The following is a 72,089-nucleotide window of genomic DNA, read 5'->3' on the forward strand; positions in this document are numbered from 1 at the left end:
TTGGAGACTGAAAATAATACACAATGACTTCGCGATTAAAACCTGTACCGTAACCTATATCCGCAAAGTTCTGACATTTATTTCAATTCGTTGGGCCTTTATGGCATTTTAGACTTCCCGCGTAGGGCAACGTTGCCAAGTCACTATTTCTCACGGGTCAGGTTATGAGAGAAAGTTTGAAAATCATTAAAAGCAACAAGCTTTAAGAATTATTTACAAAAATATAAAAACGGCTTGTTTATGCTTTTTTTGAAAAAATTACTTGTTATATCCTCAATTAATAATTCGCAGTTTTTAAAAAAAATCCTAAGAAAAGTGTGGCTGTTATTGGATAAAATGCTCACTCTAACTACGGTCGGGATAGGGAATACACGTAAATTGTACGAATTTTGATCGCTAATATTGCAAAATTTAGTACCGCAAGGACTATTAAAGAAAATTCCTACGTATAAAGGACACTTCAAATTATGTGCATTCGAACATTGAAAGATATTGTAAGAAAAGTGATTTATCACGGTACTACCTTGAAAGAGAATTGAATATTTTCGCACAATTTTTTGTAAAACGGTCAATTTCAGGACGGAGAATTTGATATAATTCAATTTTCTGTAATATTAATATTTCTGTAATAATTGATGATTTATACTGAAAAACCATCGATGTAGACTTCAAAATGGCCACCCATCATTACCGTGCAGTACCCTAGGCGATCATAAAATGCATCAGTAATATTTAACACGTGTTGTAGTAACATGTTCGATAGGATTTCGGTGATTTTTTCTTCGAGTTCGAAACGGTTCGCGATGCGGCCGTCCGTGTGCAGACGGTTCTTTGAGGGGGGAACCCAGTTTAGACCGATCGAAAAATCGTCTGTTTTTTTATTGCATGAATCGTTAGTATAACTATTCAAGAATATGTGGTCAAAATTTCAAAGCAAAATTCCCATTAGTTCGAATGCAATGAGCACTTAAGTGACCGCCCGACGGTTCTGTGAAAAAGCGCACGGTAATTATAACGGAGCGGTCGCCCAGACCCTTCGTTTCCAGCTACCTGCCTCAATACCGCTGTACTATTGAATGATAGAATGACGCATACGAGCAAGAAGAGGGATTGCTATATGATGCTGGAATAGCTGATCAACCGGTGAGCATTTTTTATAATTAATTATTGCCTTGAATTTCTCGTTTTCGCTACATTTTATTTCAAACGCGTTTTTCTCGAAACGACGTTTTTTCGACTTGCGTATATTCTAGCTCAAAAAGTTATTGATCAATCGTTCTGAAATTTGGTGTAGATATTCTTTATTCAATTCCACGTCATATGAACCTAATTCGGGGATTATATTGTTATTAAAAATATATGTTTTTATGCAAGAAAGATGAAAAAATATAGTATAAAAACATGACATTGTGTTCAAACACCTCAAAAACATGCAATTTTCAATTTGTTTGATCAAAATTAGGTTCATATTCTTAGAAAATATGTTTTCAATGAAAAAAAAAAAAAAATCCTGACGATTACAGATAAAAATTGCGACGTCAGGGATGTACGCAAGCCAAATGCTCGGATGGCAATCGCCCATGGACTGCACGCGGTAACTCCACTATTTCCGGCGGAAATCATTTGAAAAAATTTCAAAGTGTACTTGAAAACATAAATAAAATATCCTCCAAGTTGAAACATTTTGCGATTATTCCTTTCTGGTTAAAAAAAAATCATTAAAAACAGCAAAATTTCGACCTCATAAACCGGTTTCCCCCCTTAAGGAGATTTACCGAGTATTATGATTCACACAATGATGCAGCAATGATTATAGTCAAATTCGATCCAGAATGTGCATTCTGGCAATGAAATTTATTCACCCTCTTGAAAACCAGCAAATCTTTACGGTATTACAGATTTGTCGCTGTAAAATGTCAGCACGAAACAATTAGTAGGTGAATATTCGATGATCAAGTAAGAGCCACTTGAGCTTATATTTAAGATAGATTTAAGATCTACACGTTTGGATGGGGTCAAAGCTGGATCACCTATACATGTGCGATGACCGAATTTCAACTAATCATTACAGCGAGACTTACAGAATAGTGCAATGTGGTTTCTTTCCAGTTTTTTTCTGGCTAGATATCAGAGAGCGAGGTCATTGATTCGTAGTCGTTGGTTGGATTGCGTTTTTTTATTGAGTCACTGACTGAGGTCCGGCGAGAGTGACTGTTTCAATTTTACCCTGACCACTGTATAAGAATGGAGCACAGAAAAATTTGGCGCCAGGCTAATGCGGTAAGTGGACTTGACCCTTATAATCAGACGATTTCTAACGGTTTGCAAACAGCGTTTAGTGTAATGGGAATTTTCCGTGCTCGCTTATTGTTTCACAAATAATTCTTTTCAGCGAATTTATCTCCATCCACGTGTTTGCAGTTGCTTACATATTCACGATCAATCGTTATCATAATTACTGGCAATCTCGTCTCCGTTCGATCAAGTCGCGACTTTTCACTGTAGTTGAAAAAAAACACGCGTTGAGCCCGAGAATTTTGTGGCGGATTTTCGAAAAAAGTGCTGACAGTAAACCGTGTTGCGAAATAATGGTTGACAAGGTCAAAGTCGATGCTGCGTCGGTGAGGCGTGTCGAGGCTATGTATACGTATATATATAATGAAAATGTTCCGTCCGAGAAACAGCCGACGACGATAAGTGACCGCCACGTGACACAGCACGTGCTGTTGCCGAGTGGAGGAAGTAACCCGCCCCCATCCGTAAGTGCAGCAGTAGTAAAGTTTCTCGACAAGAGGAGACTCGAGCTTAAGGTCACAAGGTTCGCGATTATATTCGTCGGAGGCAATTTTCCATAAAACACGTATCCCGCGCAGTATCTCGTCTGAAGTTCAGGTTATTAGTTGTTAAATAACGTAATTAAAGTTTACCTACGAAGATTGAAAACAAGGTGCGAGATGAGGGATTTGAATAAGCTTCCAAGTCAGCCTCTCAACTTGTTTGCTTCAAATGGAGTTAACAAGAGTTACTCGAGCACTAGCAACATTTCCGTCTCCTCGATTTCTACGGTAAGTTATCTAATTCCCTTATAATCTTCATCAAACTCTACTGTAGGGCGAGGGCGTTACACGGGACAATTTAGGATCGATTTTTATGTTCAAGTTCCGTACCTTGTGAAAAATTGAAGTAAATAATTTCATCCATCACGCACTCGTTTTGAACAATGCACTTTGATCGGTTGTCACATCTTCGAACGCGAATTAACATTAGCAATAATGGGTTTTCGATTTACCGGTTTCACGAAAGTTTAACACAGTTAAAAAGTATAACACTGAGATTCATATTTCACAAAGTATTGTAAACAAAAAAAAAAAATTAAATTATAACGACAGTCCTGTGACAGTTTCAATGACTAACGTTCAGGCATTCGATACTTTTTGTGATTCACATCCATATTCCAAGGTTGACAACATTAACCGATTCTGCGAATTTATCATAGCAACATGTATCACAGAGTTGATCTTGAAGACCAACAACGTGAATCGTAGACTTTAAGCAAAGAGAGACGGGTGTAAGTACCGATTAACGGTTTTTTGACTCAGCATGAACCTTTGACCCAAAATACGCGCGTTATCAGTAATGAGCGTTGAGTCATTGAGTCAATATGTGCGGTGACAAAAGACTATCGACGTTCCATATTCTATCATAATAGGGAGATATGGCACAGCAGGAGTATTTATGTAAAATCAAGGAACTGAAGAATTACTACCTGAATATTGCTTGGCCTTATCGCAGTAGCTCAATGGTTTTACGCCCGCATATACGTACAACGATTTGATTTTACAGGGAGATGAGTCAGTCTTTGACCCTTACTGCGTCGAAGAAAATCCGCAAAAAATCACCTGCGAAGACGTGACCTCAGCCGCGTTCAAAATCAAGTCGGGGATAATCAACACACCATGTGCGGTATGTAAATATCACTGTATATCGAGCAATCGGAAGTCTTCGATTCGCTTCCAATTGCACAAACGTCATTTTTCATGACACTCACCCGAAACCTCCCTCGAACAGAGATCCCGGCTGTCGGACTCCATGGGTATGGAGCTGTACCTGAAGATGGACTTCCTGCAAACCACGGGAAGCTTCAAGGAGCGAGGCGCTCGCTACGCTTTGCTGATGCTCTCCGACGAGCAGAAACGTAACGGAGTGATATCGGCCTCCCTGGGCAACCATGCCTTGGCACTTTGCTACCATGGGGCAAAACTTGGAATACCGGTCACAGTCGTGATGCCGGCTGTGGCGCCGATCATGAAAATCGCGGCGTGCAAACAGCACGGCGCAACGGTCGTCGTCCAGGGTTCGGACATGGGTGAGGCCAAGCAGAACGCCATGCAGATCGGCAAGGAAAAGGGCCTCGTCTACATCAACGGGTAGGAACAATATTCCCGACTCAGTTTGGCGTCTATGTCCACTGTCACAAGTGTGATATGCGGTCTTTTCCTCCTCCAGCTACGATCATCCGCACATCATGGCCGGTCAAGGAACATTGGGATTGGAGGTCGTGGAGCAGGTTCCAGATATCGATGCCGTTGTCGTTCCCGTCGGAGGAGGAGGTCTCATCGCCGGTGTTGCACTGGCGATAAAAACCCTGCATCCGCATGTGAAAGTTATAGTAAGAATCAGAAGAATCAGAAGCATCAATTCCAACGTATCCTAAAATACTGTATAACAGAGCAGTTCCTTATTTGACATTTTTTTTTTTTTTTATAATGAGCCACTCGAAATATATGTAATAAATACTAAAAGAAACCGGTGGAAGTAGGAAAATATTGTGACTTCTAAATATTTTCCTACTTTCTCTGGGTTTTACGGCAAATTTTTCGAGTGACACGTTAAAAAGAGAAAAAAAGTTAAAAAGTAATGAAACTGTATAATTCTTTCTCTCCAAAAGGCCTCTCAAAACCGTTTTTTCACTTTTCACCGATTTTTCCCAGGGCGTCGAGTCCCACAGGTGCGCAAGTTTCACGGCAGCCCGGGCAGCCGGTCGTCCAACTTACACACCAATAGAATCGACTCTAGCCGATGGTCTGGCCGTTCCTATGGTTGGCTACAACGCCTTCGTTACTGCCGATCCGCTGATTGACAAGCTAGTCGTCGTCGAGGAGGAGTGGATCGCCATAGCGATCTTGAAGTTGGTCGAAAATGAGAAGTGCATAGTCGAGGGTGCCGGAGCTACGGGATTGGCCGCCATTCTCGCAGGACAGCTCGACGAACTGAAAGGAAAAAGGTGAGGTGACACCATTTGAGTTCGCAACCAAAGATTCCAACATCTCTCAAGCAGCTCATTAGGAAAGTAACGGCTCAGTTCCTCCAACGAAGAGCTGAACGATGTTCCGATCGCCATCGTTTCAAATGCCACACCAACTTAGTAGTTTCGTAACTCATGAAACAATTTTGTACGATTTTACGAGCTCTTGGAATGTGATTTCTTGTAGTTCGAATGCATAATGTTCCTGACAGTACCTGTAAGACCTTTTTTCCTGGGTCTCCGGTTTTCCCGTTTTCTGATACGCGATCCCGCAGGAAGATGGTAGGTATACGGCAAGGAGTAGCGATCCTTGAGAAACAACGAAGCATGGGGGTGGTGGTTCTTCGTCAGTCGTTCCATCCGGAGTTCGCGCGTCATTCCGTCGTCGTTTCTGGGCGTCGTTACGTAACGACCCAAAACGAAGTATAATCGTAAAAGTTAATTAACCGTTAAACGGGCCATCCCTTAGCCCGCACCTCTTCGAGGGCGTTGCCGCCTTACCTACATCGGTTAAAATCTGTTTTAGAGTGGTCCTCCCCCTCTGCGGTGGCAACATAGATACGACGATCCTGGGCAGGTGCCTGGAGCGCGGACTTGCCGCCGAGGGTCGCCTCCTCAAGTTCACAGTGACGGTGTCCGACCGTCCAGGAGGGATCTCCGAGCTCTGCAAGATGCTCGCCGACATCGGGGTGTCCATAAAAGACATCATGCACGAGCGGGCCTGGATCATGTCGGACATATTCAGCGTCGAGGTCAAGGTCGTATGCGAGACCAGGGACGCCCATCACGCCCGACAGCTACAGGAAATGCTCTACAAGAACTACAGGAGGGTTGTTTTTGGCAACAGTTCCGAATTTTCAAACGGTGACGATCAATCCTTCACAGGGTGCTAGATTGTAAACCAGTTATGACGCTACCGCATTAGATTAAATGCGTTCAATCCGCGTTCAAACCGAAATCAAGATTAATCATCGATAGTTTTTGAATCGCCTTAGACTGAAACGACATTGAGGAAGTGTATTATCGAAAAATGACTTAGCGTTGCAACTGAATTATTTCTCTCGACGTTGACTCTAGATGATATTTTCAACGCTTACTTCAACTGATCGTGGATAAAAGAAGGCAACTCGTTCAGTTGTGTGAACATTGTAATGTGTAACTTTTATTTATTCCTATTTCTGATCTTGTGGTTATGGGCCAAACGTTTCTGTATATATTATACACCTACCTATAGTTCGCATAGCTGTAACGAAAGATAAAATTGTTAATCAATAATTCTGGGTATTATAAATGGGGTATCTGGGTAAAAGTTTTGTTAATAAAGAATGATTGATTAGTATTGCGGTTTCATACTTAAAAATTGATAGCCTATACTCCCTGAGAATGTGAAAAGGGGGTTTCTTTCTGTTGTTACGTCCTCCAGACTTCATATTCCTTTCCCACGGTCTTAGTTACCTTACGCTCTGTAGTCTACCCTTATCGTTCGCGAGTCAGCAGGTTCTCCTGTAACTCGCGGCTAGCTTGCCTGCTACATCCGGCAAAACCAGGCAGATCCATCCCAGCGCTCAAGCAAGACACCTATCCCTCTAAACCAAGACCATACCTTTTTTATCCTTCACCGACTCCGTTGCATTGACCACTAATAAACAACCATATACTTCAAATCGTTTACCTTCCCTTAATACCGATCCCTTTCTATTCCATTCACTTCCTGCATTGCGAGTAGTAGCACGCGAGTGCATAGTCGACGTGAACGGACCCTACAATAGCCAAATAACACCTTGGCTGGGCGTGGAGTAAGCTCCGATTACCGCTCATCGGAGCCTACGCAATCTACCCCGTAACACTGTGGTAAAAAACCTCGGCCGGGGGTCTAAGTTTAATCCTAGATCCAAGAAAATGGTGGCTAGAGAAAATCTCTCCGATAAAAATCCCCGCAGGATAGAATCACCTATGACAGAAAAAACAAAAAAAAAAAAAAATAAAACAACAGATTAAATTGAATTGACGAGGAAAATATAAAATTCTCACTGCAGAATTTTTTCAATGGGGGATTTTTTCAGGGGAGATTTTTAAAGAGGATATTGTGGATGGTGAGCAAGAAAATTAATGCTGGCTACCATCCAACCTTGGATCGTTTAATAAGTCGAAGACGATGATCGGGGTCCCCGAGTAACGCGGGGGAGAATTGGCTGAGTCGTAATAAATGTCATGGCGACTTTTGGTCGGGACATTGAATTAAACGAGTTTCAGCTACCGGTTACATTTCCTGAAGGGCAACCTGCGGAGCGGGGAAACCAGAACCTTGGTGATTTCGGCCACGTCGAGCCTTCTGGGTGCTGCGAAGCCAGCGCTCGTCGCTCCGACTTGGAACAACCCGCACATCCCCTGACACGCTGCATTTAACGTCGAACGAACTTCGTATCATAATTGGATGTATTAAATCCTGATGCCCGTGACAAACTGGGATTAGTGCTTGCTCGATTGTGCCCCGACACCACTGCCGACAAACTCATCGCGCATCTCGCCAGCTTAATTCGTCGTTATACCGAAACGCAGCTTGGCGGAACAACTGGCAGTCAAGCTCTGAATTTTTTACTTCCTACATTAACAAGGATCCCAGGTCACTCCCTCTGAATCGTTTTTTTTTTTTTGTTTCTTTTGTAACGTGTTATGGTAGACTAAAAAGTGAGCGACCAAGAATAAATCAGGACATCAAAAGTGTGAAGAAAAAAGCTGAGGGTGTGCAAATAATTTGAAATCACAAATCGAATAGTGATACTTTTTTTAGCAATATCTTATGAATATGTAATTTAATTCGGTTGTTCACAATAATGAACATCGATCGAATCACCGCGTTCATCAAACTCTCACTGTCGGCCCAAGGAGCAAAAGCAGCGACTATTTTCTAGGTTGAGCTAGGACTTAAGGGGGGAACCCAGTTTAGACCGATCGAAAAATCGTCTGTTTTTTTATTGCATGAATCGTTAGTATAACTATTCAAGAATATGTGGTCAAAATTACAAAGCAAAATTCCCATTAGTTCGAATGCAATGAGCACTTAAGTGACCGCCCAACGGTTCTGTGAAGAAGCGCACGGTAATTATAACGGAGCGGTCGCCCAGACCCTTCGTTTCCAGCTACCTGCCTCAATACCGCTGTACTATTGAATGATAGAATGACGCATACGAGCAAGAAGAGGGATTGCTATATGATGCTGGAATAGCTGATTAACCGGTGAGCATTTTTTATAATTAATTATTGCCTTGAATTTCTCGTTTTCGCTACATTTTATTTCAAACGCGTTTTTCTCGAAACGACGTTTTTTCGACTTGCGTACATTCTAGCTCAAAAAGTTATTGATCAATCGTTCTGAAATTTAGTGTAGATATTCTTTATTCAATTCCACGTCATATGAACCTAATTCGGGGATTATATTGTTATTAAAAATATATGTTTTTATGCAAGAAAGATGAAAAAATATAGTATAAAATCATGACATTGTGTTCAAACACCTCAAAAACATGCAATTTTCAATTTGTTTGATCAAAATTAGGTTCATATTCTTAGAAAATATGTTTTCAATGAAAAAAAAAAAAAAATCCTGACGATTACAGATAAAAATTGCGACGTCAGGGATGTACGCAAGCCAAATGCTCGGATGGCAATCGCCCATGGACTGCACGCGGTAACTCCACTATTTCCGGCGGAAATCATTTGAAAAAATTTCAAAGTGTACTTGAAAACATAAATAAAATATCCTCCAAGTTGAAACATTTTGCGATTATTCCTTTCTGGTTAAAAAAAAATCATGAAAAACAGCAAAATTTCGACCTCATAAACCGGTTTCCCCCCTTAAATAAGGCTGTAGGCCGTAATCCAGTTGTGTGAGGTCAGGGGACCGCGCGGGCCACTGTATGGTAGGACTTTCCCTGCCGATCCAGCGATCAGGGAATTCTTGGTCGAGGTATTCCCTTACTCGTTGCGTAAAATGTGGTGGCGCCCTATCCTATTGGAACCATACTCTGGGACCCTGAAAAATACAGTCAAAGAGTAATATTCATATTATTATGAACGATGTTCGTATCATTATTTCAACTTTTTATTTTTCAATTGTAATGAGTAATTGTTGAAATATTTCAATTGACGATGAATTAAATCATGATGATGATTTTACTGTTAATATTACTGTCAGAATCTTGGAAAACCGAAGCTTCGGGTAACTGCACTGAGATTTGAACCCAGGTCCTCTCGATTTCCTGTCAACTGCTCTGCAACCAGTGTTGGCCCTAATCGATAGGATTTGATTTACGAATTACAATTGTAATTTGTAATTGAAAGAATTAAGATCGCAGTCTACAATTGCCTTGCAAAATCATATTGAGCCCATTTTATAATTTTAATTAGTTCGACAAATATTGTCAATTACTTTGGCCATCGTGATTTTAATAAACTTCTTAGTTAACATGGGGGACCACGATCTCACATTATTATTATTAATTTTATTACTGTTATCAGCATCATCATTAATAGTATTATTTATAATCTACCTAGGTATAACTTGAATAAATTGTACTTACGTCCCCGTCAATCGCTCTGATTGCAGGTATAATCTGCTCCCTGAGTAACTGCAAATATCTTTCCCCATTTAGATTTCCTTCGATGAAAAACGGCCCGATAATGTGGCCGTCGACAACACCCACCCAAATGTTCACCTTGACAGGGTACTGTGTTCGATTTCCAAGGAAAACATAGGGATTATGTTGGGACCACGCTCTTGTATTCTGCTTATTCGGCATTCCCACTAAAAACACCGTGCTCTCGTCACTGAAGCACGCTCCAAGCCCCGTATTTTGATCATAAGTGTTCATTACCTGTTCGCAAAATATGAGGCGTCGTCCTGCATCGCCAGGCAGAAGCTCTTGGTGTTTCTGCAGCTTGTACGCTTTGTATCCCACCGCACGCAATACATTTATCATTTACTTTTTTAATAAAAAAATGTACAACCCTGTTCTTCATAAAGTAAAATTTTTATTGAGTACTGTCCGCGATTGATTTGCGGAAAGATGCAACGATTACATGTCAATAACTCGTCCAGATTGAACGCTACATTCATTTGTTCGTCGTTACCATACAGCAACCACAAATCAACAGGTGGTTTTGCATTATTACGGCGTCTTTTCGTGATTGAAGCGTTGTTTACTTCGGTATGCAATAATTGAATCTGCTTTCCAATTTAGTACTATCAAAATACTATCATCATTAGTACTATCGACTCATTTCACGGCATCGTACCCAAATCGCCCAATTCCATCGCATAATACGATACGTAAAATTGTAATACGGTTCGAACAAAAAGGAAGTGTCGATGGAAGAACAGTGAAGGTATTACAGCAGAACAGAAATACAAGTTATAAGACAAAATTAGCGATATGTTTGTGTGCCGGAGAAGATCCGATGAAACCTGCAAGCCGTATCGCTCAAGAGATAGGAATTTCAAAATTTTCGGTAAGGAATGTATTGCGTGCGGTGGGATACAGAGCGTACAAGCGTACAATCACGGCAAGTTTTAAATTATTGTTTTATTTAGTGCAATACGAAATTAAAAGTGATATTATAAACCACACTATCATCAAATGTAGATTTCAGAATATCCATGCAGAATTCTTTCGCGGAAAATTTGTCGAAAGGTAAGTAAATGCACGAAACATATGAGATATTCTTTCAAATTCATTTTAATTTTTACTACGTATTTATTTTTAGGATTATCGTGTTACTAACAATACGATGATCAATTAATTAAACAGTTAGAGGATATAAACTATTCCAAAGCCATCATGTTCAGGAGGTCGTTGAAATTCATGATGAAGCTAGTGGAGAACGAATCGTCCGTGGGAAAGTAATACCACGGACGAGAGTACATAATCCGCCGTACGAAGTGAAATAAGAGGTATGTATTAATTATGAGATAAATGAATAGTTCAATAATAATGCAAAAAAATATATTTTCAGGAACTTTGCGTCTATACGTGCAAAACAGAAATGGAAAATAGAGATGTATCTCCTTATCAAAAAAATATAAATAATAAAGGAATAATTATATTGGTCATTGAAATTAGATTTAGAGAACTACATTTTATATTTCGGTTTATAACAACATTAAGAAATGACAGATTTTCTTTCATTATTAAGAATGGGTGTAGAATGTGAAACTAATGATATATTATTGGTGGAGACTATTTCATCTTTAAGGATAGTCATGAAATTTTGAACTCATAATATTTATAGATGAAAAACAATGAAACGAAAGATAACTTGCACGTGATTCTCTAAAAATGTTGATGCGAGATTTTGAATTAAACATGATTAAAATTTAGCACGCTTGTTTCGATTTTTATTTATGCTGGTTTTACTGCGTATACATTACTTAAAAACATCTCACATCGTTGACGCAGTAATGAATATTGAGTACTGTATAATTTGATTCGTAGCTTCTGTTGGTGTATATATACATTATTTACATACATATTCAACAATATTACATACATATTCACAAATATTGCACGTATATATACATATGTTACGTGAGGGTGAGGGTGTACTAAGCGGTGATAGTTAATGATTAATCGAATAATCAAGCTCCCACGTAACGACAATGAATAATTATTGAAACTAAGAAAAGACCTACCTTTCGATAAGCCGGTAATTTGTAGGATCGTGTTGCTATAGTCCTGTACAGGTCTGTGAGGTTTGTTTAAATTGTTGAGGCAATTTTATAATAATAAAAATGGGAAAAAGGTCGTTCAAAATAAATGTTTAATATGATTTAACTGGTAAAAGATGAAGTATATTCCGTTTCGATTTGGTGATTGAAATGTCTGGTAACAATCAATGGTGATAATGATATATGAGCCGAAAGTAACAATTTATAAAGTGTTCAAGTTTATACAAATCGTGTGTTATACTATTCTAAAGGATATTATTATTTGGTACCAGGAACATCTACTCTGAACGGTGGTCAACTAGCTGGTCGTGATTATTCGATCTAGTATCTCTCTTTTTAGATTATCTTAAATCAATTATATATACTATTGTTAAGTCTTATTGGTTAATTCTTGGAAACAATAAGTACGATTTAATTGGGGGTAGTGAAGCTAGCCACCAATTCTAGACTTGCTATTACTGAAGTAAATTTTGATTAAAAAGGTGAAACAAAAATTCGTTCAATTTCGAAGATTAACACTCGGATTGACTTAGCTTTAGGTGAATCGGTCGACGAGATTGAGAGCCGTCGGATCGTGTCGGTCTGCGTCGGTAGAATGCTGGATCAGGGGCCTCACCTCAAGTTTCAAAGAGTTGATCAATCGAACGATGCTGAACGTCGGTCACTTAGTCTTTTTAGATTTGTAATGATATCTTAAGATTACCTGATTCGATTCAATCAGGGCCGAACTCAATTTAATTATGGAAAATGGAATATCATAAAAATGTCTATTCACAGAAGAGATGAAAACGTAGAAGAAAGTGAGTCTCTTGCAGCTAACAGAATAACTGGATGCTCGAATTTGACGAATTAGCGCGAGACTTTAGGTCGGTCACAACTAAGATTTTCCAAACGCTACTCTTGCTCGAGAGGGCTAATCCGGGTTTACGTCCACGCACTTCGCGACTTGACAGACGAAAGACGCGGCTTCTTGGGCCCGAGGGTCCAAGGAGCTGCAGTTGTAATTAGTTACAACGGTAATTAGCCAATGAGGTGCGAGGGCGACCTCGTGGTGCCCAAATCCACATGGTCAGCGTTACTTCTCGCTCTTCGACGGTGTTCCGACGATTCTCAATCTCGTCGGTGACACATTGAAGATATGAACAAAAGATATTTACATGCAATGTTCACCCATTCATTCATACATTCCAATAAGTAATCTATTTTAATTTGGTGGTTCTAAAGGTAGTGGTTTATCCTAGTTATTGATTATAGTTTTAACTTAAAAAGAGGGATATTTCCAGGCTGAGCGCTACTGATGCTAATTCAGCAGTCTCCTATCTCAGTTCTTGGTACCAGTTAAATAGAAGAAAGTTGAACCTTATACTAGGGATCATCGTTGGTCTCTACGTGACTTTTGCCAGGAGGGGTGGAACTCGCCGTTATTAGAATATGAGATTTTGATGAAATGATATCTGTGCATTGAAGAAATTAAAGAAATGAAATGAAATGGAATTTTGAGAAAGGTACGCCGAGGCGGTACGTCGGGGCGTAACACATATATACATTATTTACATACATATTTACCGAAAGAAGTTCGTGACCAGGAGGTACTGGTCGTCAAATTTTAAATTGTCCTGAGGATGGTCGGCAGGGCCCGGCCGAAACGTCGATTATTATGTTTACGTTTTTCAAAATAATTAAACTTTTTCTCCTGACCGGAATTTTCGACTAATTTCATCTTCTACATATTTACCAATATATACAAAATTAGTCCAGAAATCAAGCATAAAAACTACGTGGATCGTTTTGCCACAGATTTTGTTTTTTGAAATTTCATCCAAGCCCGGTTGAAAACGAAATTTTCGTTTTTCAAATGGTCCATTTTGCCCTCCAAGAGATCATTGACTGCAGCACACCAATCCGCCAGGAATCTCCGTACTATGACGTCAATAATCAAGTCATTTAATTGGGGCTGGTGTTCTGAACACGAAGACCATTGTTCGTTAATAACCTTACTCTTCATTAGTTCATCAACCCTCAATTTCAATCTCTTGCTTATTTCCGTCTTGTAGCACATAGATACCATGACATTATTGATGGCTGTCAACACTTGAAAGTACATCTGGTCAAATACTGAGTCTGACGTACGGTTAACTTCTTGATTTCGCACGAAAGAAGTTTTACAATTTATACATTCAACCACTTTCATCATTTGCTGGCTAATCTCGTTATTTCGAGATAAGTGCTGAATGATTTTTGGTCTGATTGTTGTCGATTCAGTTTCAGAATGAATACTGGATTCTATAGGTGATGAAACAATAGAATCATCTCTATTCTCAGAATCAATATCACGACCATCATCATCAACACAATCAAGGTCAACTAAAAAGTTTTTGAATGTAGAAATTATGTCAGAAATATCGACATTCTCGGAATCATTATGTAAAGAACGGTTTTCGGTATTTCCGTGACGTACTTTGAATCTTCCGATTTTGTCGATTAAGAAACTTCTTAAGTGCGAGGTGATCAACCTACAAGAAGGTTTCCTATTACAGCTCCGTTGCCTTAACCGTCCGAACATACTTTCAAGGTCGTCCTGGTTAAAATCTCTTGGAGAGAATTCTTCAAATCCATACGAAGACAAAATGGACCATAGCTTCTCAAACCCCTCCTCATTCAGTTTCCAGTTCTCCAGAGTTGGAACTGTAGCTTTACGCTGACTGTTTTTTGGGTCGAGGAATCGCAACTGACTCAGGAAGTATTTACTTCTCGCCCAAAGTTGATGGTGAGGACTGTTGCAGGTGACGTTCGTACGATATGGTGCAGTATCCTTGACGTGCAAAGGTGAACCATTCATTGAATCGAACAAGTTGTTGAAGAAGTTCAAAATTTCAGCTGTGAACAACGAGTTTTTGTCCAACTGCAACGGCCCTTCAGTAGCTGAAATGGGAACTGTAATTGTAATTACATTAATAAAGATTTAAACGAAACTATAAAAGTGCGATCATTCAGAACTATGTGCCAACGTGTTTCAGGTATTTAAGGGAGCTTTCCAGTGTGACAGCCCCAAAAATCGCTGTTTTTCGCGATTTTTTTTTTTAAAGAAAAAATAGTCTAATCGGTCTGGTTTTTTTTTTGTATATTAATTGGGTATTGAAGAATACAAAACAATTTTTTAAAGATCGATTTATTTATTAATTAATATCTATAAAAATGATGAAACAATTGTTGCAGAAAATGCACTCGGATGTGGTGTCCACGTTGGGGGTCACAATTTTGATCTGAAACAAAAAACACAAAAAGATTATTGATCGGTATATAATTGGCTTTCGTGCTATGGAGGCTTTTTTCTTTTTTTTTTTTTTTGCAAAAATGGCGCCGGTTTGAAAAAAAAGTATCGATTTTAGCATTTTTTTTGGCAGTTTTTTTTACAAAAAAATAGGAAGATGTCAAAAAAAAAAAAAAAGCTTCCATAGCACGATAAACAATGACGTTAAGAATATTGTGTAAAAAATTCAACTCGATAGCTTTAAAACTCTGCCCTCCAAGTTGGACACCGTTTTGAAAAATGCTGTTTCGAGAAAAACGCGTTCAAAGTTTCAAGTGAGGAAATTTTAGGTAAATCGTTTACTTACGGTTAATCAGCGATGCCAGGTCCGTACAATATCCCTTCTGCTTCTTCGAAAAGATCGTGCTCAATGGATTGTTCAGTCCGACGAGCTGTCCTCGCCTCTTTGCTATCCAGGGACGCCCGGCGGTTTGCTTGGATGATGCGCGCATTCTTGTACTTAGCGGCGAAATGTGCGGCGCTCGGCCCTATCGTGCATCCCATCGTCTTCACAATTTTTAAAATTGGGTCATAACCTTCATTGAAGGTGCACACAGCACACTGCGTAGCGATTTCTACTATCTGCTTGCGCAGAATACGTGCTTTGGGGCTAGTTGCCACACACAGTGATTGATTGATTTTCAAGAATTTAGCACGCCATCCGCTTTTTTTTTGAAAATTGAGTGCGACAAGAAAATAAGTCGCGCGACTAATTTACGGCTAATTAACGGCAAATTATGCAATAGTCTGAATTCACATTTTCGACAATTGGCGAGCCAAGTTCATGTACGTGCAGGTAGGAACGAGACAATAGAAATAACAGTCGCACGGGCAGACGGCCGACGCGGCAGCTGTAGCGCTCCGTTGCCTTCTTCCAAAAAAATGCTGTACAGTAACCGAAATAATCTGAATTTCGGCATGAAAATTTCAGGGAATATTCGGAAGAGTGTATACTATTCGATAAAGCAAAAAAAAAAAAATCGATTTTTTGAAAATTTCACACTGGAAAGCTCCCTTAAATAAAAGTATCATGCGCGAACATGCTTACCATGAGAGCGCATGCGCTAAAGAAATAAGAAGTCAAGTTGTAGGTATTAGATTGGAAGATTTGAAAGATTGTAGGGATGACTTTCGCGCGTTCGTTCTTTGAATAATTGAAACATTTAAATAGCACGAAGAGAATAAACTCTAGTACTTTACATTGGACCATAATCTTTTTAAAAGAAAGAAACGGAAACTACTTCCATTAATGGTGATCACAAATGATAATTTACCTGGAGATTCAACAAGACTTTTCATCAAGTTTGCTGTACTTCGACTGAAAACTTGGGCAGCAGGACGGACTCTCATTTTTTTTTATTTTTGAACAATAAATATGTTCATCGGTTAATTTTGTCAGCCTTGAACCAACTGTGCGGTTTTTGTCGATCCTGTAGGCTTTCTCGAGGTCATCCCATGTCGCATGATGAATAGTCGAAACGTTTGGATCTGTATATTCGAATAAATCGGAATAATCCCGTTTCGATTCAGCTTTGTGAATATATTCCAATTTTTTCGTCAATAAATTGTTCTGAGAACCCTTGGTGAGATGTGGGCTGTCGAACAATGGGACGATTTCACAATTACGCCAGAGAATCGTATTAGCTAGAAAATAATGCGAAATTTAGAAGAATGTAGATAAATTTTGAGAAAAATAGCAATAAATTTCTTACCTGAATTCAGTCCTAGCTTATACCGCGTCGTGTCTGACTGCAAAATTAAGTTTTTCACGACTTTTACATTATTTGTGCCTTGATCACAAACCGTGGTCACAGGAACTAATCCACTATCGATAACTTTATCAAATACTAATTTAACAATTCTTGATAAATCAGCTGGATCAGTTTGACCCTCGCAAAAGCCGTGAAAAACCGGCACAAACCAATCAGCACGATTCGCTGAATGTACAGCGACCACAATGACATGATCAGCAAACTTAATTGTACGCTTATATTTGAAATCCTCGAATCCCCAAATCTTATCTTTTGAGGAATCGTAATCCAAATGAGGCGTCGATGCTGCTTCATCCCAAATGACTGTGACATATTTATCCAACGATGATGATAAGCGTTGCCCTTCACTCTTCAAATGACGTGAAATGACCGGAGCTATTCCAGTCTCAAAATTCATCTTCTCCAAAACTTTTTTTAGAGTTCCAGGAGCAGGGACGACAAAAAGTTTTGACAGCAGTCCATATGCCGTTGGAGACCGTTCAAAAATGAAAAAGAGATAGCAGCTTTTGCGGTGTTGAAAAACGTCGTGCCTAAAGTAATGAAAAGAATGAAATTAATGATAAATTTATATATTACCAAAATTATGAAATTTTTTTCACCGAGAGATAAATACATCAATAGCTCACTACCAAAATTTCAGATCGATTCACCTCATTGTTTCTGAGTAATTAATTCTTGAAATTGCATTTTTTACATGTAGATATGTAGCGAAATGATAAAGTTAGTATGAAATCTACTTGCATCACTCGAGCGGTATAGAAGATTTCATACTATCTTTATCATCTCTCTGTACCTCTACGTGTGAAAAACACAATTTCAATAATTAATTAGTCAGAAACGACGAGGTAAATCGATCTGAAAATTTGGTAGTGAGCTATTGAGATATTTATCTCTCGATTCAAAAAATTTTATACAAAATATTTTATACAACAAAATTTTACCTGTGGATTTTTTCCCGTATGCTCAAATTTCATTTGAATGAAAATTTCTTGAACTTCTGTCAAGGACGGGTTTGAGAAACTTGCTTGTGCCTTTTCTAATTGCGCAACTTCTTGGCACTTTTTCTTATATCTACAATTCAGGTTTTGATTAGCCTTTTATGTTTAGAAAGAGCTTTCTTCAGTTTATTTATTTCAGCTTGATGATCATTTCTATTGTCTTGGTTTTTGCTGTTGATGTTCACTGCACTATTGTTATTAGTCACAGAAATGTTTTGAACACCAACAGCACCACAAATGTCATCAGCACGATCATTGTTGTTAATAGAATCTACTGACATGTCGTGTATGACATTTGCGCTCAGATCACAGATTGCCACATCCGAACACTCGTCATAGTTTGTAGATTCTATCGACATATTTTGCACAACACTTACATCACCAACATTAACGTCACCAACACTATGCGTCGGATTACCATTAATGTCACACAAAGCAGAATTGTTTATGACACTTCGAGGATTTGTGGTAACAGCCCGCCGAAGTTCAACATTGATGTCTGGATGTGCACCGTTTATCGAGCACCTTCGTGTTCCCGTCAATTTTACCATATCATCTGAAAAATGTCTATGGCAAATACGGTACTCACGAAGGTCATTTCAAGAAATATTGTAGACCCAGGATTCACAATAAATCATATCCTTCCATGTCAATGCGAGAATATCATCTCTGGGGAAACGATGACCTGGATCACTTTTTCCCGAGCGACACCCCAATACAGCGCATTTATACGACATTTTTGCTCATCCAATTATGTCGTATAATCAGCAAAAACAGTAATTGAAAAAAGCGCTAAAGTAATTAGCAAAAAACAATGAATCACGTAAACGAAGTTTCAACCAGCAAATCTATTGTTGTTTAGTAGTTGCGAACAAGTAACGATCGAGAGCAGCGCGGTCGATATCATACTCGTGTACATATGTAATATACCGGGACAATCTCTTGAAACTATACATATAATGCGCATGCGCGAGTTTTATCGGCTGCTCGGGCAGGTTGGCCACTCCGAGTTTCAGCTGTCAAACTCTGTTTCTGGCGGCGTTGTAGTTCATACGAATTTTTGAGGTTAGAATCTTAAACTGTCGAGGTAGTGACTCGGAAAGTTGATGCTAATGCTCTTTGAAAATTGGCTTTATTCGACTAAAATGAGAAATCTGTTTAAATGTTGGGTGCTTGGAAGAAACGCAGCAGGTAAGTGCGAACACTTTATTTAATCATTTTTATTATTTCGTACATTAGAAATAACAATGGAATTTTTATCTATCAACAGGTGATACGGCCAAAATAATTACATCTCTGATATTCACTGTTATCTGCCCATTCAATTTGGCAGACGTACGAAGATCATCGCCACTTTCAAGCAACTAAGCAACTTTCTCACTTTTTTGTGATTTCAGGCGGTAATATTGAATTTTATCACTTTCGCAAATGAGACATTGAACCGAGCGTTCAAGAAATTTAAATATTTCACTATCTGTAACGGAACTGTGAATCTTTTTTTTCTTGAAAATAGTTCAACAAAATTTACGAATAGTCGATAGTCAGTGTATTTTTTCCGATTAACAAATTATTGCTACTACTATTTAAAATTTCCGAATGATTATCAGAATTTATTTCGCAAATTTTCAATTATGTTCGATTAAATAAATGAAGGGAACCTAATACTCAAATTGAAAATTCAAGTAATATTGGATTTATTAAAATGATTTCTGTATTTCATGTTAGTGCGGTTCGAAACAAAGAAAATCTAATCGAAAGCGTGGAACTCCGGAATGTAAATCACATCCTGTGACACAAGTTGAAAATCAAGTTTCTCAAAATGCGCCTCAATGTCACAATTAGCTTCAAGGACAATCATGTTTTAGAGTAATGTCAATTTTAAAGTAATGTCTGTTTGTATCTGTCTGTAATGTAAACTAAAGATTGTGTCCCTTGTTCCATCAAAATAAATGAATATCTAATTTTTAACGAAGTTTACAAAGATTTTTTTCCAAATAATGTAATCCGATACAAAATCTTGTTCATAGTCCTCCGAACATCACCTTCTAACAAGGATATTTGGAAAGAGTCCCTTTGTTGCAGAAACCATTATAAAATTCTTGGTTTTCAATTCGTGCTATTGAATAACTCTGTGTTTCAGGTTCCATTTTCAATCTCAAAATGAGATTTTTTTTGTTCCAGATAATGCTAACATGAAATGCAGAAATAATTGCGGTACATGGAGATTTACAAGCTTTCAGTCTTAGCGTAGGACCCTATAAAGAATGTAAAATTGAATTTGGTTTCAAGTTATCGTGCAACTAGCTAGCCAGATGACACCGTCAACTAAGATTAAATTTAAAGACATTTTTAACTGAACTTATTTAACAGTTCTAGATTTAGAATGATTCAGTTTGCCTAGCAAAATTCAACCCTACAATCTAATTGAGGACTTGAAAAACTATTTATCTGAATTCAATGCCAAAGAGAGTAAAAGTAAGCTTCAAAATAAGATACCAAATCAAATGGTATAAAGTTTGAAAAACAATGCTGGTCAATAATAATGCTTAAATTACAATGGTGCACAGAATGATTCCTCGGTAGAATGAATTGACAGCAACGGTTAAGTAACAAACTTATCGCTATTGGCTCGATCAAAGTAAAATGATGGGATATTCAGCCATTATGATCTGTAGTATATCCCGCTCTTCAATTTTGCCTCAACTGATGTTAAGAAGGTGGTGATGGCCTGATCAAATTCACTCTGGCACCTGATGTCTGACGAAACAACCAGGTTCGATGGTTCTAATGATTGCACCGCTCAAGAAACCAGGATCCTTGCCACCTAAACGTTTTGACCATCAGGTAAGGCATAATTTTCCTCGTGGTAATTAAAGCTTAAACTTCGAGCCTGCTGAAAAAAAACGAATTTTATCATTTAATCCATGTTAAAATATTGTCATTGGCAAAGATCACGTAATTGGAAATTTACTTACATGCTTCCATGCCTGACAAATTTAGTCCCGCTTTGACAATGAATTATTTCGTACCTGAAAATATTAGAAGCTATTATTATCAAACAGGATCTTTCGGTATTTTTGAAGGCAAAAAAAAGGCAGCACTTTTTGAAAGGCAACCAATGACCAGACGAGGGGTGATCAGAAGAGTGGAGATTGGTCTCCCAGTGTTATCGGACGATTGTCTTGTAAGTTATTGTTTTGTTTCCTAATTTTTCATTATTAGCATGATTTACACTGTAATATTAACTGTTGTTCTTTTTCTCTTTTTATTCTTGGATATCTGGTGAACCCTCTTTGTTAACGGAACATTGATTGTTGTACAATGGAGCTGCAAAAACTTTGTCAACTAATCAACGATGTCGGCGAGGGTTTTTTGAGTATTGCGTCGGGTACGTTTTCTGTTAATTGCTACTCTTTGTCCTCCTAAGCTTCGTGTTTAAGATGAATAATTTCTTTATTCCTTGTTACTCATTTCTTTTATTTATTTCATGTTCATCGGCACTAATTACTGACTTCTGGAGCACTGCACCGTAACGAATCTACTCTGGAAATACCTTCTACTGGGTCTCAACCATTCATTTATTTTTAATTTCATGTAAATAAAGAATCTGTTCACAATAAACATTGTTTTTACTTACCTACCTCTGTTTGTCCAGACTCCCACTTGTTAATGACATTTCACGTTGAATTTCAGATTTCTTCTTTCAATAAATAACACCCAATTTCTGTATCATTTGATATTTGCTTTTCCGTTAAATTCTTTATTGCGTCGGTTGAATATCTTCCGAAATCAACCACGGTATTGCTGAACGATACTATTCTTCTTAGACAATTCACGCTGCGTAAAAATAAACAGCAGCATAACCTCAATCCACGGCTTTACGCGCGAGAGAATTACAGCTTTTGTTTCATTTTGTGTACGTTGGTGCCTTGCTCAGCAGATGAAAACTTCACCGCGGCGCGATTTCACCGACCAATGAGATTATATTATTTGGCGCATGCGCGTTATATGTATAGCTTCAAGAGATTGTCCCGGTATGTTTACATGTATACATGTAAATATAAATGTAGCTATGTATGTATGTTTATATGTATATATATGCATGTATGTTTGTATATATGAATATGTTTACGCATTATAATGTGAGTATGTATTGTGACGTGGATTTTTCTGCACCTCGATCACTCGGAGAAAAATGACCGAGAACTTACCTCGTACACAATAAATCGGCGTCCACGATGTACCCTGGACCTAAAACAATACCGCGAGATTTGTTGGGCGCCTGGCGTGATTAACACGCCTCGAAATCGGTAATGCGAAATATCGCGACCATATACTCGATAGCTCAGTACCGCGGAGAGGGGAGGGGTAAATTTTGGGTAGAGAGAGATGTAACACAAGTAAGCCAATGCGTGGTTTGACCAAATCACTATAAAATTCCAATAATATATTTCTCGTTAGCGATGGTACAAAAAAAAAATTAAAAATAAAAATAATCATACGACTGCGCAAGTCGTCCTTCGCGATTCCAAATACAACGGGTTAAATTTAATCCAAAAGAAATAAGAAAGGGAGAAACAAACCAAATAAAAAAAAAATTTTTAAAAAATGAACAAATCTAGGAGACCTCTACGGCCTTCTTGCGCTAGTCGCCGTCTTAACAATACCTTAACTCGCAAAAACCAAAAACAAAATCAGACTCGACGCGCTGCCCGCGATCGGCCTCAACTACGACGCTAATCGTCACTTAATTATAAACTGTTAAACAAAAACACTAGTCGCCACTTTGCTGATGCACAATACTTCATAAACTAAATCAAAAAGGACGTGCCTCGACGCGCTAATCGCGACCAAATTAATCGCTCTAGAAAGCTTTTCTAATCGTGCGAGTGTATAGCGTATTATGACGCATCCGAGCTCAAGTCGTAGTCTCTATTCCCTTTAAGTTCACCACCCTTTTTACGTACGCAGACTCGACGAGACCCTGTGCAGCGGAATTTGGCCACACTCAATTTCACTCCGAAATTGTTCCCCACGCGAAACCGTGACTCTACACGTTATCGCGAAACTCAGGCTACGGTCATCCTCAGGGAGATCGGCAAACAGATTTCGAGCGCTACTCTAACTCTAAGATTCCGTGGGCCGACCGTTTATCGGTGTGCCAATTTAACTTGCGCTCGAAATATGCCCGCAAAGAATTATAAGCGCTTACCGCTCCTCAGCCACACCAGAAACTCCCCTACGCCCGTCTCAGCCATCCCAAACACAATAACTTTACTTTTTCTACACTTTCTCGCCGCCACTAACGCTATCGGTCGCCAGGACTCAAGTGCCGGGTCCTGCAAATCGGAGCCGCAATTCGAACATGCCCCGAACATAGGTGTCAACCCTAGTCAAAATTTTCCCGCTCGCATTGGGGTTCTCGTTACGCAATTCTTACAATCTAGCGTATCGCTATCGTTGGATTCCGCTGTCGCGGGGTGTTGATTGGCTGACCAGTCTCGTGTACCCCGTAGCTTGACAGTGGCGGGGTGATGACTTCGCGAGGGCACCTGTCGTCAGTTGGGCGACGGAGGGAGGGGGGGGGGGGGGGGGCTACGGCTCGCCGGCCACCAACGGGAATCTCGTCCGCCTTGGATTCCCTCGCGGCAGAGCTCTCCGTTGACGCTTTCTCCGTAGCCTCGTGCGAGGCCCTCCTTTCGTCGCGATCCGCCGCGATTGCCATCCAGTAACATCGTTCGAATTTGCTGCCGATCCCCTGTCCGAAACCGCATTTACTCGCCACCCAAAAAAAAATAAACAAAAATCCTGAAAAGTCTTATTCGCTAAACCGGCGATGGTCCCCTCTTAGAGTCTCGGATGCGTGACTATTGTCCTGGCGCTCTTTTTCGAAATGAGCCGCGGTCTACTTCGCGTGCTCCCTAAGTCGGTGGTCCGTCTAGAGTTCGGGGAGCCGTGTGGAACGCGCAGTAAAACTGCCACGTTACAGTATATATAATTACGGGTACTTGCAGGTAAACTGGATAAAACAAAGAATAGTAAAATTTCTTTGTCAAAGACAATAGTGACGGTAAGGATTTGATAATTTATTACATTCAGATATTTATTGACTATTGAGGCATTAGAAAAATTTCTAAACAGAAACCATTTAAAATACACGAATGTGATTACAGAAAATATAAATATAAGTTTTAAATCATGAATAAATGGATTGATAATTCACAAACTTAGAATTAAAAAAATGCACATGAACATTATTCAATTTTCTGAATGTGCATTTTCTTTTTCAGCTTATTAATAATCCGTTTTCTTTCCTTTTCTTGAAAAAAATGATAGATGTTTTGTTTTAGAATTACAGTCATGGCAAAAAAAATATAGATATATTTCCTGAAACGAAAATTATATGTCATCACTAATAGTTTGCTCCAAATAATTTAATCAATCAATAAGTAAAAAAAAAGAAAAAAAATATCAGCAAAAGAGAGATTCGAACCGACGTACGTAGAGTCAAAAGTCTCGCGCTCCATCCATACGGCTGGAACGATTACGCAAGGGCATGGCGAGATTGTGTATATAAACTGCGTTTGGGGAATTTCATGAACAACCGTTATTACGATTATTGGGTGTAATAATTATTTATTATTACTCATTATAATTAATTACTACTTAAATTAATTATTTAAACACAAAAATAAGACAATGACATTTTTTATTTATTTATTTAAAATATTTAGACATTACAGGAACTTTTTTTTAATACAATGCATATTCATGTATATTCTGATAGGCCTAAACCATACTTATTGCCGAGCGCGCATACAACGCCATCATGGCTAAGCTCCCTCAGCTGGGAACTATTCTATCTCAGCTCTCCACACTCGAGTGCGGACCCCCTGATTCGCGAATTCGAACGCTCCCCTTTCGACGACTCGCGACCTACACGAGAAAGGATAATTTATCGTACTGATTTGATGTGACCCCGTGTAACGGAATTTGGTTACACTCAAATTCGAGACAATAGTGCCTCGGCTCAAAACGTGGTTCGACTCGATCTTCACGATCATTCGGAGTTGGCTCTACTTTATTACGCGCAACTCAGGCTACGGTCACTGTTCGCTATTTGTTGTTAGCTATATGACCGAGCCGCGTGGAAGGAGTAGATCGCTGTGGTTTCAAAGATGAGTTATTTGTTTATGTTGTATGTACACCCTATTTATTCATAGTTTTATTTACATATATACAACGTGATCAGTAATTTGGTTGCCACGCTAGTGAAGGAATTGTCTGGCTTTTGTTGCACCGCGGTGGAGGCTTCAACGATGAGGTTTGGTGACGAATCGGTGTGGTCCTCGGTGGCGTCGTGTAGCAGCTCTCTGGAGAACTAGGCGGCGTCGGACAGTGTTGCCACTCTATTACAATTGCAACAGATCTGTTACCTTTGTATAGGATTTAGTACGCTAGTACGCCGATAGTCGATCTATTACGTTTGAAAAAGTAGATCGCGCCAGTAGATGGCGCTGATGGCAAAATTCATCTTGAGCTTACTTTTTTGCCGTGCAGGCACATAAGCGCTTCTTTAGCAACGATTGACCAATCCTCGCTCGTAAACAGTGAGTGCGCCGAGCCGAGCCGCCGACGGCTCCGACGACAAACGATAAACGAACGACAAAGTGACAATTGACTTTTATTCTTTGTTGTGTTTTTGCGAATGCTAGAACTAATATCGAGATCTTCGATATGACTGGTCAAAATGTGAGGACTGTGACTGTGAGGGTAGCGAATGCGGAAACAAACTCTCATCCGAGTCGGTATTAAACGAATGTCCACAGATGAGACGGTGATTAACCTTTTTCATTAGTATATAGAATATTTGACTTGATTTTCTGCTCGTTTTTATGAAAAAAATACCCGTCAACATTTTTCCCAGATTCCTCGTTCCTCGACGAAAGATAGACGATGTTGATTCATCGGAAATTGAGAAGGCTGGTCCTTCGAATCCTCCGATATCGTCAATTAATCAGCTGTCTGTTGTGCCAGTAAATAAGTATGTATGACTTGATTTTTTTTCTATAGAAATATATTGTCATCATAAAATAAAAAGTATCATGAAAATTTTGCTCAATCCATTATGACCGTTTTGTGTGTCCTATTCGCTTACAAAAATGTGTCCTATTCGCCCTACAAAAATACTGCTGTTTCGATCCAAAACTTATCGATGATGATTTTAGCAGGTATGCCGATGCCGAAAAGAATTCTGATTGTTCAGAAAGTACGACAACTGATACTGACACTACAACTGGTCTAGCTGAAGATTCCTATGCATCAGATCATTATGTCGAAGAACCCTCTAAGAAAAGACGTAAATCGTACCAACAAAGATTCAAGGACAGCTGGCAACACGGTTTTCCATGGTTGGAAAAAAAGTCGGACAAACCGTTCTGCACAGCGTGTCTCAAAACGATTAATGATGGGTTCACTCACTTAACACGACATGAGGTTACTGATTTTCATATAGAAAATAAAAGAAAAGCTGAGAGGACGGTCAAGATTAGTGAGCATTTTAACGACGAAAAAAAACAACAGGAGAAACTGGTTAAATCGGCTGAATTGAAGCTCACGATGTTTTTGCACGAACACAATTTGCCGTTCCTCTTAATGGATCATTTGGCGAAGCTGGTTGCGTCTGTATGCCCGGATTCGAAAATAGCAAAAGCGATAAAATGCTGCCGAACAAAAGCTACGAACTTAACAAAAGACGTGATCGCCAAGGAACAGATATCAGTCATTTCGGAAAAGTTAAAAAAATTGTGTTTTTCCGATAATAATCGACGAAACTACCGATATCAACACAGAAAAATCACTTGCTATCGTAGTGAGATTTTACGATAATGACGAATGCAAGGATAGATTTTTGGGGCTGATAAAAGTACAATCCTGCACTGCGAATGATATCTTTAGCGCAATCTGCAATTTTTTCAAAGAGAAGAACATTCCGGTGACAAATATGATCGGTTTGGCGGCTGACAACGCATCTGTAATGATGGGAAATATCAACGGAGTACAAGCCCGCTTCAAAGCAATAATACCACATCTGTTCGTCCTTGGATGCGTTTGTCATTCTTTTCATTTGTGCTCTTCAGCTGCAGCTAAAAAGTTGCCAAGAAGTTGAGAAGATTTGATACGAGCAGTCTATTCTTACTTCTCGCACAGCAGCAATCGATCTGGAAGATTACAAGAGTTTTAGATATTCGTAGAACTGAAACCTCGCAAACTGTTGCACCCGAGTGCAACGCGGTGGTTGTCTCTTCAAGTAAGTGCGTTACATCGGTTGTGTTCAGGAGTGTGCATGTAATTTTGCATTGTCTCGACTGCTTATTTGTTTACTTCTGTACTTTCTCAACCTCAAACTTGGCATTTTTTTCTTCAATCCAGGCTGCTGTTGATCGGGTGTTGCAGAATTGGAAAGCTTTGATCCTTTTTTTCACGCACGAGTGCTTCGAAGATGACTTGCCTGCAACGCAAGCGATTTTGAATCAATTAGAAAATCCCATTTTCAAAGTATATTATACTTTTCTCTCTTACATTCTCGAAAGTGTAAATCGATTGAATCGAGAGTTTCAAGCGGAGACACCGCAACTACATCTTCTTTTGAAAAGAGTTTCCGATTTGTTCCGAAACATTTTGAGGAATTACGTGAAAAAGGAATATCTGGATCGTGTTCCGATTAAAAACATTGAAGTCACTGATCCACGAAACTTCATTGCATTGGAGAAAATATATTTTGGAGCAAAAGCTGAAATATTAATGTCAAACGAAAATATCGATCGAAACGAGTTGCACAACTTCAGAGTGCATGCTTTGGGGCTTTATGTGATGCTCGCGGAACAGATCAAACGAAGGTTTAATTTCGATGACCCGGTTTTATCTTTTGTAAGCTATTTCAATCCGCGCATAGTGTTATCTGAAGAGATTAGCAGTATTGCCACACAAGCACTCAAGTTTTTCCCACACCTCGTGGATGACATAGAAAAATTGAATAGTGAGTCGCGACTTTTGTCGGATTTGGAAGAAATGGAAGCCCAAAAAAATCTTCCCATCGAAGATTTTTGGACAAATATTTTCAAATTGAACTCTCGATTGGACATTCCAATGTTCCCGAACTTGACAAAATTAGTTAAGGGGATACTCTGTTTGCCACATTCTTCGGCGGTAGCTGAAAGTTTTTTCCCAACTTAACTTGATAAAGAGTAAAATACGAAATCGCCTTCATGTTGGCACGTGCGAAAGCATTCTCCATGCTAAAGAGGCGTTGAGCAATAATTTGTGTTACACGTGGGAGCCTCAATCCTCACTGATATCAAAATTAAAATAATTATTCCCGTTTCTATTTCTATAACTTGGGGTGAAACGTTTTGAGCTCTTCCATATTAATACTTGTTTTTTCAACTTTCCAGCTCTGTTCTGTCTCATCAAGCATTACGTTTCCATTACAGACACTGACAATAAAGTATGTGAAAAAATAAAGTAATAAAAACCACGTTTTGTTAATATTCGTTATTTATTTGTCAAAAAATTGATCGCCAAACCGCATGATCATAAATATGTACGTGATATAGCTTTTTCTGGTTCCAAAAACGAAAGTTCAGTAATCAGTGGTCGCTTCCGAGTTTTCCCCCTTTTCCCTTTTTTTAAATACAATGCTGAATATAAATGACTTATTATTTTTTTAGCAATTAAAGAGTTGTAACCGTTCTCATTTCTCATATCACCAACTTATATTCACCCATGGATAAAAAAAAAAAGTTAATTGAGAGGTTCGATCACCGAACCTTCGCGTTGTGAGTGAGGCCTTGCGCCATTCGGCCACGAGCGCATTGGGAAGATCAATGGTAGAAAATGGTACTGACTTATCAGGGCTGTTTGATATATCAACACTGCGTCGTGAAAAACTGTATTCAAGTATTTTTTATTTGATTTGCAGAATGGGTGGTATTTGAAGGATTTTCAGGGGTGACTGAGAGACGTTTAGGGTTTAGGGGGTGATGACCGTGTCCGTCTGGCAACACCGTCAGAGAAATAAACATCAGCAAATAAGACCAATCGCTACAAAAACATTCTAATACTTCGGGGGAGTGGATAAAAATGAAGTTTACCGATAACTTATCGACTCACAACTATATATACGTAAACATTTCGTGCATCTTTCCCTCTCTTCTCGTTCGTTACGTTTTAGTACGTTTTCTCGCCACCGTCCAATACGAAATGAAATTTTGGACTGGCAACACTGGCGTCGGAGGACCACAGCTCGAAGCACCCAAGGAGCTGGTGGGTTGAGGGAACTTGCCCTTTTTGTTGGGCTGGCTGTTGCCAGTTGAAAAGAGTCCGTCATGCAGTTGTCCAAAAAGTCTGCGTGCTGGTCTGTGACTGTAGCGTAGCGTAGCAGTGTAGGTAGTATAACTGGTCAATTTCGGCGAGACCGAAGTCATCCCCCCGATCGGTGAGATCGGTGGTCTCTTATCGCAGCCTCGGTTGGTCTTCAACAGCGGGAGACCATGTTGGCTGATTGTGGGACGCGCTCGGCTGCGTGGGTGGCGTGAGCGGCGCGTGTGACGTAACGCTTTCTTCTGTGGCGCGCGACTGGAAAGCGTGAAACGCTTGTTGCGGTGCGTGAGTTGTAAGGCGCTCGACCGACAAGTTGACTTCACAAGGTTGATCTGAACAGTTACCAAACGAAATAATCGGCAAACGAATTTCGAGGATTTTTCTACATGCAAATCATAAACGGCTATTCTTTCTCGGACAAGCCCTCGCTCAATTACTCTTGGAATTCGATCGCGAGAATGTTAGCAACGCTTACCGCCCCACATCCAGAAGACGAAGCTCTCAACTCCCTCATGTCAGTGCCCGTCCATCATGCCTCGCAACCCAACGAACTTTTTTTTTCTTTTTTACAACCTCTGAAATTCCTAACTTATTAAAGCGCAACGCCACCTCCCTGCTCGATTGCCAGAACTAGAGTGATCTCAGATGGCCGATCGGCCGCAACGCTGATCTCGTCACGCTAATCCTTAGTGACGTCGTCATCCTAAGAATGCGCAACAATCGATCTGTCATCGATTTTGGAGATTGCGCAGCTCGGCGCGCACCTGTCGTCGCTACGCGGCGCAGAACTTAGGGCTAGATCGCGATGTCGTCTTCCGCGCAGCTCTACGGGGTCCTGGGGTTGGGCGGGGGTGGTGCGCCCTCGTCGCTAGCTGGTCTCTCGCGGTTGCCTCGGTTGGGCGTAGGCGGGGCGAGCGGGGAGGCTGCGGCGCGCCGGCCGCCAGCGGGAATCGCGTCCGCCTTGGATTCCCGCGCTGCAGGGATCTGCGTTGTCTCCCCCTCCGCAGCCTCGATCCTTCCTGCGAGATCTCCGCGGTTTCTCCTTGCCTCGAAATATCTTCGGCGCCGGAGTTGGTCGCTGGCTGGTAGCCGGTGTACTCAAAAAAAATAAATAAAAACAAAAGCCTGCAATATCTTGTCCGTAATTCGCTATTTCGTCCCTGTCGAAGCCCGAGTGCGTGACTCCAGTTCTGTCGCTCTCTATGATAATTTCGCGACTCGATTTCCGAAACCCTTATTCCTGGATTCCACCCAGTATTCAGGGAGTACCTTGTAACGGGCAGGCCTAACCGAAATACCACGTTACAATACTTACATATTTTCTACTCGAGTTCCATCTCGTTATTATTTTCAACTTTTCACTTCACTGTTACAATGGAAATATCACTTATTTGATAATATTTTGCTTATTTTGATATTTATCAGTATGCCTCTAATGTAAATAGGCCTTTTCATCATGTGATGCGCGCAAGCGCAGCCGCCATGCTGAAAAGGCGGTAATGACAAAAGTTTCGTACTGTTTTGTCCAACAATGACTGGGAATGGAATAATATCTCCTCATTCAAATGAATTATTAGAAAAAAACTATTGATGGTGCTTCACTAGTTTACAGCTCTGTGGAAGCACACAGTTGTGAACAATTAAAAAGGTGGTTGAAATGCCATGGGCGATCACAGCAAGGAAAAAAAAGTGTCCTGATTGAGAGGTTAAGTATCAATACTCGTTTACACTGTTGTAAAAAATTAATGGAAATAAATAACAATAATAATTTTCGTTAATTAATGATATCAATCAACTATTAGTATTTGCAATAACATCTCAATTAACAAATAATGACTATTATAATTAATAAAATAAATAATTAAATATTTTGATGATCAACATGACATTTTGAAATGAGTTTAAATTTTAAAGACAACATTACTTTTCAATTCTAAATAAATAAATTAATAAATAAAAAAAAGGTAATGTTGACAAAATGTATACAAAGATATTCAAATTTTGTAAATGTGTAATTCTTTTTTATTTGTCAATATATCATTTGTTATAATTTTATTGCTTAAAGTTCTTTAATTTCTGCTAGATTTCAGTCATTAATTTTGAATCATGTACTGTAGTATTATATATGACAAAAATATTATGCAATAACAGTTAATATGTATGTATACTAAAAGAAATCCATTTTTCAGGATGAAAAATGCATTACACAATAACATACCCGTTGATCCTAATGTCGACAAGGGGAAGTGGCTGGATATTCTACAGAAATGTGATCCGAATAAAAACGTACCACAAATTCAAACAACTAATTACCCTCAAATTTGCCAACCATTTCCCACACAAGATGTGCCCAATTTTAACTATGGTTCCATGTATCATTATTTAGTTACGTCATGTATTGATGAAGGTAGCAATGACAGTGATAATGAAAATTTTGATAGCAACAACTGTCACTAAAACGAGGAAAATTGTACGTTGAGAGCGGCCACGTTTTTGATATTTTTAACGGTGTTACTGCGAATAAAATGTTCTGTATGAAGTGCAAAGTCCACGCATCTTATAAAATACAAGAAATTCATAGCGTTTCTGTGATGATAGATCCTTTGAATGCTCGAGTTATTCACGGTACTTGTGATTGTAAAGCTTCAAGTATGGGTCGCTGCTCGCATGTTGCTGCGGTTATTATATATCTTATTAAATTTTGTGGATGATACTGACGAAGATAGTTTACCTTGCACGAGCAAATTATGCACCTGAAATGAAGGTCGAAAAAAAAGAAGCACATAAGGCTGATGAAATGCAGTATAAAAATAAAATTGATACCACAAAACGTAGGTCATATGATCCTGGCAGAAGTTTATCCAAGCCGGTGGACAAGCAAAAAATTAATTGTTTATTGTCTGATTTACAATCTATAAATGCAAATCAGAAAGTTCCTTCAATGTGGCAACTGATATTACAACCACAATATGATGATTACGACCTGGATAAACCAAAAAAAAGTCACTTAAAAACATTGGTTTATAGATTAACTACTAATGTGTATAATAATAACTATGGACCTATTGACATAACATTGGGAGTTCAAGGTGAAAATGATAAATGGTGGCAATTTCGCAAAATATTAATTACAGCTTCCAAAATTAAACTATTTAGTACAGAGAAAACAAAAGATCAAATCTTTAACCTAGTCAATTCTCATTTGTGGACTAATAAAAAAATCATGACTGCAGCTATTCACTATGGCCAAGTACATGAAGAAATTGCGCGTCACAAGTATAAGAATTTCACTTCCAAAAAATTTTCTTATATAGTTGAAGATTCTGGCCTATGGGTCAATTCCAAGTTTCCAGGCTTAGGAGCATCACCTGATGGCTTAGTAACGGATCCTTTGAAGAAAACAAAAGGCGTGTTGGAAATTAAATGTCCAAAAATATTGGAAAAATTTAAGCCAGCTGATTTACATGTACTAACGCCACAGCAACGTAATTCATTCTGCTGTACTTCAGTCAATAATACTACGATGAAGTTAAGACGAACTCACCAGTATTATTATCAAGTACAAACTCAAATGGCGATCACAGAAAGATCGTGGTGTGATTTCGTGATTTGGACTCCACAGGGTTATCACGTAGAAAAAATCTTTTACGATAAAAACTTCATTGAGCCGATACTCGAACATGTTAGTGCTTTTCATCAAAATATTTCGGCTCCTGAATATTTTGAAATCAGGATCCCACGGCGATTAATACCCTTTGACTTATCTACATGAATTACATCTTATGCCAAAGCATTTTAAAGAAGATACATATACATATATTGTTTTTATTATTTATTATCTCTTATCACATAGAAAAAAAGTACATAATTGTTACAAAATATATTAAATAAGTAAAGTATATTTTTGCAATAATATGGTTGTATAATAATTACAAAGTTCATTATAAAAATAGATTATCTATTTAGTGCACGAACGAAATAGATTAATATTGTTATTAAACGAATTAGAAAGTTTATAAAATATGAATTAATAAGTTCATAAAATTATTCCTATTTACAATTTTTTTTTCCTTCACTTTTTACGATATAATGGTCCTACTCTTCTTCATCGAAAACTAAAGGTGTTTGAAAATTAACTAAACATGCACAGACAAATATAATTTGTGACATCAAAGTACGCATATTTAACGGCAAAACTGTTTGAAGAAGTCGGAATTTTTTTATACGCCCAATAACATGCTCAACATATATGCGTTGTTTTGCAATTTTTTTTGTTGACATCTCCTCTTGTGGAGTTAAACGATCGCGTCCATTCAAAAATGGAGGAATATTCAAATGTGCTTGCTTTGCTTCAACTATATCGTGAACGGTGAAACCTCGATCTGCAAGTATCACATCTCCAGGTTGCAACAAGTCTGCAATTTTGGATCGCTTAAATATTTCAGGATCTGATATTGAACCCTCGAATACATCAGATACAAAACTAATGCAACCATTTGGAGTGCAGCCAATCAATACTTTAAAAGTCGTATGAGCTTTATAACTTGAATATAAATTACCTTGGTGTTCAAAATTCGTTGGCGATTGACAAAAAAACTCGGCACAATCAACAATAACTCGAATGTTTTTTATAGACCTAAATATTTTTGGTAATGTTTCAGCTATCGTTTTTCTAGATGGAAACATAAATGGCTTTAATTGAGTAGTAAATTCATTATGCAAAAAATAAATCCAAGTTGTACATATTTTTGAGACAAACCCTGTAGAAACATTGAACTTGTAAGCTAAATCTTCTATTAAATATCCCATGCGTAATCTTAATAACACCAGAATTAACTGTTGCATTGATGTCTACTTGTATTTATTACTATTTTCGGAAGATTTATTTTTTGTCTCTCGATTACCCCAATATTCTAAGTTGTCACAAGCTGGACTCAAAAATCTATGCAAAGCTAGAATTTGCTCAAAATTCAGATTTGTATAAAATATACATTTTTTTTCATCAATGCTTATAGCATTTACAAACTTTTCCACAGCTGAATTTTTTTGCAACTTCACCTGAACACTTTTATAACGCATCTTTATACTGTCGGTTTTAATTTCTATCGTCGTAAATTTGTTAGTTCCCTCACAGTTAGTTTCTTCCTCCAGTATTCTCATCTCTGCTGATTGATCTGGTAATATTTGTTGAATAAAACAAGCAGTATCATCAGGAACATTGAAAATCTCTTCATGGGCCGTAGATTTCTACAATAAAAGAAAAAAGTTTTTTTATTCAAATCTATACGATTTTATTATTATAATATTTATACTCAACCTGCGCAACCGTCGAAATGTTGTTTATTTTCGTTTTTTCTGATTCATTCTCTCCTTCCATATCAGCTCTTTTATATTTTTCAAATAGGCTGGTTCTAACTTTGACTACCTATGAATTATTTTGAGATTATAACTCCAAAAATCATATTGTTGTATAAATAATCATGCATTACCTTATCGATTGATTTATCAATTTGTTGAAATTCTTGGTAGCTTAAAGGATCAGGATTCTTCTCAGTTGGACCACTTTCTCCATGAAAATGTAGTGAACAAATATAAGTATCCTTAGTCACATCATCGATTGATCTAAAACCTCTGTCACTTCGGCCACATTTTTTTACCCACAATTCACATTTTGCACATTTTGCACATGCTTTAATATGTAATTTGCTTGAGGATTTGATAATTTTTTTGCGATACTCTAGACAAGGCTTTGGAAAATTTATAAAATAATATGTATTGCCTTTGAATGATTTATACCGTGTGTCACTTTTACATACTCCATAACAACACCGTTTTGTTGTTCCTTTTCGTACAGATAACATGATTACAATCAGTTGCAAAAATTTATTTCTCAATAGTGACACTTATTACTTTAATTTTTTTTCCTGTTTTTATATTAATATACCTTAATTAATATTTATTTGCTTTTATTTTCTAGACGCGGGCACTTTAACATGCTTGTTTACAAAAAACAGTACGCTAAACATGGCTGATCTTGACGCATGCGCACAAAAAAAAATTTTGATGAAAAAGCCTATTAACACGCTGGCTGTTTAGCTTTTGGAAGCGCTAGGTGGCGGCACGAGCGAGGCTCACAGCGAACGTTGAAACTGTGAGGTAAAGAACGCGTGAGCATTTCAGAGATAGAAAAAAAAGGACGGGTAGCGCGCGCCTGCGCACTACGCACGCCGCCAAGCGCGAACAGAGTATCGCTCCGTCTCACTCGTGCCAGAGGTGCTCAGGCAGACATGTTCAGTTGAACCAGCATTTTCAATTCGGCTTTCTACCCTTATTATCAAAGATAGGGAATTTGACGTCACATAACTTTATATGTATTTTATTATCCTGAACAACTTTTATTTGAAATGTTTTTCGATCGAGCCATTAATTTTTGAGATATAGCGATTTTCAAGTTTTCAACCCTTTTTTCGGGGAGTAAGGGCGGGTTCAGGAACAAAATTTCATTGTGGTTACTTTTATTATCCAACCACCTAGCTTCAGTAAAAAGTGCAGATTCTACGCAAAAAATTTTTCACTTTCGGCACATTTTGCTGGACTATTAGGGATGGACGATCTCAAGCAAAAGATCGATTCTCACAATCGATTCGAATTGATTTTGAAAAATCGATTCATCAAAAAAGTCGGATACAAAAGATTGATCTTCAGAAGATCAGTCCATATTTTTACTTTTTAGTTTTAATTGAAACCGGTAGCTATATTGGAGATTAAAAATCGCGTCACACAAATTTAATGTACACGGAGAAAAATAAGTTATTGGATTTAGTCAATATTAATTGATCCAAATAATCCATGCATTTGGATAGTACTGAAAGCACATTTACTCAGAGCGACAATTTATGTAGTTTTTGATCAAACAATCCCGTACTTGAAACGAATAAAAAATAATTTGGGTGAATTAAACAAATATTAAGCTACAAACTTTACTGAGTTGCGCTTATAGTACGATATTGTAACGTTCTTGGACGTTACGAAAATAAATATGGATCCGCGAGTTTGATTATCAAGTCAAAATCAAAAGCGTGAATAAAATGTTGTGAAAAAGCATTAATTTCGAAATATGTGTTTCTCGTTTCAAGTCTGAAACAAGACTGTTTTTACAATAATGTTGGTTGACGCAGCAACCTTATTCTTTTGAAAGACGTAAGAGGTTTATAAACGTCTTTTATCTATGATGACTACTAGTTCATTAAAAAGGGGGCAAAACGGGTGATTTCACCCTTTGTAACAATATTTTCATCCAAACGCTACATGCTTCATTCCAGACAAACTGTTTACTCAAATAATATTTATAAGGTGTAATGGGATACTTTTCGATCGGAGACGATACGGCAATGTATATAATAGGGTGCTTCGTTTGAGACGACTATTTTTTTTTTATTTGTTTAATTCCATTAAATAGCTAGAGTGGAAAATTCTCATCGAGAATATTAAAATCATTAAATGTTAATGTAAATAATATAAAACAGTTGGAGGACAAACCTATGTTCTCTGGTTGAAAGTAGCAGTAATTGGCGAAGACTTCAGAATGATCGGGCGAAGACATTTGAAGATTAAGATACATCACAATCACGTCTATTTTATTACATTTATAAAAATTTGGGTATAAAAATTGTCAAATACGCGGACAAAATAGTGATGTTTATAGTTTTCTCATGATTATTTAATTTCATATTGGAAACTATTAGTTCTACAGTTTCAGCTGATGAAACTTTTTTGTAGGAAATTAAATTCTCTACAAAAAAGGTCCTTTACAATTTTGCTGCAAAGTTAGTAGTTTAGGAGAAAAATAAAAAAAAACCATAATTTTTTAGCAATAATCAACTTTACAATTTTTTCCTGGCGAGATACTTCATAGATTCTAAATTAGCTGTAGGAACTTTTAAAGAGGAAGGATCCCTCTAAAACTTCCGGCCATGATCAATTAAATAGTATGAAAACTCGCGATGCTATAGATAATTGAAAAAAAAAAAAATTATTTCTACGTGTTAATTAAATGGGAAAATTTCAAATTCATTTATCGAGTACTTGAAATTAAAATTAAGAGCTAGGCTTTGGTGGGAATTTTTTTTTTATATGTTTAGAGTGATATTTCGTCTATGGAGCGAAAAAAAAAAAATAGTCGTCTCAAACGAAGCACCCTAGTATATAATGAAATGAATTTACATGAAGCGATCGCTTATTCAAACCGACAAAGCGTATAAACAATGAAATATGTTACTTATGTCTGAAAAGGCCACATTTTTTCAAGATGACAAAATATGTTATCAATCTAAAACTACATGTTTTAAATAAAGTTGTACATTATTAGAATGAAACGAAGTATTTTCCGATATGGAGTAAAATGACCTTCAATCCGAATAATGATTTCTGTCAAAACAAAAATTATTATTTTGGGTCGAAAAAAATTTATCCTCTTCAACAATGACAGTTGCAGCCATGTTCAAATTGGTCTATTAAAAGAAACGTACAATGATTCTAACATTATGACGTTTAAAAATTATTGAATATTTATTATTTGGAGGCAAGGATATTTCTACGATTTTGCGAATTGTTTCGAATACTGGTTTCATTTTAATTTATAGTTTGTATGCTACAATAGAGAAATTATTGGATTGCTGCAAAAAAATGAAAGGACTTCCTGAATTCGATGCATAATTAAAAAATCATAATTTGCAATTGGAACGATTGGATGTTTTGTCAAGAATTTAGAAAAAGATTTCAAGACTATTTTGAAAATTGAAAATTAGGCCAAATCAATATTAAGTATCTTTATAAAGTACGAATAGCAGAGTGATATTTTAATTTATTTATAAAGATATTAAGACATGAGCTGTCATCAGGTCCAAAATTCATTCATTCATCGATTCCACAATTCATTCATTCCAGGTGTATGTTGTTCAAAATAGTGTATATTGTTAAAACTGGTGGATATTGTTGAAATTATAAATAATTTTAAATAACTGTCTTTCGTCAAGGCACTATATTTTTTGATTTCACTTTTATTGTTTCTTCGTTTTATATCGTCTCTCTTTAAAATTTTGTTCGGCTTTTGGAGTGTTTAATTATTAATTTGAAATGTTCGTCCTCGTGGCTAAGATTTACTTTATTATTATTAGTTCGTCCATTTTCGATCGGTTACGACTTGGTTACAGAGAGAGAAACCTCCGCACCTCCTTCCTTCTGGAGACACGTAGACCAAGCAACCTTTCTTCTTAAATTTGTGAACAGGTGCTCCACTCCCTGGGTCCAACCTGATCCGATCGTACCGTGTTCATTGCGCGGTCATATTTGAATCATTACAAGATACTGAACGCTAGGGGCTGCTTTAGCCCCGGCTAAAGCAGTCTTCATGCTCCGTTCCTCCTCGAGACCAGTCGGACTGGATCCATCCTTTGGGGTTATATTCATGGTTTCAGGTATTGGCAACTCCGCGCTTGTCTTTGAAGTTGATCATCTTATTGATCCTTGTTTACTGAACGAACCAAATGTTTCAACAGTCGTTTTTCTAATTCAGCGATTATCGGATTACCAACTTCTGTATACAAGAAAAAATGAGTACGTCCCAAAAAATAACTTCAGGCAGTCGTATTACATATAAATGAGATTAACTGCGGAAAATGGTGTGGATATATGAAAATCCAAGTAATTGGTCACTTATGCGTCATATGTTTTTATTCATTGACGTCAACACGAAACATATATATTTATTCACCTTTGAATAATGATATGAAATATATACTATACTATATAACTTGAAAATACATAACAATATCGGTCTGTATGGTGCTCTAACACGATGTGAGTGATTTTCGAGTGATCAAGTGGTATATACGTACTATCAAGGCTAGAAAACTATTTCACATATCTCGTAAACTACACAGTTATTGTTAGAAATATTCTGTTACCTATATCAGGCAATCGCTGATAGTATACCTTGAAGTGTAAAAGAAAAAATGTAATATTTTTTATTTCAAAATTCAATTGAAAAATATTATTTGAAATGACGACAAATAGATGCTGTCCCAAGTTTCGTCATTTCGAACTATTTAATCACGTACTACATTCTTCGATAAGATTCCATCGGCCGCCAGAGGTGTTTTATAATCTATTGAGTGAAAAGGTTTTAACCAGTGTTGTGAAGATTCGCGAAGACGCGCTGAGCTTTCTTCGTAAGCAACGCTACTTCCACCTATTTATTGCCAAGATCGAAAATAATTACGTAGATATAAAATATACAATATGGCCGCGAGCGGAGGGGTCCTGGACCCTGGGGGTGGTGACAGACAAGTTTGTGGTTACTGTGAGGGTGAAGTAAAAACGAAGTATTTAGAATGTGAAGAATATGGAACTCCGTTTTACAACAGTTGCGTAAAAAGAGCGAGAACCGCGAGAGATAAGAGCAAATTACAGTGCTGCGCGGAAAAAGAGGTTATGTACGAGCCGAATGAGAGTCTTATTATAGGCGAGGATGGCAAAGTGGACGGAAAAAGCCCAGTATGGAGGGAAAGCGTCCTCCTGCGGAAACTAGTAAGAGAAATGGAAAGCAAGAACAAGTCGTTGATCGACAAAGTGAGAGAGCCCTAAGAGATGCTAAGAACAAGGGACAGAGCCCCATCCTCCTACGCTAGTGCACTGAAAATCGGAACGCAAACGAGCAGCTTATCAAGGAACATACACTGAGAGAAATTTATAGTTGTGTCAACTATTTTTCTACTATAAAAAGTAGTAATTAAACGGACTTGAACCGAATTATAGTATGCGTAACCTCACTAAAGAAGAGTGGATGCAATTAAAATTTCTAGTTCATATCACTATTTGCTCAACTATTTCGAGATAGTAAGGAGTACTATAACCTTGGCAACTAAAAAAATTAAGTTCAACGTACCATTGTTGTGCGACATGAACAAATGGACAGATTAGCATGTATGACCATTTTTTATTGTGCTCATGACAGTATCGTGCGGTTTTGACCATTAGGGTATATAGTTGCTCGCATTAGACCAAACAGTTGCACTGACTTTTAATGATTGCTGTGCCAACCGATAAAATTCGTGTTACCAAATACATGATAACGTAAATTCAACGACTTCGTGAAGTTACCGTAACTCCAGTCTAATGTCAGTATCATCCTCATTCAATAGTACACTAAAATTTGAAAAAACACTTCCACAACAACATTTTGTAGTTTTTGGAATTGCATCGTATGGTTGCATTTACGATAATGTATAATTGTTTCAGATATTATAATAATTACCTGTAGTATCGAGATTAGTAGTACGGACTATTTTGAATTGGCGCGTTAATTCCGCAGGATAGTTACTTTCGCCATATGTTATCTGATGTCTTCATACAGCAAGAATGTTCGTAACAACTATTTGAAATAATTATAGCAACTACTATAAGTGGGTTGGTATAAGAGCTACACACAGTATATTCGATTTTTTTTAAACTAAATTCAACTTTTTTGTATAATTGTATCTACGTGGACATAATCGTTCAGCTGATTTCGTGACACGATTACGGGTACAGGTTTGAAAGTTGAACCAACTATTACAATCGCTGTGATATAAAAGCTACACGTAGTGAATTCAACTTTTTTTTACAGTAAATTCAATTTTTTTTTAACCTCTAGACGGCCGGCATCACTACTTTAGTGGTTCAAAATGCTTAGATTCCCTGATGTCCCTGAAATCCTTCTCTGAAGGGTTTTTGGGGTCACTGATCACGAATCCGTTGTCAGAATTCCAAAATTCCAAATGGCGGCCCTGTACTGCGCATGCGCAGTTGGAAAATTGGTCCCAAATGGGATTCCTGCGTTGACGCTTATTCCTGGGGGTTTTTGGGGTCGCTGATCACGAATCTGTTGTCAGAATTTCAAAATTCCAAGATGGCCCTGTACTGCGCATGCGCATTGGAAAATTGCTCCCAAATAGGATTGCTGAGATGAAATTTGTTCCTAGCGTGACTCCGAAGACTTTCTCTTAGCGTCACCCAGGGCTGACGACGTGGACGTGGGAAGATTTTTAGCCCTGTTACGTCCAGCATACCACTTCTCTCTATTTTTCCTACTCGCTAACTCTCCCATAGTTTTTACATTGATCTCATGGTCTCTGTCCTGTCCTCTTATCTCTACGCAGTCTCACGCTATTCACTATCGCGCTTACTCATCAAATTCCATTCCCTACTTATAGCATTGTCACACCTTTTCTGCACCCGTATGTTTCACGTCTCGAGGGACACTCCTATTCTACCTCTCGACAACTCCACATCTAGACTTCTTATATATCTTTTCGTACCACACAATTCATTCCTACCGGTATCTCAAGTTCTACGCAATAAACATATAATCGATACATCAAACATACTCAAGTTTATTCAATCCTCATCCTGATTTCCGGTTGACCTGAAACGTAAAAGCGAAGCCAACCAGGTTACTCCTTCCGCTCAGGAGTAAACTCTACTCTCGGACGTAACAGCCCCATTTTTTTTCACATTTTTTTTCACATTTTTTTTATTCCCCATATTTTTTTACCCTCAGGATGTTGTATTTTTAGCAGTGAACACCTCTTTGCGTGTGATACTGTTCAAAGCAAGGGAGTGCACACAATGCAACTTGACACTTACTGTTTATTCATGAACGAGGAAACTTACGAAGACACTTATTCTATGTGAAAATAACTTGGACCAGGGAATTTAGTTGGGAAAAAGCCGTAACGCATAAGAAACCCAAATTTATTTATATTTTAACACAAGAACAAAGGTTAGATGAAAATCAATTAAATATCGAAGAGGTATGAATATTTAATAACGTGTGAATGATTAAGTGTGGGAATTGGGAGGAGACCGCTCGACTCCACGAGGAAAGTCAGGAGGAGAAAATGCTCGACTCCTACGGACGGGCTCGTCAGCCCGTCGCGTTATATTGTGAGAGACAAGCTCGATCGTATGATTCAGTTGAGAGACAGCGCTCGATCGTATGATTCGTTTGCCAAAGGCAATTGCTTTAAGAAGGTGTATTCGATTTTATATGGGTTTATATGTTTTTTGCTCCGGGACTCCGTGCGTACGATAAAAAGGTTTCGCGATAACTGAAACTTTAGTTGCTACAACAAGAGTCCTTTTTTTTGAAAGAAGACCCTCGCGAGCTAGCAAATGTTATTTGTTTATGTGTGTGTATATATGTGCTGATATACATATATATTTATGTTTTAACTCTTCCTACGGAACACTTACCACAACAATATTTTGTTCGTCTCCTTACTTTTGATGCACGGCACATTGCGTTTCTTTTGTAGACTTTGATTGAGTCGGAAAATGTCGACCTGTAAGTCGGGAAGGAGGGGGTTCAAGTTCTGCTTGGACTGTGCTATCAACACCTAGCAAAGGCGATGTGACTTTGATTCAAAAATCGGCGACTGAAATTGCTCCTTGCAATTTATACAAAGCATGGGTATTATCAATATGAGATCAATGAGATGGAAAAATAATTTCCCATACCATTTGAGAGATTTCGTAATTGACGCAGTTATCGCTAACTGCCGGTCAACATTATCAACTCCCATATTCTTATTATAATCAATGATGCAACTAGGTATTATCTCTTCACCAGTTACAAAATCTTGCTTGCCGCTGGAAGCGTATTTCAATCGGGATACCGTTCTAATAATCTGGACCTCTTTTTTCTTTTGCCATTTCGATGCCAACCAAATCATATTGTGTCCTACTTGAGTTTCCCCTTTCTGTAATTTTTCTGTGAATTTCGGTAGTCCAGATCTATTTTTTCTCACTGTGACACATAGACCTGTATCTTTTTCGTGTAAAAATTCAGCTAGTGCAGGGGAAGAGTACCAGTTGTCCACAAAAACAATATGACCCTTACCAAAATAGGGTCTCAAAAATTGGGCAACGACATCCCCTGAAAAAATGCCCAAGCCAAATTTGTCATAGTCTGTGTCTGCCCCGGTAGAGATTATAAAACCCAATACGAAACCACTCTGGCAGTCCACTATTTCGAAAATTTTTATTTCGAAGCGACGTCTCTTCAACGGTAGAAACTGCTTGAAACGCAATCTCCCTTTCCATAAGAGGAGGCTTTCATCTATACACAAGTTTCTCCCTAGCCGCAGAAAATTTGCAAATTTTCTATTCAGATTATCAATGATGGTTTTGATTTTTTCGGTGGGTGATTCAAGAGGGTTGCATTATTCTGGAAATGTAAAAATCGTAGAATTTGTTCGAACTGATTTTGAGGCATTCTTTGGTGGAATATAGGAGTAACCAACAACGGATTGCGACTCCAGTAATCGTCGAGGGCAACTTTTTTGACGTGCTCCATCAAAATAGTTGAGCCCGAAAATTTTGTCAACTTGTCTTTTCCTAAATCTTCCCAAGCTTTCATTTTTTGGCGGGCTGGTTCAGGATTTTGGGACTAATGGAGATTTGTTTCTCGGACAATGACTTCTAATAAATTATCATCCATAAACAGGTCAAAATAATCTATGGTGTGACATTTTGAAATGTTTACGGGTGTAGAGAATTCACGTTGTCCCTGTTAAAAGTTTCTGTAGTAAATCCACAAAATTCATCCGAATCCGTTCCAAATCCTGTGAATTTGCAGGATTCCTATACGACCCCATCGAAAATTGGAACGAACCAGATGGATTCCATCGGACATTTGCACTAGGGGTGATTACAAATTAAAAATGCGGATTATTACGCATCGCTCTTCTACCTGCTGTTCATTTGACTGCACTATAGTATGGCCAACACACGATTCTAATTACTGTCACCACTTGTACATTGTACGCGTGTAGCATATTCGATCAGATTGTATGGTTTGATGAAGTAGTCGGATTGCAGAACAGTTTTCATCTACAGAATAAGGCAGGGCATAAAAATCAGTTACTAGATATAGTTTATACGAACATATTTATTTGTACTTTCAAGTTTATATTTAAATGTATGAATTTAAAACACATCACATACATTTACATGGAATACACAGATTCATATTTGCACAGAGTCCTGGATGCTACATATATATATATATATATACTAGCGGACCCGACAGACTTCGTCCTGTCAAGAAGATTTGTAATGTGGCAGTTTTTTGTTCCTACCTATTTTATAGTCGGGGCAAAAAATTCTCCTCAACAGAACCGTCCACCCTGGTGATAGGGCGTTGTGAATAAAAAATAATTGAATAAACTATATATAAGCATTTAAAAGTAAGTAATCGCTTTATTGTTAATCATGTGAATCATAATTATTAACAAAAATCAGTTTTATTTTTATTGTAGTGCTTTGTGTTATACGATGTTTTTAATACCACAAACACTTAATGATTGCCCCTGGGACTTGTTTATGGTCATAGCAAAAGCAAGCCGCACTGGAAACTGTAGTCGTTTAAACTCAAATGGCACATCAGTCGGAATCATTGCGATGCGCGGTATGAGAACATCTTCTCCTTTATACTTTCCTTTCAGTATAGTTGCTTCTATCACATTGTTTAGTAATTTTTTATCGCTAACCGTGCGCCGTTGCAAAGACGCGCTTGGTTGATATTTCGCAACATTATAACTACCGATCCAACCTTTAATTGAAGATTGTGAGGTGGCAATCCTGGCAAATCCAGCGAGTTTAAGAATTCCGGTGGATAGTTGACTACATCATCTTGATTAGTAGCCGAATCAACTGATTTATATGTCCTCGACTCGCCTGTAATTTGTTCTTGAATTTTTAAATTTAATTCATTTACATCTATGTTTTTTGCAGCCAATATAGCTCGTTCGCTCAACCAATCATGGTTTCTGTAATTTTGAGAAACATCTTGATACACCTTCTGAATAAGTTCATCTTTTGATCGAGTTAACTGACAAAAACTTTGAGGAAAGTTAATGCAGCCAGTCAACATGTCTATAGGAAATTTGCCATTACCAATGTCAATGAGTTGTTTAGAGAATATATTTCCAAATTGGTCATTTTGCAACTCGACACGCATATTCTTGCTTAAATGAAGTACTTTGACATGTTTCCACAAATTAGAGGACTTTAGACATGCATTGAGTTCATCAGCTGGCGTTGATCGTGGAATCACTGGCAATGTTCGACGAAAATCTCCTGCTAATAAAATCATTGCACCACCAAATCGGTTACGATTGCTCCGTAGATCTTTTAGGGTTCTGTCTAAAGCCTCCAAAGATTTTTTATGTGCCATCGTGCATTCATCCCAAACAATCAATTTACATTGCTGTAAAACCTTTGCCATTGCAGAGTTCTTCGAAATGTTGCAGGTTGGAGTTTCATTGCTTTGCATATTTAATGGCAATTTTAGTGCTGAATGGGCTGATCGACCACCTTCAAGCAAAGTTGCTGCGATTCCCGACGAAGCGAGTGCAAGTGCAATTTTATTTTGTGAGCGAATTGTTGCTAATATTAATGAAATCAAAAAAGTTTTTCCTGTACCACCAGGTGCATCTAAGAAGTAAATTCCTCCAGTTTCATCATTTGTTACTTTCATAAGAGTATCAAATACATACATCTGTTGTTCATTCAACAGTGGAAGATTCATTTGAATTAATTCTTTCAAAGTATTGAGATCATACAGTTTTTCTCGATGCAATTCTTGGTTAAAAGCATCATGCATTGGACGATTGGGCGCGGCCAGGCCTAATTGAATTAATAGTTTGTTTGACATCATCAAGCACATGTCCTCAATTTAAATCAATGCTTCGTTGTAAATTTCTTCACTGATTTGTATATTTGGATTCCCCATTCTATTCCGTATTTGATACAAAATATCATCACACATATAATCTTTGTACTTGATCCACAAATCAATTGGGTTTGATGGGAAGCATGTAGATATGATTATAGAAAACAATGTTCGTATTTGATGAGCGTGTGATGATATTACAGCATCATTGAGAGTTTGATCCCAATGAGCGTCATTTTCTAGCAATTGCAAACGTTGACAGGCTTCTCTGTAAGATCCACACAATGCACCATTAAGGGAGCTTTCCAGTGTGAAATTTTCAAAAAATCGATTTTTTTTTTTTTGCTTTATCGAATAGTATACACTCTTCCGAATATTCCCTGAAATTTTCATGCCGAAATTCAGATTATTTCGGTTACTGTACAGCATTTTTTGGAAGAAGGCAACGGAGCGCTACAGCTGCCGCGTCGGCCGTCTGCCCGTGCGACTGTTATTTCTATTGTCTCGTTCCTACCTGCACGTACATGAACTTGGCTCGCCAATTGTCGAAAATGTGAATTCGGACTATTGCATAATTTGCCGTCAATTAGCCGTAAATTAGTCGCTCGACTTATTTCTTTGTCGCACTCAATTTTCAAAAAAAAAGCGGATGGCGTGCTAAATTCTTGAAAATCAATCAATCACTGTGTGTGGCAACTAGCCCCAAAGCACGTATTCTGCGCAAGCAGATAGTAGAAATCGCTACGCAGTGTGCTGTGTGCACCTTCAATGAAGGTTACGACCCAATTTTAAAAATTTGGAAGACGATGGGATGCACGATAGGGCCGAGCGCCGCAGATTTTGCCGCTAAGTACAAGAATGCGCGCATCATCCAAGCAAACCGCCAGGCGTCCCTGGACAGCAAAGAGGCGAGGACAGCTCGTCGGACTGAACAATCCATTGAGCACGATCTTTTCGAAGAAGCAGAAGGGATATTGTACGGACCTGGCATCGCTGATTGACCGTAAGTAAACGATTTACCTAAAATTTCCTCACTTGAAACTTTGAACGCGTTTTTCTCGAAACAGCATTTTTCAAAACGGTGTCCAACTTGGAGGGCAGAGTTTTAAAGCTATCGAGTTGAATTTTTTACACAATATTCTTAACGTCATTGTTTATCGTGCTATGGAAGCTTTTTTTTTTTTTGACATCTTCCTATTTTTTTGTAAAAACAACTGCCAAAAAAAATGCTAAAATCGATACTTTTTGTTCAAACCGGCGCCATTTTTGCAAAAAAAAAAAAAAAGAAAAAAGCCTCCATAGCACGAAAGCCAATTATATACCGATTAATAATCTTTTTGTGTTTTTTGTTTCAGATCACAATTGTGACCCCCAACGTGGACACCACATCCAAGTGCATTTTCTGCAACAATTGTTTCATCATTTTTATAGATATTAATTAATAAATAAATCGATCTTTAAAAAATTGTTTAGTATTCTTCAATACCCAATTAATACACAAAAAAAAAACCAGACCGATTAGATTATTTTTTCTGAAAAAAAAAAAATCGCGAAAAACAGCGATTTTTCGGGCTGTCACACTGGAAAGCTCCCTCAACTGTCCTTAGTAAAGATTTGCAGCTCTTTCAAGGAACGGTAGAAAAAAAAAAAACAATAACAAAACAAAATATGCCTACACAGCCTTTGCGCGTAAAGGAGAAATCACCAACATTGTACCGATATATACGTTCATTGTGATTGCGGTTGCCGGTTGGTAACGTACAAGAACAACGGGGTTCATTAATTTAACCTCATCGCGTGCTCAAAGTGCGCGTTGCTGTGAATTTTTTTCCATATTTTTCACCCCTTTTTTCTCTCTCCTTCGTGTCTTGTCCATGCAACCTAAGTCCCAACGTCCTCGCGGATTTTCTCTCTCAGCAGATATTTATCTCTCTCTCTCTTAGCTGCCTTGCTTCGGTTTATTCGAATCACGCCCGAAATTGCGAGATGGAAGCCACGGCTTTGACGCCCACTAACGTCGCCCTTGTTGCATGCTTCACCCATTCCCCAATTATCCAAAACTAATTCTTATTCAAACCAGTCGAGCAAAACACAAATTTCAGAGTAATGTGCGGGCGTAGCTTTTGAGTTTCGTATCGAGTCTCTCTCTCTCGTCCAACGGAATCTCAAGTCACGTAGATGCCTCGAATCGGTATCAGAATTCATTAAAATCATCGTGAAAATATCAGTTTGGTAGTCCACCCGTATTTTCAGCTCCAGCTTAAAATAAATCTCTCCCCTGTCGGATGAGTTCATTTCACAAAGGTCAAGTGTGCGGTTCGCCGTCGGACACTCTCCTTCGTCGTGTACAAACACCATTTCTCCTGCGTGTTGAATTGAAGTTTCCCCAAACAACAGCCACCAGAAAAAAACTTGGAGTCAATACTACAGGGGTGGAATCCCACTCGCCGCGAATAAACTTGACAATAATTTCCTAATTGGGTTATCCAGGGGTTTCGCACGCGTGTAAGATACTCTTCAATCGCGAATTTACTTCTCTTCAGGCTGAACGTCCCTCGTCGTCCGGGCGCCGAATAAAAAGGGACAAAAGTGTTGACAAAACGGGCGCATGGGCTACTCTCCTCCGCCTCCTCCTCCTCCTTCTCCTCCTCCTCCTCCTCCTCCTCCTTCTCCAGTTTGCTCGTATTTCTCGTTGTTCTTTCCTCCGTGTTTATCGTGCGAAGGATGCACATGAACGTAACATCCACATAGCGCTGATACCGCCGCGGGTGCCGAACTCGTTCACTCGTCTTGTACTCGGGAATATTTTTGCGATTTACGTAAAGTGGATAACCAAGCAGCGCCTCAACTTGGTCCTGTTATCGAAAATAGCCAACCCTTTACAACCCGTTTCGCTCGCTTCTACCCGATGCAAAGTGTTCTTTCCGTTGACCGTGGAGCTGTGGCATACATATCTATCAGGCGCGGAAAGACGCAGAACAGATGTGTCAACGTTGTTAAAAAGTATCTATAACCTGGACCCATGCCCTTTAAACGATACTAAGGTGCAAATATCCCGAGTTGAAGTTTCGCTCGTGAATAAATTGTCGCAATATTCTTTCGGACAACTGCACTAAATTATTGCGAATTGGCCCTGAGTTGTGCACGGAATTTAATTGTACTCGGGAATGTCCGGAAACAAATCTTTCCTGTTCAATTCTCTGCTTGGGGACGAAACTTAGTATCAAGACCGCGATATTGAGGGTGTCGTACAAATTATTCCAAAGTGTGTTATACAGATAACAAATAACAGTATAGATAACGGTGCTTCATTTTAGGGGGGTACTCAAATTATTCCTCCCACAACAGAATGTCATTTGCGAAATGATAATAACTAACGAAGGGTCGATCGGTGGAGTTTAATCTTATTTGGATAACCGAAAGCTATTCTAACAAGGAAAAACTCCTTAGATCCACTGCACAGATGTGTTAAACGAAACTTTTTTCTGCTGTTCAATCAAGCTGCCTGTGTTTCTTTACGTCATCCAGCGTGAAAAATACGCCTTGTTAGTACGCAGCTAGTTGATTCGGGGTTATGACTTTGTTATTGCTTTTGGAAATCTGAAGTAAAATTTAATTAAAACAGCTTCCAGCAGATACTTGAGTACGGATATTACTACGGGGGTGTTGATGTTATCATAAAAACCCGAGACGCTTTACAATTTTTGCTTATGGAGTCTACACGCGGTATTATGACATGTTTTTTAGACCTCGATAAATTTAATTTCACCAATCAATGACTCCATTTTTCTCACCGCACACGTCAACAGAAATTATTATACATTTAGTGAGCAAACTTCGTATCGTATCAGATGACGAACGAAATTTAGTAGAAATCGCTGCAAAAATTTGTCCACATATGAATTAATTGTCAAATGGACCAAGTACTGCAGGAAACAAAATTCTATTCGCATATAAACTAGAATAGAGAATTTATCTGCGATATGTAAATTTTTAAACGAATCAATTAGGCCGTTCTAAAATATTTCCATGACCTAATTAGCTTTTATTTGCTTGCAATGAGAAGTTTTTCACTTTCAGTTTCCAACAGTGCGATGATATCGTTCCCGTTCGGTATTGAAGCGGTGCCTCGATGACGCAGCCTTGTGAAATGGTGTGAATTGAGTAGACTACGCTGCACGCTTGTACATTTTCAAAGATCGGAATCCGATAATGGTTTACTGGATGCTGAAACAAGAAGGCAATAAGGGTTCGCGCACAGTGTGAAAAATTTCATTCAACGTCTCGATAAGAAACCGCTTGTTCGACATCGAGCAATATCGTTACAAAAATACCTGCGTTTTTCATCTTGATAAATTTCTACAAACGATAAGTTTATAATAGAAATAAGAAATCATCAGCACTCGTCACATCCGCGTTCTTCGATCCACGCGAGATGCTAGCCGTACGAATACTTGGCTTACATGATAAATCCTGGGTTTAAATTCTGATATCCGCCCACGGAATATTATATGACACGCAATAACGACGAGTCTGCAGTTCGCAGTTTCTGCAGCAGGGTCGGAGAAGGGTAATCTGTAATTAATCGCCTGCGCAAAACTGTCCGGTCCGTTTATACAGTCGGAAATTTTCTCGATCCTAGAGCGACTTTACAAAAATATCGAATCCTGGAATGCTGGAGTTGAAAGACATTTTTCCTTCGCTGATCATCGAGGCGTGAATTTCAGTGCTAGGGGTCGCTAATCAGGGAATATGATCGTTAAATGAACAATCCGCCCGGCAGAGCGACGGCTGCAGGTTGAAATTTGACTAGTTCGCAAAAATGGCGATAGAATCGGAAGTTAATTAGTTCTGGGGTTGAATTTTATCGATCGTAAAAATTTATCACCCCCCAGTAAGGATACGGGGTGGGCTGGATTAACGTTGTGACTTGGTATATTCCCGTAATTTGAGCAAGTCGGGGAACCCTTTAAGTTAAAGGCTATAACCAAGCGTGAGCACTTCGTGATTAAACTTGTATACCCACGGCGATGTCTAAACATTCCGTATGAATTATAAACGGGATTCCGGTAAGCTCGCGGAGCTGATTCCGAAACTTACGACCTTTGCGGACGAAGCAGGCGTTTCATCAATCATGGGCGCTGAATTACGACGAAACGATGGAGTAATTGAAGAATATCGGTAAATATTAATTTCTCATTTCATTGCGTTCCGTTTCAGTTATCATTTTGTACTCATGATTTCTCTTTCGAGACTTCTATAACGACCCATTTTTGCCGTGATAACACACTTTGTTGCACAGTTGATATTCTTTCGTTTGAGAATTCCAGGAATCGAAAATTGAAAAATTACGTTCATTCATAATCACATTTGAACTGACTTGCATAAATAAAGTAACGCACTTTTGCGCGAGAAAAAGTATTCAGCAGTTTCAACATGATCCCTGAAAATTGTTTGTAACCTACAAGGAGGATTTTCAATTATCCCAGTTTTAGTAGTGTTACGTGGGGGTGAGGGTGTACTGAGCGGTGGTAGTTTATGATTAACTGAATAATCAAGCTCCCACGTAACGACAATGAATAATTATTAAAACTAAGAGAAGACCTACCTTTCGATAAGCCGGTAATTTGTAGGATCGTGTTGCTATAGTCCTGTACAGGTCTGTGAGGTTTGTTTAAATTGTTGAGGCAATTTTATAATAAAGAAAGTGGGAAGAAGGTCGTTCAAAATAAATGGTTAATATGATTTAACTGGTAAAAGATGAAGTATATTCTGTTTCTGTATATGAGCCGAAAATAACAATTTATAACGTGTTCAAGTTCATACAAATCGTGTGTTATAATATTCTAAAGGATATTAATATTTGGTACCAGGAACATCTACTCTGAACGATGGTTAACTAGTTGGTCGTGATTATTGGATTGTATCTCTCTTTTTAGATTATCTTGAATCAATTATATATATATTGGTTAAGTCTTGTTCGTTAATTCTTGGAAACAATAAGTACGATTTAATTGGGGGTAGTGAAGCTAGCCACCAATTCTAGACTTGATTTTGAATGAAAATTACTGAAGTAGATTTTGATTATAGAGGTGAAACAAGAATTCGTTTAATTTCGAAGATTAACACTCGGATTGACTTAGCTTTAGGTGAATCGGTCGACGAGATTGAGAGCCGTCGGATCGTGTCGGTCTGCGTCGGTAGAATGCTGGACCAGGAGCCTCACCTCAAGTTTGGAAGAGTTGATCAATCGAACGCCGTTGAACGTCGGTCACTTAGTCTTTTAGATTTAGAATTATATTTAAGATTACCTGATTCGATTGAATCAGGGCCGAACTCAATTTAATTATGGAAAATGGAATATCATAAAAATGTCTATTCACAGAAAAGATGAGATTTAGTAAAGAACAGAAAAGATGGAAATGTAGGAGAAAGTGAGTCTCTTGCAGCTAACAGGATAACTGAATGCTCGAATTTGACGAATTAGCGCGAGACTTTAGGCCGGTCACAACTAAGATTTTCCGAACGCTACTATTGCTCGAGAGGGCTAATCCGGGTTTACGTCCACGCACTTCGCGACTTGACAGACGTAAGACATGGCTGCTTGGGCCAGAGGGTATTAATAGGGAAAAATCTGCAGTTGCAACAAGTTGCAACAGTAATTAGCCAATTAAGTGCGGGGGCGACCTCCCGGTGTCCAAATCTACATGGTCAGCGTTAGTTCGCATCATTCGATGGTATTCCGATGATTCTCAATCTCGTCACTTATACGTACAAGATGTTAACAGAAGGTATCTTAAGATAATTCTCACGCATTCATCCACACATCTTAACAATTAATCTATTTTAATTTGGTGGTTCCAAAGGTAGTGGTTTATCCTAATTATTGATGATAATTTTGACTTAAAAAGAGAGATATTCCCGGGCTGAGCGCCGCTGTTACTAGGTCAGTAATTTTATAGCGCGATTCCTGGTGTCAGCAAATAAGATACAATGTCAGCGGATGCCGAGGACTGTACGTGACCTTATTAGAATATGAGATTGTTATGAAATAATTAAAGAAATGAAATGAAATGGAATTTTGAAAAAGGTACGCCAAGGCGGTACGTCGGGGCGTAACATCCCTCCCCACTTAGAAACCATCAACGTCCCCGTTGATGAATAGTTAAAGGCCAGTAGGTATATGAAAATTGAGAGTCATCAAAATGATAATGTATGTGTGTGTGTGTGTGTGACAACAATAATGATGAATAATGTATTATATAGATATATAAACAAGTTTCAGGTCGGCGGGAGAGTAGCTCTCTGTGATCAGTAAACTGGTCAGCCGGCCTTCACATTAAGAACAACTATAACTCAGGTTAACGTAAGGGAGTAAAGGTGGTATATCTTATAACATGGTGACAATCGTTGCTACCGTAATTTAGGATGTAAGGTCGGCGGGAGAATAACTCTCTATGATCAGTGAGACTGGTCAGCCGAGTTCTTCATAGCGAAAATGACTTATGCGAAACGTTGGTGGAGCGGCTAGTATGTTCTGCGTTGGTTGACATTTGGCTTTGGCGCTGCTGTACATCAGGTGTACCGTGTCCTCTGATTGGTGAGCGAGGTCTGGATGCTCGGCTAGTTGGAGAGCCTTACGCCTTGGCAGTGGCCGGATTCCGTGCATTCAGATCTTTGTGGTGGGCCCAGTATTATGTGACCCACTGACAGTCGTAGTCGCATGTGTACCCTCGTAGCGGATACTCATTAATACTTTGACGAACAGGAATCCTGGCAGTACTTTGAAGTGCTGCCTTGTTTTGGCATCTGGGTTCCTTTGGAGTAGTGCATTCTGGACCCAAACAGCTCGTCAACTACATTCAGCCACTCGAACTCGCCTTTTCTCCTGTTAGGTTTTGTAAAAGTTTTCACCAAATTGCCATTTGCCTTAAATAATTGCCGAAGTTCCAATGGTCATTTTTCTTTTTCTAATATACTGTAGCATTTTTAACGTTAATTTGGAATGAAAGGAATTTGAAAGAAAGGAAAGGTTTCAAGGTTAACATCACACTGAGTTGATCCTTTCAGAAGCTTCTGAACGAACTCTAAGGGCAGATCAAGTTCATCGCTGAACTTCCCTCTTAGGTGTTAGACTTCAAACTTAGAGCTAGTTACAGTTGAATATCCCTCGTTGCGGTTGGTCACGCCCCATCCGTTAGCGTTAAGCTTAAAATTACTTAGAAATATCCCAGGATTGTTGGTAAATGATGTGATCATGTAGTCCTCCAAGTTTGTTTCTCTCAATATCCAAAATCCGATAATTAATAAGGTAAATTCCCCTAATGAATCCATGGTATTCTTCCTCCTTATTTCCTCGAAAATGAATGCTCATTACTCCCCATCTCTTATTTGTAGTCGCATTAATCAGTCTACAATGCGTTCCATCAGTAAGCCAATTCGAGTTTGTCTACATGTTTAACGAATCTTTCACCGTTGTTACCTTCTAATACTACGTTATTGTTTTCCAAGACTTTAACAATTTTGTATGGACCCTGGTATCGTTTGCTAAACTTTCCTTTCCTAGCTTCTATCTGTACGCGTACCATGTCTCCCGCTTTGCCTTTGAACGGATGTACTGTCCGATCGTAATACATTTTCGACCTTTCCTTCGCCTGCACTAAGTTGGTCGCAGCCAAGGCCTGCATTTCGTTTAATCTGATCATTAGGTCTTCAAGATACGAGTTGTACGTTAAATGGTTTTCATCAGTATCAAACGAAGTTGGACAGCGCGCTATTCTTCCGAAAACTAGCTCATACGGTGTGAAGTTTGTGGCTTCATGAACTGCCGTATTGTATGAAAACATAGCAAATTGAACTAGTTCATCCCAATTGTCAAACTCATCAATATAATGTTTAATGTACTCTGTTAAAACAATATGACTACGTTCTAATGCGCCATTTGATTGTGGTCGATAACTGGAAGTGGTAATATGTTTAATTTTGAAAAGTTTAGCTAATTCTTGTAATAATTTATTTACGAAACTTGTTCCTCGATCTGTTAGAATGGTTTTAGGCGATCCAAAATGCAAAATCAGATGTTTTACCATTGCGTGAGCCACAGTCTCAGCTCTTATATCGGGAATAGGCACAGCGATACAAAATTTTGTCAGATTATCCTGCATGGTTAAGATATGCTTATTGCCACTAGGGGTCTGCGGAAGTGGACCTACTGTGTATGTTTTGGTCACGCCTTTGTGTCCTCCCATCAGTCCACTATGCATTTCCGAAATTATGCCCAGTCGTATTTCTGATGGTGGTATCTCGGTTATACCTGAACAGATTGTAATGTCTATATCTTCGTTTTCAAAAATATCTATTAATAAATTTGAGATGTCTAATGACAGTTCGTCAGTCATATTCCCTAATTTTGAAATTCTGAATGTTTTTATTTTCAAATCTAATAGAGTCGTTTTCAAGTTTCCTAAAGCTACCTTGACGTTATGTAATTCAATTTTGTCAAAATGTTTTCTTTTAACTACGAGGCTAAATATGCTATATTTTCCAGTTTTTGTAATAATGACTTGGCCTAATTTTGGTTTTGCATCACGATGATCGTCTGCATTTATTAATTCCAAATCGTTTAATAGCCTGCTGACTGGCGTAGAAAATTCTGAATCTATTGATATAAAATGTACATAGTTGTCTTTTCTATATGTCAAATTTTCACGACTGAATGAGATATTATTCCCTGAATGGTAACCTGTTTTTGGAAATTTTAATGGCGACACTGTTTCTAAATCTGGTGGTATACTTTCCGTGATTTCAATTCGCGATGGTAAATCTCGGAATTCTAGTTGCGGCTGTAAACGCCTTGGCGTTTTGCTGACCTTGCTTTTCACTGAAATGTCCCCCGTCTCATTCAACTCAGGTATCATATTCAACGGATACGGGGTTGAGAGTGCTATTGGTCTGGGTGCGACTATAGGTGTTGGTAATGCCGATTTCTGCAAAGGTCGACTAACTACTGACTCATTCAAATTAGTTTGATTGGTGTTAGTCTGTCCAGCCTCGCTATTGTTTCCTTGATTTTTATTAACCTTTTCTAGAAATTTTTCAATTTTGCTATTCAGTTCGTCGTCATCCGTCTCGTCTTTTTCGTCGAGTACCTCACGTATAGTTTCGTCTAATTCCTCACCCTCTGATATATGGCCTGGTAACCCTACTTCATCTGCATCCGAGTGACTGGAGTTGTCTAGAAGACTCCTCTCGTGCAAGGTCTTGTCAAAGAGTTCAAATGAATCTTGCAACTCCTTCGGATTTAGATTACTTCTTTCGCGCAAAGATTTATTAAAGAGGTCAAATGATTTCCTCAATTCTTTAGGATCTATAGATAATTTAGCTTTACGACTCGCTTCTGTTTGCAAAAATACATCATCATCCGAATCGCTATCTCTATCACGCGGTGATTTTAATTTTACTGTTATATTTTCAGGCTCAGAATCAGATTCAACGTCGTCGTTGTCAGTCTGAATGTCTGTTTGTTCAGGTTGTTGTGTTCCCTGGGATATAGTAGGTTGTTCAAGACCTAAATTCGGTAATACACTTCTTTGCCTCCGGTAGGCCGGCGGTTCGGAAGATTCATCGTCGGATGAATCCTCAGAAACAGCTTGCCTACTTCCTGCTGTTGTCCTAGCTCTCGATCGAGTTCTTGTTGAGATTGCGTTCTCATCAGGCTCTATGGTAGTTTTTGTTTTTGGACAGAATGTTTCGTCAGCCGATTTTTTCCTTGGGATCGAGTCTGATTTTGCTAATGGTCGCTTTATTTTTGGAGCAGGTAATTTTGAAATTTTCGAATCGATGGGTAATATCTTCCATTGGTTTGGTTTAGTCCTGACCTTCGAATTCGACCCAGGGTTCATAATAGCAAATATCGTCTGGAGTTTTTGATTCTCTATTAATTTTAAATTTGTACAAGCAAAAATTTTGATTCCAGTTCCTCCAAAAATGAATCGTAACATGGTTCTTACTTTGTTCCATGCTAGTTTATCTAGACCGCATCCCATTCTAGGTATTCTAACTGTTTTAACAGAGTCATCTTCTAAAATTTTCCGAAAATTGATCAGACTGAGGTACATGTCTTCATATTCTGGTTTGTCCCAAAAGTTTAATTTTGTCATAATGTAATAAATTTTCTGATCTGGCAGTTCTAATTTAGCTACTGAATGCATATCGGCTTGACTGCGAAGGTGTTCCGGTACTCCATACTTCTTTCTAAAATCGCTTGCTATACCGGAACTCATTTCAAGATCTACAGAAACGGTATGCGCATAATTGTCAAGTCTATCGAACACGCTTTCGTGTACTTCAATAATGTTTGGATTTTCAATATCAGCTGTTCTAATTATTTTCAAATAGTCTGAATATTTTGGAAATGAGTCTACAGATTTAATTATTAGGTTGTCACTATCGTTTCCACTATCAGATGACTCCGACGATTGGGTAATACCGTCGGTAACAGGGACTGGATTGCGCGACAATGCATCTGCGTTACTGTTCAATCGTCCAGCCTTGTGTTTGAATTCATACTCGTAATCTCGTAACTTGAGCCTCCATCGTATTAGTCGCTGCCCGGGATCTTTAATCGAGTCGATCCAGCGCAATGGCTCATGATCACTAACCAGTGTGAATTTTCGGCCATAAAGGTAAGGTCGAAAATGTAGTACGGCATATAGAGCTGCTAAACACTCTTTCTCAGTTGTAAAATAATTTTGTTCCGCTTTGCTCAGAGCACGCGACAGGTAGGCGACGGGCATGTCATAACCGTCCACTTCCTGGCTTAAAACGGCTCCGATCGCATAGTCGGATGCGTCGGTAGTTAACGTGAATTGCTTTTTGAAATTTGGGTACTGCAAGATAGGATATTGGCATAGATATTTCCTTAAAATTTTGAAACTTCTCTTTTGATCTTTTCCCCAAATAAATGGTGATTCCTTCTTTAATAAGTCTGTAAGAGGCCTAGCCTTTCCCGCAAAATCTTTAATAAAACGCCTGTAGTAACCGGCTAGTCCCAGAAATTGTCTAATGTTCTTAGGATTTTTAGGTTGTGGAAAATGTCGAACCGCGGTAATTTTCTTCGGGTCCGGTCTAACTCCTGATCTGCCAATAATATGGCCTAAATAAGCCACTTCTGTTTTTAGAAATTCACATTTATCTGGTTGTAACGTTAATCTGGCGTCTTTTAATTTGTTAAATAACCGGCGGATTTTCTTGCCGTGTTCTTCTAAATTCTTTGCATAAACTACGATGTCGTCTAAATAAACGAAAACTTCGACTCCTTGTAGTCCGCGTAATGTTCGATCCATTAATCTTTGAAATGTAGCGGGCGCGTTTTTGAGCCCTTCAGGCATTCTAAGATATTCGTAATGACCGTTTGGTGTTGTGAATGCGGTTTTTGCTCTATCTTGGGGGTCCATTTCAATTTGTTGGAAACCGCTGGCAAGATCGAAAGTTGAAAAATATCGCGCTTCACCGAGATGATCAAGAATGTCTGTAATGTTAGGTAATGGATACGCGTCCCCAATTGTCTTTTCATTCAATTTCCGAAAATCGATTACCATGCGCCATCGTTTTCTACCCGCAGAATCTGGTTTTTTGGGTACAATCCACACGGGTGAATTATACGGTGAATTTGAAGGAACTATTATTCCGTTGTCAATTTTAATTTTGATTTGGTTTTCAATCTCGGTTTTGTGAATTGGAGGGAACCGGTATTGTCGCGTATTAATCGGTATATCATCCTCGGTTGGTATACGATGCTGGATTCCGGGTGTAGATTTTAATTTATCTCCAGGTAAATGGAATAATTCCGGATATTCCTCAATGATATCTAATACGTGATCGCGTTCCTCTATATTTAAATGATCTAGATGCAATTTTGATTGAATTTCTGTAAATCGATCAGTCACCACAGGTTCTAAATTTAAGTCTTCTGAACTTGAATCGTGATATTCATGCTCCTCCGGAAAGTTGTGATATTCAAAAGGTATCACTTCCTGTGGTGGAATCTCTATCTCAATATCTCTATCCAAGGTATTAATTGCAAGAACATGGCATACGCCATCTTGTACCGAGACTGCAGCCTCACCAATGTATACGCCGTCTATGGTTTCTACGCGTGGCAAATATGCTTCTTTTGTGCCACAACTGATTACGTCGATGCCAATGGCTTGCTTTGTGCGCGCACGAATTTTAAACAAACGTTTTTGCGGTTTTGTTTCGGTATCGGAATGTTCTTCGTATCCGATAAATCGTATCGGTCTAATCGGGTCAGTTTTAGTTACCAAGGTGTTATGTGTAAAAGAGATCTCAGCCTTACGCTCGCGCAAATAATCTTTACCCAATATACCGTCGCAATTTAGCAAAAAGGTTGACCGTACGACGTGAAATTTACTTGGTTCTTTTTGTAAAGTTAAATTTGTTATTCCCAAAGTTTTAACTTTGTTGGTTGTTATTCCCGTTATCATAGAAATTTCGTCTACACTGATTAAAACGTCAGGATGTAAGACATTAGCTTTAATTAGACTGATATCTGCGCCGGTGTCTATTAGAAAAATTGCTGAGTGTTCTTTAAATTCAGGAGCTGTCATCCTGATCAGTGGCGATTCTCGATCTGGTCCGCGCGTATCGTTGCACCGGCCGGCGGTTCCGCAAAACGGACCGTCGGTTGACGCTCGGGCGTCGCGTACCTCGCCGTTGCGTCCGGACGACGAGTCGCGTTCAAGTTTAAAGATTCAGCTGTTTCGGACGTTCTACGCGGAGATGGTGACCGTGTTCTGACGTTCGAATTATCAAACCTCGTTTGATTAAAACTGGACTGCTGATTCGGGTTGTATGAACGGGTGTTTGAATTTGGCGAATTCGATCTGCCCGTATTTAAACTTGCTCCCGGCGATCCCGATCTCTGTGGAATCGATGCAGGATTTATTGTGGGCGGATATCCATAAGGTGGTAAATACGGATATGTCATCGGCGGATAATAATACGGGTGTTGTGGAAAATAAGGCGGATATTGATAACCACGCGGTTGCTGGTGCTGAAACTGTGAGTGAGCGGGCATCTCGTATGGGTAATAACCCCTCGGTTCGGGTGATCGTCGATCGGCGACGTTTGCCGTCGGGTGTCTGTACATTGCCGCGTTCGGCGACGGGCTTCTCGCGCGTGTCTCCGCTCCGTCTGAGATGCCATAATTCGAATACAATCGCGGCGCGTTATTTTGGTTATAGATCATTGGAGAGTTCGGTCGCGAAATTTGTACTCTCTGCGTTTCTCCGGAAGATATTATTCCCTGGCGCATACGATTTTCTGTTTTTCGCGCTAACTTAAACGCTTCTTCCAATGTCTTTACGCGTCCTTCAACATATCTTTCGATAGCTTCAGGTAGTCCTCGAATATAAGCATCCAACGCGTTCACTTGTAGAACTTTCATTACCGCGTCGACCTCAGTTTTTCCGTACTCGTCTTCTAAAGCTACGCGAGCTGCACTGACCAAGATTTTTAATCGATCGTAGAAATCGCTCACGTTTTCATCACGTTTCATCCGTATATTCGCGATCTCTTGTTGATAATACGGATAAGTTTTTTCAGCTGCAAATCGACTTTTCAGATGTTTTATTAATTCGTTGACCGTACTGAAAGTTTCGCCATATGTACTGTCGCGAGCTGCTCCTTGCAATTTTCCTAGAACGCACTTTACATATGCGCCTTCCGAATTCGGCGGAACATACACTGAACCGTTTTGCACGTCTTGTAAGAAATCTTTCAAACGAATGTTTTTCCCGTCAAAATATGGAATATTAAGCGTACTGTGTTGTAGCGCGAAGCACTCCACCATTGACGCCATCATTGCATTACTCGCGTCTAGGGCGGATACATTGGTTCGGTTCGCGCTCTGGTTTCCCGTTTCGTTAGGCATTTCAAAATCGAGAAAGGTTGTTTATGCACATGAAATAATTCAGGCCAATTTCAGACAAATATTGGAAACACAGTTAATACACAAATGGCCAGTGGAAAATTCGGCAATATACGATATCAGGATATTATGACATATACATACAAATACGCAAGTAATAATTCGCAGAGTTTCATGCACAATTGGTCGTTAATTATATAATTATTATCTAGAAAGAAAGATACCTTATTTTTTTTTTTATATGATTGACCAGTTTTTCAATTTTAACACAAAAATTAAAAAATTTAAGAATTTTTTTTTTTTTTTTTTTTTTTTTTTTTTTTTTTTTTTTTTTTATTTTTATTTTTATTTTTATTTAAACAAATCTCACTTTTAGCAACAAAATCCCACCGCTGCCACCAATTCTTGTGTTACGTGGGGGTGAGGGTGTACTGAGCGGTGGTAGTTTATGATTAACTGAATAATCAAGCTCCCACGTAACGACAATGAATAATTATTAAAACTAAGAGAAGACCTACCTTTCGATAAGCCGGTAATTTGTAGGATCGTGTTGCTATAGTCCTGTACAGGTCTGTGAGGTTTGTTTAAATTGTTGAGGCAATTTTATAATAAAGAAAGTGGGAAGAAGGTCGTTCAAAATAAATGGTTAATATGATTTAACTGGTAAAAGATGAAGTATATTCTGTTTCTGTATATGAGCCGAAAATAACAATTTATAACGTGTTCAAGTTCATACAAATCGTGTGTTATAATATTCTAAAGGATATTAATATTTGGTACCAGGAACATCTACTCTGAACGATGGTTAACTAGTTGGTCGTGATTATTGGATTGTATCTCTCTTTTTAGATTATCTTGAATCAATTATATATATATTGGTTAAGTCTTGTTCGTTAATTCTTGGAAACAATAAGTACGATTTAATTGGGGGTAGTGAAGCTAGCCACCAATTCTAGACTTGATTTTGAATGAAAATTACTGAAGTAGATTTTGATTATAGAGGTGAAACAAGAATTCGTTTAATTTCGAAGATTAACACTCGGATTGACTTAGCTTTAGGTGAATCGGTCGACGAGATTGAGAGCCGTCGGATCGTGTCGGTCTGCGTCGGTAGAATGCTGGACCAGGAGCCTCACCTCAAGTTTGGAAGAGTTGATCAATCGAACGCCGTTGAACGTCGGTCACTTAGTCTTTTAGATTTAGAATTATATTTAAGATTACCTGATTCGATTGAATCAGGGCCGAACTCAATTTAATTATGGAAAATGGAATATCATAAAAATGTCTATTCACAGAAAAGATGAGATTTAGTAAAGAACAGAAAAGATGGAAATGTAGGAGAAAGTGAGTCTCTTGCAGCTAACAGGATAACTGAATGCTCGAATTTGACGAATTAGCGCGAGACTTTAGGCCGGTCACAACTAAGATTTTCCGAACGCTACTATTGCTCGAGAGGGCTAATCCGGGTTTACGTCCACGCACTTCGCGACTTGACAGACGTAAGACATGGCTGCTTGGGCCAGAGGGTATTAATAGGGAAAAATCTGCAGTTGCAACAAGTTGCAACAGTAATTAGCCAATTAAGTGCGGGGGCGACCTCCCGGTGTCCAAATCTACATGGTCAGCGTTAGTTCGCATCATTCGATGGTATTCCGATGATTCTCAATCTCGTCACTTATACGTACAAGATGTTAACAGAAGGTATCTTAAGATAATTCTCACGCATTCATCCACACATCTTAACAATTAATCTATTTTAATTTGGTGGTTCCAAAGGTAGTGGTTTATCCTAATTATTGATGATAATTTTGACTTAAAAAGAGAGATATTCCCGGGCTGAGCGCCGCTGTTACTAGGTCAGTAATTTTATAGCGCGATTCCTGGTGTCAGCAAATAAGATACAATGTCAGCGGATGCCGAGGACTGTACGTGACCTTATTAGAATATGAGATTGTTATGAAATAATTAAAGAAATGAAATGAAATGGAATTTTGAAAAAGGTACGCCAAGGCGGTACGTCGGGGCGTAACATCAGCATTATTTGTTGCATCTACGCAGTTACTGGTTTCAAAGTGCTTAAAATTTGGACAACAAGATCATCCTCGTACAAGAAATACGCATTTGAAGTTGGTTCAGCCACATTCACAGATAAAAATGTTTCACACTTGGGCGTCTCCCATCTTTAAATGCTTCGGTTCAAGCTTCATTTCGGTTTGAGCTTTCCGTCCGAGTTCAATATTCCCGTCCTATAGAATCTGATAGCCAATTTTTTCTGCATGGCAAATCAATCGGACGAACACCCGCTATGGGAATTTCGCGTATTACACCCGCACGAAATGTTCGGTCATATAGCCGTTTTTTCGCTTCTCCGGCTTCCCATTGACCGTTTCGTTTCGCGTATCGCACGACCCGACAACCTACGCTTCGTCTATGACGCAGATCTGCTTCCCTCTTGCGGTATCTACGACGTCCTTGTGCAAGGATACGGAGGGCTGGGAGAAGAGTCAATGAGACGGCGCCAAGGAGACTGGCTCGAATCCTGCTCTTCAAGTTTCCAGCACACTCTGCGTCAAGATTTGCCCCACAGGCTGGCTACCCCTCGTTTTAGTGAAATCGCGCGTTCGGGTTTCTACCAGAGAATGCTTGATGCCTTCATTTCTGAGAAAAAGCACTAAAACTCTTGTTAAGCTACCGGTTTGCCCTAAATTGTTTTATTCGTTGCTCCGAACCTTGCACGATGCCTATATACATATACTCGGTGAAAAGGATGAGTCAAGATCTTCAGAGCCGCTCATCGCGCGTGCAATCCAATCGTTTCAAACCCACCTCCAAATAAAAACATGAATTATTCGCCACTGCATGGTCTTGTTTCCCTTTAAAATATGTCTCGGCGATTACCAAAAGCAAAAAGTTGACCAAATTCAGGGAAATCCTGCTACACAACTACATGTAAAAATGCTTTAGTGATATGCATTGAAAATCTATACCATATGCGGATACTTTTGCATCGTAAGGGTGGAATGTTGAAAGGGCTACCAGGTGCCAATGAAATTTCGCCTGTATGAAGAGTGTCCCGTATTTTCTGTTCACGCGATCGCTATACTGAATTGGGTATTCAAAGTAAGAGAGGCACTTTGACTCGAAGTCCAAAACCGGGAACGAGGGTGATCGTTCTATAGGGGATAAGGTTAAGAAGCCGAATGACGGTGAAGTCCATGCGTAACGAATATCTCACTTACGTTTCTGCTTAGAAGTTCACTATCGCGTTGAAAAATCACCATGTCATATGTGAGGTTAGCTAAAGTTTCGTAAGAATGAGCTTTCGAATCTTGAGTGAATCATTTTGATAGTTCAGTTCCAGCTGTTAGTCAAGACGAATTAATTTTTTTTTTAAATTAAATTAGAATTGGAAAAAATTTAAAAAAAAAATGCTCGTCTGGATAAGGCTGCCAAAAGAAGTCTGTAGGGAATGTAAGAATATGTCTGACAATGTTGACGCGGCAATGGTGTGAAAACCGCTAAGAAGAGCAAGCCGTACACTTGGCTGCCCAAGCATTGATACCCCCTTCTGCGAAACTTGGTTCTACTATGTATCTAGACCGAGACTATCGTGTGGCTGGAATTTTTGTGCGCACCTCCCGCTGTGGATAGTAACCGTCTCAAGGCCACCGATGTCGTCTGCTTTTGCCTGTATATATGACCTGTACATCTGACGAGGCGAGTCGTTTTGAATCGTCGGAATGGGCATCAATGCACGAAATTTGGAAACAAATCGATTTTCGAATAATATGGAATATTCCAGCTCAACTGAGACAACTGTTTCCCTCACTGTCGCTGATTATAGATTTCCATAGTGGAAAACCTGACTCCTCGTGTTAACAAAAGACCTAATTTTTTCAAATTTTTCCTCTACCCCTTGCGAATCTGAGATTGCAAAAATTCAAAGATCACTTGGGCTGTTTTTAAACTTCTTTTTTGCATTTTTTACCAAAGCTCAACTCGGGCTTTCCGTATTTACTGTTTTGTTTATTATCATTATTATTATATATATTTTTTTTGTGAAATTTCGACTTTGGCGATAATTATTCGACGGTTTGGAAGTGAAAAGAATACTTTTTAGGTTTAGCAAGTGAGAAAAAAAATTTCAGAAATACGGTTTCAAACGAAATTTAGTTAGGGCAGGATGTAGGTACTTTGTTGTTGTCTCGGTTGAACTGGAATACCGCATCTACATTCACTCAAAAAAATATTGAAACAAACAGTTATTGGACCGACCTGTACAATAAGGTTGAATAAAATTTCCCGCTGAAATCTATTTTGAACTGAAAATACTTTATCGGGAACAATATTTTACTGGACCGATTATATTCAGAATTTCATCATTTACGACTGATAAAAAAGAGCGTGATATATGAATTACTCAAAGACTACTTGACTGAATAAATCCGGAACCTGATCACTTCTAAGTTAAAGCGAGGAGAAAAGCTCTGAAAACTGAATTTTCATTTTTCAGACTAAATAGATTTATTCCGAATTACACTACGAGCTCCAACTTTGAAGTTTCAAAAATTTTATAGGAGTCGACGTAGACAGGTTTGAACGGCATTTTTTTTCCGAGCTGTGCGATTCGACTAATTCCGGAAGTTTTGGCGCCTGACAAACTTGAAAATCAGCATCAAACAATCGGTTAATTAGGATGATTTCAACGATAGAATAGTTGGATAAAATATTATCTAGTGATGAGAAAATTTTGGTCTACAATCAAATGGTAAATGATGTGTTGGAGATAATCATTTCTCGGTCTGGATTTCTCTTACCATTTATCGATCCAGTTTCAATCAGAGGTGATCTCAAAAGCAGTCTAATGTTAGTAAATGAAGTTTCAATAGTTTTCATTTCATTCTTGTTTTTTGATTTAATTCGTTATTTTATCGGCTTTGTTCGTCTGTCTATCGTTTCATTTTCGCGAGTTTATTTTTTGGGGGCTTATTTGTTATCGATATCTGAATCAATCGTCGGATTCGTCTCCGAGTCAGTGCGTGGATTTGTTTGCTCGGGAGTTATTTCGCGTGTTTTTTCACAGTGGTAAAACACACAACGTGGGATGTATTGAACGTCCGCTGTTGTCTTTGCACGGTCAATGCGAAATGGAGTGTAATATCACCACGCTGAAAAATTAACTACGTCTAGGGCTCTGTGACGTTGTCCGAGGCTTGGATGTAGCATCTGGTCTACGTTCCGTTACACGGCTTTATTTTATTAGCCTGGAGATATCGAATCGCGCGATCAAAATAAATATCTGCGTATATTGATACGCGAAATGGCAATTAAAAGATTGGTATATGTATATATTATTAATGGCTGCAGTGCGTTCCAAATTTGTTACGAAATACGGGCAATTGATTTCTACGATTGTACAATTTCAAGGTATCATGTATACGTCGCTAAAATTTCATGGAAAGATACATATTTTAGATCGTCGATAAAATACAATTCACACTACTGCGGTTTTGAATAATTGCCAATACAGTTTTAATTTGAGTCTGCAGCAGTAAGTCAGCGCGAAAAATATTTATGTGAAGTTAATGTGTCGAATAAATCTACTGTGAGTTGTACTTACACTTGTATGTTCTTTATTGTTAGTTATAAGACTCGGTAACCGAGTTCTCTATTAGAGGTTTTTTTTTTTTTTATAAGAAAACGTAATATTTCTAAAATCGAATATTTCAATCTCGACCCGAAGTTCACTGACAACAAAGTGAAAAAGAATACGTTATTGCATGCTTGTTCAATATAATTACTGACATAATATTCGGGGAAAAGTTTTTTTCAAATATTTCAAGTGAGAAATTCACTTGCATTTTGATGACTTACTGATAAAATTTTACAATTTAGATTATAGATTTAGTCTGCAAGGATAATTCTATAAAATCAACGAAAATATCCTGATTTGCAATTTCCAGTCTGGCCGTTTTTAAAACGATCAATGAGGTGAAATAATAGTATCAGAAATACAGATTTTAGTATTAGACATTTATTTGTCAATTCAATCATTAACAATCACAACAGAGCGTTACAAATTAAATATGCGAGTTCTTATCATTACATACACACATCATTACATGAGTTACGTTATAATCGGTTCAAAATTATCATCACATTCTAATCAATGCATGATAAATTTCATAGAAATATAACATTAAATGTTTTAAACCTATATGTTACACCTATCCCTCTAACAGAAACACTTGGATGAAATTTTTTTTTTTATGTTTGAAATTTTTTTTTTCTATTCTACTATACCGCTAGTATTATTATCAAATCGTTCACGTTACTTTGACGGCCTTCAACATTTATTGTCATTCGAAAGAATTACTAGTTGCCGTCAGAGAAAAATGGAGAAACTTTGAAATATGTCTAAGGATTAAGAAATTTACAAAAATGGAGAAACTGAAAAATGCTTAAGAATTGCGATATCGATACAAGCACAAGTCTTAGTCAATAACTTGCGTGAGTAATGAACTCACTCAGCGAACGGCTCGCGAACCTTCACAGAATCCTGAATCGATGACCAGCGGGTCGCGGAACCTGACCTTCTTGGGGCTGGCTTTCCTGTTTTGATCGAAGGTCCTTTCCCAGCCGTCTTGCCCGTCAGCCTGCGGCGAACGGATGCAACTTCCGCCTGGCTCTTGACCATTCTTCTTCTTGTCTTTTGGTAGCGATGACCAGATCGCACCGCCTTTCACGGTGCAGGTCGTAAACGTTATCTCTCCGTTTCTGTCCCTCCCTTGCACTACGTAGGTGTAGGATGGACGTTTGGTTCTCGAACCCGACGCCTTGTGAAAGCTACAAGAGGGACGTGGGTTGCTCGAACATGAAGCCCTGGAACGGAAAGCGCTGCCCGAACTCTTGGCGGTGATCGAGATGGGCCGATTCTCTTTTTCGTCGTCCTCCTTGCATTCCAGTGCCTCCACCAGCTTCTTCACGAAGTTCGCAGAAGTCGAGGATGAGTAGCTTGACATTACCTTCTCCGGATCACGACATTTCGCCTTCAGTTCCTTGATCATTTCTTCCACGAAACTTCTGGTCGGAGATCGTTGCTTGTGCCTTTGTATCATCTTTTCCATCACAGTCGACTTCCTTGACGACATGAAGAAGCGGTTCAGGTCCTCCGCGTCCAATTCGTCTTTGAGAAAATTGTCCCTCTTTTCTGTCTCTTCGGATTTCATTTCGCTATCGGTCAGGATCTCCTCAATATCACTCAGCCACCTTTCGCCCTGCGTTTTCACCGGGCAATTAAATTTATTCGGAGTCGATGTGGCTAATGGTGGTATTTGCTCAGCGTCTTCGTAGCTCGAATTTTCCGACGACGAGACTTCGTTGTCGTCGACGTTATCCTCGGGCGGTTCCTGGTCTTCCGAAATCGACTTCTTCGCCGGAGCGGATTCCTCGACGCGAATTACCCTGTCGGTGCTAACGACCATCTCGTCTTCCTCCAGGTTGTCTAGTTTCTCCGTAGGAACAGGTGGAAGGACCAGGTTCAAGTTCTCTAACTTCCGTGACCGTGACATTTTCGGCCATGTCTTACTCACGTGCATCTTCGAGTAAGCCGCTGACAGTTTCATGATCTCCCCACGCATGTCTAATTCCGGACGGGGAGACCGTTGTGCGGTCCTTGTCAAAATCGGCATCGCACCGGCTGTAAAAACAAAACGATAAGATTTTAAATAAGACACCGTTTGTCAGCCGCCAAGAAATTGATTTTTCTAAAGAAACGAGACGTTAAATTCAATTTATTTACCGAATTTGAGAATCAAGTTTTTCGAAAATCATGAGGTCAAAATTTCTGATTTTTCTTTTACCTTTTTCTTCATACAAAGGTACGTTCGTTGCAAATATTTCAATACCCGGAACATAGATCCTTCAGACGATGAGTATGGAGCATTCAATTAAATATTTGAACCGCGTATCTAACTGTCGTTTAACTTGGTTCGTTTACACCGCTTTTTTGTAATGACACATCGATTCTTACCTTCCATTGCCGTACTGTGCTTTTTGCAGAGTTTGCCCAAGCGTGTCCTAGTCGATTGAGCGCTCTTCCAAGGGGATGGGCGGCTCTCGATCGGTCGTGGGTCAGTCAGGATTTTCAGCGAAGCTCTACGCCTATTCGTAAACCAATCGGGCACCGTCAGCCGCTCGAATGATTTCTTGGCCCTCATTTCGATCTCGCTCGGTCGACGTGGCTCCTGAAATAAGTAGGAAAGAAACATGGTTATAATCGTGTCATTTATTCGGAAAAAGACGAACACTCCAAAGTTCTCAAAATAACCATTACGTCTATTAATATCGTTTAAACATCAACGTCTGTGTCAAATTGGCAAAAGAATAAATGAAAAAAGTTCAAAACTTTTCAACTTACGTCTCCTTCGTCGTTTTGGCAAGTTGTGTTGCTGAAACAGCAGGGAACAGACATCGAAGCCATCGTAGTCGATTTTTTTTCTACTCAACAACTAGACAAATCAAACTTTAAATCCAACTGGACTTGAACAGATTCCGTTCGAAACTTTGACTCGGGATACCTTGCAACGTCAAGGACTAGCTCAGACTCTACAGGTGATACTACCTCTGCGATTGACTGAGGAATAATGCTCATCGGGTCAAGACGTGCGATATTTATACTCTACGCTAGAAATACCGTTATCACCGCCAGTTTCAGGCTGACCAATCAGGTGCCGCCCTAATGAGCAAAGGGACTACCTGGTCGGCCGAAGGGTGTTTGTGATTCGAGGGTCCACCCGAACCTCTGCTGCACTCGCCTTGCAGCAGACTTTTCGAAAATGTCGGGAGAGGGGCGGTGCGGTATTAGATTTTAACATTTTTCGATCTGAGTAAAAAATTAGAAAGATTGAAAAATTGAAGGGTCGCAATATCAAATATCCAAAAACGTGAAAGCGTCACTCTAACATTTGAATAATGTAAAAAGTCGAAGGGTGGAATAAGGCGAAGCACAAGATATGGATTTGAATCATGACGATTGTATGTTCCGGTCTTAATCATTCCGAAGACTTTATATTTTGGCATTTCTACATTTTTAAATTCTGTGAAATAGATTTTCGCGGTTTAGAAAATTCTATGCTGTGAAGCTTCACCATTTTTATCCTTTAACCGAAAAATTTGCGTACATCTTCTATTCAGGGAAAAGAAGAGATTTTGTGCCATTCTTATCATGGTTATGGGACGAAAATATTTCTCAAGTCTATCGGAAATGAATTCCGACGAATCCCGTTCTCGTACGTATTGAGCGATGATGCTTTTTTATTTATTCGACTTATAGTGTTTGTTATTAGTCAGGCTTCTAATTATTGACTGGAGCATTTTCTTTCACACGATTGTTCCAAGTTTAAAACAAGTTTATCATTTTTCTTGGATTTGTTTTTCTACAACGATTATACTCGTTTATGTATCGTTGTACAAAGCTGAAAAAATGCCGATTTTGAACACGTTGAAGAGATTTTCCACATTCTTTGTCGGCAAACGATCATTTCGAGCAATCGTCCAATGGCGAATTATTTTTACTTCTATTTACACGCTTCTGATTCCGAAAAATGTTCTTCTCATCGTTTTTCGAAATACGGACGAATTGAAAATAAATAATACTCTTGAAAAAAGGTACACTGAGAAAAAAATGTTATCGGATTTTATAAATATTAATTGATCCAAATAATCCATGCGTTTGTAAAGTCGTGAGACCACATTTATTCAAAGCGACAATTTATGTAATTTTTAAATTACGTCCGAACACGTAACGTACTACTCTAGGGCATATAAATGTTGTGTAAATTAGCTGGGCTACATGATTTAAGATTTTTTTTTCAATACGTTGTGCTATTGTTATTGATTGCCACCGAACAAGTGTAGCAGCGTCACTCCAAAATAGTTTTTGGAAAACATGGCTGGATCAAAACTATAACCCAACATATCGCTTCGGATACCCTTACGAAAAAAAACCCTTAATATGGGGGTGAATTCGTACCCTAAATTCTTTTTTTATGGGAATTCAGCAATACCTATGAATTCGGGCTACGAATTGACACCCAAGTTGAGGGTTTTTTCCGTGAAGGTATCGTTGGCAGATTCCTATGAATCTAGATTAATTTAATGCGAAGGATTCGGGTACACAAGCATTTTTGAAGCTACTTTTCAATCGAGGAATCTTGCCGTCTGCAAGTGATTGAAATTGGTACTACTTCAAATCAATCATCATTTCGATTCAAAAATGTGAAACATGCACGTCAACGTCGGGGTGACCTCTGGTCAGGGAATTCTGGAAAACCTGGAAAACCTGAAAATGTCATGGAATTCTGCAATTCCCGCATAGTCGGGGAACCGTTTACCATATACTTTTTTCATACAAATACGTCCCAAAGTTTTTTTGAGCTTTAGATAAATTAGATCGAATACCAATTTTCTTACCATCACCGCAAGGTTCGCTTCAAACTTTGATTATTCCTGAATATTACATTACAAACGACTGCGCATCGGCTAGCTGTGACAGTGTAACTGAAATTACAGTTCGTACTTTCGTTTAAAGAAAAAAAAAGTGGAATTGTATGGAAAATACGTATTTTTTTTTCAATATGTTTCAGCGAATATAGTCAAATGTTTCAGGGAAAATGATAAAATTTTTGTCCGGAAAACCTGGAAAAGTCGAGGAATATCGTGATTGATATTCACTGGCTACGCTGCAGCTTAGTCAGACCGAGTGAAGTACGATCGTACTTTCGAAATTGGTTTCATAAGAGATATCTTTTAGTGAGGATTCCTTTCGGCTGTATGTGAACAGAGTTTTACAAGTGAAAGCCCAAGAAAAATTT

General features: G+C 38.6%; 2 protein-coding genes and 4 long non-coding RNA genes across 6 annotated transcripts; 3 read left to right on the top strand and 3 right to left on the bottom strand.

The window, feature by feature from the left end:
- Positions 1–2,680: 2,680 nt before the first annotated feature.
- Positions 2,681–6,644, top strand: LOC124178030 (L-threonine ammonia-lyase-like). The gene is made up of 6 exons (XM_046561103.1): positions 2,681–3,065; positions 3,844–3,963; positions 4,069–4,427; positions 4,507–4,669; positions 4,992–5,284; positions 5,832–6,644. Exons 1-6 carry the CDS (start codon positions 2,955–2,957, stop codon positions 6,196–6,198), a joined length of 1,413 nt encoding a protein of 470 aa, XP_046417059.1. The 5' UTR covers positions 2,681–2,954; the 3' UTR covers positions 6,199–6,644.
- A 1,852-nt stretch (positions 6,645–8,496) lies between these two features.
- LOC124178031 lies at positions 8,497–9,075 on the top strand. The gene is made up of 2 exons (XR_006869711.1): positions 8,497–8,542; positions 8,923–9,075. It is a non-coding gene; the product is annotated as an uncharacterized LOC124178031 (long non-coding RNA).
- A 12,938-nt stretch (positions 9,076–22,013) lies between these two features.
- LOC124178142 lies at positions 22,014–33,438 on the top strand. Its single transcript, XR_006869752.1, has 3 exons — positions 22,014–22,147; positions 29,003–29,008; positions 33,429–33,438. It is a non-coding gene; the product is annotated as an uncharacterized LOC124178142 (long non-coding RNA).
- Positions 27,238–37,691, bottom strand: LOC124178141. The gene is made up of 3 exons (XR_006869751.1): positions 37,429–37,691; positions 33,771–33,775; positions 27,238–27,249 (listed from the first exon to the last, which is right to left on the bottom strand). It is a non-coding gene; the product is annotated as an uncharacterized LOC124178141 (long non-coding RNA).
- Positions 34,608–35,552, bottom strand: LOC124178140. Its single transcript, XR_006869750.1, has 3 exons — positions 34,981–35,552; positions 34,809–34,916; positions 34,608–34,738 (listed from the first exon to the last, which is right to left on the bottom strand). It is a non-coding gene; the product is annotated as an uncharacterized LOC124178140 (long non-coding RNA).
- A 7,368-nt stretch (positions 37,692–45,059) lies between the features above and the next one.
- On the bottom strand, positions 45,060–46,259 carry LOC124177678 (ATP-dependent DNA helicase pif1-like). Its single transcript, XM_046560314.1, has one exon. It carries the CDS (start codon positions 46,257–46,259, stop codon positions 45,060–45,062), a length of 1,200 nt encoding a protein of 399 aa, XP_046416270.1.
- Positions 46,260–72,089: the final 25,830 nt, after the last annotated feature.

This window comes from Neodiprion fabricii, chromosome 3 (assembly GCF_021155785.1).
Source record: "Neodiprion fabricii isolate iyNeoFabr1 chromosome 3, iyNeoFabr1.1, whole genome shotgun sequence".
Classification (NCBI taxonomy): domain Eukaryota; kingdom Metazoa; phylum Arthropoda; class Insecta; order Hymenoptera; family Diprionidae; genus Neodiprion; species Neodiprion fabricii.

What these genes read in the sequence shown, in the direction of transcription:
- LOC124177678 (XM_046560314.1), bottom strand. Translation starts at nt 46,259, where the DNA reads ATGTGCTTGATGATGTCAAACAAACTATTAATTCAATTAGGCCTGGCC.
- LOC124178030 (XM_046561103.1), top strand. Translation starts at nt 2,955, where the DNA reads ATGAGGGATTTGAATAAGCTTCCAAGTCAGCCTCTCAACTTGTTTGCT. An exon ending in CCGTCTCCTCGATTTCTACG is followed by an intron (nt 3,066 to 3,843) that starts GTAAGTTATCTA and finishes TTGATTTTACAG; the next exon opens with GGAGATGAGTCAGTCTTTGA. An exon ending in TAATCAACACACCATGTGCG is followed by an intron (nt 3,964 to 4,068) that starts GTATGTAAATAT and finishes TCCCTCGAACAG; the next exon opens with AGATCCCGGCTGTCGGACTC.